The sequence below is a fragment of the Ixodes scapularis genome, unplaced genomic scaffold (genome assembly GCF_016920785.2).
Source record: "Ixodes scapularis isolate PalLabHiFi unplaced genomic scaffold, ASM1692078v2 PGA_scaffold1__304_contigs__length_218370807, whole genome shotgun sequence".
Taxonomy (NCBI): Eukaryota; Metazoa; Arthropoda; class Arachnida; order Ixodida; family Ixodidae; genus Ixodes; species Ixodes scapularis.
Window position 1 is genome coordinate 24,136,940 of NW_024609846.1, and position 60,948 is coordinate 24,197,887.

General features: G+C 44.8%; 2 protein-coding genes across 2 annotated transcripts; both read left to right on the forward strand.

The window, feature by feature from the left end:
* Positions 1 to 17,879: 17,879 nt before the first annotated feature.
* Positions 17,880 to 44,188, forward strand: LOC120836320 (hydroxyproline dehydrogenase). Its single transcript, XM_040217546.1, has 3 exons — positions 17,880 to 18,064; positions 40,907 to 41,033; positions 44,054 to 44,188. Exons 1-3 carry the CDS (start codon positions 17,880 to 17,882, stop codon positions 44,186 to 44,188), a joined length of 447 nt encoding a protein of 148 aa, XP_040073480.1.
* An 884-nt stretch (positions 44,189 to 45,072) lies between these two features.
* Positions 45,073 to 56,947, forward strand: LOC8032162 (hydroxyproline dehydrogenase). The gene is made up of 6 exons (XM_029970346.4): positions 45,073 to 45,146; positions 47,173 to 47,319; positions 52,515 to 52,690; positions 52,831 to 52,932; positions 53,226 to 53,314; positions 56,680 to 56,947. Exons 1-6 carry the CDS (start codon positions 45,114 to 45,116, stop codon positions 56,904 to 56,906), a joined length of 774 nt encoding a protein of 257 aa, XP_029826206.2. The 5' UTR covers positions 45,073 to 45,113; the 3' UTR covers positions 56,907 to 56,947.
* Positions 56,948 to 60,948: the final 4,001 nt, after the last annotated feature.

The following is a 60,948-nucleotide window of genomic DNA, read 5'->3' on the forward strand; positions in this document are numbered from 1 at the left end:
ACAAAGGATCGTACATTCATTCGGGGTGCGGAGCATAGTGCCGCCGACAACGGTGCACCGCTGCTTCTTTGGTTTGCGCTGCCTGTCCGGCTACATATCAGGTAGAGGACACCGAATTGTCGAAGGCTCGTCTTTTTTGCGGTAACACTTGACCATCTTCGCGCAGTTCTTTTCTTGTGGCAAACGTCCAGCGCTTTGCCAAATACCCATCAGAAGTATTTAAGATGAGATCCTAAATACCCGTTTTAAGACGTATTTAGAGTTTTATTCAAGTTACGTTTAGTACGAACTGTCTTGAGTAGAGTACAAATACTTTGTTAGGGTAGTTTGATTACAGTTGAATTACACTTGAGGGCACTTCAAATGTAGTTTCAAACTGGTAATAGAAAAAAAAAAGTAAAACAGGGTGCTCTATTCGTGATTTCTTCGCTGAAAATCGCAATTTGCTGTAATCTTTGACTCTCCATGAGCGCTTTAGCTGCTGCAAAAGAATTTTACATTAAAATAATTTGGGATATGCAACATAATCGGTGCAGAAATATTTTAGTACTAAGCGGGACTCTCGTATTTTATCGGGTGATTCAAGGAGCGGCCAGGCTCTTTAAATCGACCGCGAAATTCGGTTGCCTAACCTATCGCGTTCCGATTTGGTACAGTGTTGGCCACAGGTGGTGCATTTTTTCTATAAAATTCGCAACAAGCGAGCTTACCCGAGGAAAAAGTAGAAAGAGAAAGGCTTAACTCCTATGGAAAACGCAGCGAAACCATCGGTATTCAGACCATAGGGCGCCCAATGGTCCCAAGACCGGAGGCTTCGCTGCGTTTTCCATAGGAGTTAAGCCTTTTTCTTTTTTTACTTTTTCTTCGGGTATGCCCGCCCTTTGCGAATTTTTTAGAAAGAATGCACCACCTGTGGCCAACGCTGTACAAAATCGGAACGCGATAGGTTAGGAAACCGAATTGTGCGGTCGATTTAAAGAGCCTGGCCGCTCCTTGATATCGCCCATGTAGATATGGTACCTGCTGTTCTTTAGTTTGGAGCCAGGGTCGGCTTATGAAGCCTTCGGTTATAACTTCGTAAAATACCTTGCCGCGATTCAGCGGACTTGGCATGTAGTCCGGCATTGCACATACCTTACAGCCGATATAGAAGTTGATAATTCAGTCAGACTTATTGATGAGTACGCGAGGGAACGACAGACATGCACCTTAGGAGATACACCAACTCTGACAGAGCCGCCTCTGTCGCTGATCAACAATCAAAAGCGAGCGCTTTGTCACCCCAATCAAAAACGACGAGAATCACCTTCACCTTCAGACTGTTCAAAAAGAAACGAAGAAGAATACGGTGAAGAGAAAAACGCAGGAATGTGCCCTTCTCCTTCCCGCTTCTGCACCAGTTCAAACCATTCTTGAGGGGAGGAAGGTGCCGCCGTTTCCAAGGCGTTTCCATACTTCTTTTACGGCAAGCTCGGTGCTGGCGACCATCAAAAAACTTAAAACCAATGTTCCCATCTCTGTTTGTGACTTTCAAGTTAAAGTTGACGAAGAGTATCTAGTAACGTCGCAGCTTTATCATGGCGCCGATTACCTTCCACTGCGCTGCGAGCGTTTGTTTTTGTTGCGTTGGTTTTGTTTCGCCCAAGCGAGAGCTTGACAACACTAACAACGGAGCATTTTAAATATCGGAACAGTGTTTTGGTGGCGCGGGACGTGCAATGCTTCTCGTTTTGCGTGCACGTGGATCGCAAATGTGGCTGAAAGTGTATCTGTTATGATGCCGGAAGACAGAAAAGCAGTTTTTTCAACCATCGCATGTCCTCTAACGATAAAACGAGTGAGTGGATTGACCCGAAAGCGCAATCACGAGTCAAGATTCGTTCCCCGTCGACAGCAGTGCGTCTTTGGCGATTCGCGGTGTTACGTTACACTACGTTCTCTACAACCGCGATACGATCGTATACGATGAAGAGCTGAAACGTTCACGGTGTGTGGTGTGGCACCGGGAGACTGAAACACATATCGAAACGCATTTAGTGTGCCTTGGTTGCTGAGGTTTAAACCGTTAATTCCCATTGTCTTCAGCTGACGGCTCCTCGACTGCGGTGACCTTTTTAAAGTAAATCGGTCCCTTTTCTTTCGATTCGAAATAGTGAAGATTGCCGACGCCTAACGCGAATGGGAAGCACCGTGTAAGAACTCCCGCCCATTTTATGCTGCTGTGTTTTGTTAATTCTACCATGTAAACGCTTGGGTTTGTTGATTCTCCCGTGAAATATTGTGACACCGCATTTGACTAGTATTTTTTGTTTTGTTTATTTGTGTCGCAGTAAGCGCTGTTATGAAAAAAAAAAAAGCCTAGCTGCTAGTGATCTCTTTTTTTCGTTCTGCAACTGGGTTGTGATAAAATTTTTATTTGAATTTTAGAAGTGCTGTACAATTTTTTATGATTTTAGCGGAAATATGCTGCATTTCTTTTGTTATCTCCAACATAAGCATTCTTGATACCTCACTGGCACTGCCCCTGGAATCAAGCTGCACTTCATGTAGATATAATGCGAGATACAGAGAGGCTAAAGTGAAGCGCGATCTCCATATTTTTTAGTCTGTCACCTCGAATAGAATGAAGAAAAGTTGGACGCATTCAGAGCCACGATGGCACTGGCTGTGTCTTGATATCTGTGTTATTTATCCGCCACTAAGTTTGCTCTTCTTTGACCTTGGTTCTTTAGTGTGCACCTTTGAGTGAAAGTATGTACTTACAGGTGGTTAAATTATGAATTTTGTCTAAACAACCACAGACACACTGGTCAAAGCGATCATGCATGCAAGAAGGGGGAGAGCGGGCATTGTAACCCGAGATTGTTGGAAAGGACTACAAACACCCAGTTTTGAGCGGTTTTCTGAAGCTTCGTGTTACTATGTTTGTGATGTCCTTTCCCACACCTCATGGCATACATTGCCAGACGCATAGTCCATGATATGAATAATAAGATGCATATTAATTTTATGTTAATTTATCCAGTGGCTTTGCATCATGTTACTATCACAATAATGTTGGTAACCAAAAATTGCAGAGAAGACGATATCTCTGATGGCAAGCTTAGAAATTAGTAACCCTTGATTGCAATATATATATATATATATATATATATATATATATATATATATATATATATATATATATATATATATATATATATATATATTGTAGCGAAGAAGACGACACGCCTGGAGACCAGGAAAGAGAACGACAATCGCGCGCGCCTTTTTTTAAATCTGACCCGTATCAGTGCCGGCAATAACAAGTCACTTCAGTTGTACCACTTCTCTTGTATCGCTATTCTTTTTCGTTTCACTTGGTGGAGGTGCGGGTCTTTCTCCATCACCTCGGCATCAAGTCTGGAGCTGAGAAGCCGCGTTCTTACAACGAAGGCAGCGATGGCACCCCCAACTTCCAGTACGAGTTCCGCAATGACCTCAACGGCAACCCAAACAGATATCGGATCCCAGTCGGTACTCACTGCTCGTCAACGTGAGCCTCATATTTTCTCCGTTATTAACGACGCTGACGTCGAGGACTGGACTGACGTCTATTATCGCGCCAGTCGTTACGATCACTGGAACGACGCCACTAAACTGACTAACGCCATTTTCTACCTCTCCGATGTCGCGAAACTCTGGTGTCATAACCACGGACAAAACTTTCAAAGCTGGCAAATGTTTGCCACCCGCCTTAGAGAAGTGTTTGGAAGACCTGCGATGCAACAGATTACAGCAGACCGAAAGCTTTCATCGCGCGCTCAACAGCCAACTGGTTCGTTTACATCCTACATTTGGTGCTGGATTTTTTCCATCGTGTAGACATAAACATGCCGGAGCACGAAAAGGTGCGTCCACTCCTGAAAGGAATTGCCGAGGTCGTTTTTCAAGTTATACTCGTGCATAATCCGACAACCCTGAAGAAGATTGTAGAAATATGCCAGCAGTTCCACGAACTCAAAACCCAACGCTTGTCCATCGCTGCCACTGTCTAACGTCTCCCTGAGGTGAGCAGCATATTCGCACCACGATAATGCCCAGATTTCAATAGCACCAGTTTGCGCCTATTGATTCAGCAGATTGTTCGAGAGGAGGTGTCTCGAGCTCTCCATCCGACAGCAACATCACCTACATCAACAAAGTCTGCACTGCGGTCACTCGTCCAAACCGAGCTTGCTTCTTCTATTCCGTCGCAGGTTCCATTGCCGCTGCAAACCATGCGGCCAACCTATGCAGAAATAACTGCACCAACATTTACGACCAACTACCTGGCGGCTGGCATGCCATATGTCTAACCATTTGGCTACTCTGCATGCAATCTGCTCGCCGACTAATAAATAGCCGCCCTGTATGCTATCATTGTGGAGTACAGGGTCATCTTTTCCGCGTGTGCCGTCGTCGCCAAGCCAACAGGTCGTCTGCAAGCTTCAGACAAACTGCTGCTGGGAACTCTGCCCTTCACTACCAGGTTTCTGAGCACGGCCGATCGTCATCCTCAGCGTCAAGGTTCCCTGGGAGTTCACCAAGCCTAGCTACCACGTCGACAGTCACCTTCACCACAGCGCCCGCTATCGACATCGCCTATGCTACGAGCAGAGCCCACTCTTCGAGCACAAGGGGGTACTTGAAACCGCCTGTTCTGAGGTACCAGCTGCGATCTCATCACACCGTTGAAGTCCTCCTACATCCCCATCGAACATCGTCATAGTTTAAATTCAAGGTCAAAATGTTTAAGCTTTATTTGATACAGGTGCTGTAATTTCAGTCATGAATTTGGATATTTGTCGTCGCCTCAAGAAAGTCGTCACACCGTATCAAGGTAACCTCAGAACTGCAGGATCCCACCTATTCAAGCCCGTTGGGGTTCGCATCGCTCGAATTTTTTTACAGCGTGCGTTGTACTTAGTTCAGTTTGTCGTACTCTCATCATGCACGCATGACATATTCTGGGCTGGGATTTTCTTTCTACTACTGATGCAATTCTGCCTGGAACCGTGGAAGATGCCTCTCTACAAGACAACAAACACTGCTCATTACAAGAAATTATAATTAAGCCTAATCGTTCATCGTTCGTTCCCACTACGTGCTCTTTACCGCCACCAGGAAACTATTCGATTCGCGCCCACAGTTAACTTATTCACAAAAAGGGTTTGCTGGTTCTCTATGGCCTCGCCGATATTGGCCTCTTGACAACGTTTATCTTTGTAATTAACGCTACGTCAGAGGCTGTACTGATCCCGGAGCAGACCGTTCTGGCAACCGTCACATTAGCGGCTGACATTGATACAGTTTCTCTCGACGACTCGTTCACTATCAAAACCAACGCACTATCAACACATTATACCAAAGAAAATTATGAGTCCGGGCGGCTTTCTTCCACCATCGATGGGAATCTTACCGATCTTCAAAGGCAAAAAATTATAACTCTCCTAAACTTGTACCAAAACGTTTTTGACTTACATGACACACCCTTGGGCGCCGTTTAAACCGGTGAACATTCCATCGACACGCAAGGCCAAGCACCTATTTGTCAACGACTCTACAGGGTTTCAATAAAAGAAAGGCAATTCATAGAACAAGTCGCATTGATGCTACAACGAGGAGTAATCAGAGAGTATTCAAGTCCTTGGTCCTCTCCTGTTGTCCTAGTAAAGAAAAAAGACGGCAGCATTCGCTTTTGTGTAGATTACCGACGACTCAACAGGATAATCACTAAAGATGCATATTCATTGCCACACAATGAAGATGCCCTCGACTGCTTTCAGAGCGCTGAATTTTCTACCTCCGTGGATTTACCATCCGGATATTGGCAAGTCCTAATGAAAAAAACCGATAAACGTAAAACTGTCGTTTTCACACCAGATGGTCTCTGTGAATTTAACGTGATGTTATTTGGACTTTGTAATGCTCCGGCCACGTCTGAAAGGCTGATGGATACTGTTCTCCGAGGTCTGAAATGTCAAATCTGCCTTTACTATCTAGACGACATTGTCATTTTCGCACCGACGTTTGAAACACATCTTGAACGTGTGGCCACTGTTCTATCGTGTATTGCAGACGCCAATTTGAAACTGAACACCAAGAAGTGCCATTTTGCGACAAAAGAAATTCGAGTCCTCGGACATGTATTATGAAAGAAAGGCGTCCGCCCCGATCCTGACAAAATTCGAGCAGTCGCAGAATGTTCCCGGGGAGCTTCATCACTGAACAGACTCAATTAAAGTTTTTATTACCACCACCACCTCCAATCCCAACTATAGCTAAACAACTTCGGAACTTTTTGGTTCTTTGCTCCTATGTTCGGTGATTTGTCCGAGGATTTGCAACGATCGCCGCCCCCTCACACGCCTTACATGATACAACCAAGCCTTTTCATTGGTCTTTAGAATGCCAGTCTGCCTTCGATCAGCTAACTGCTCTCCTGACGGGTGATACGATTTTATGCCACTTTGACCCCTCTCTTCCTAGTTCCTACAGAGATCCATACAGACGCCAACGGGTATAGACTAGGGATGCCGCGAACTTTTTTCGAACCGAAGTTTCGATATTCGAATCAAGCGGTCGAAAGGTTGGAAAGGTTTCGAATTTTCGAATTTCGTTAAGCTAAGAAGTTCGACACTTTTCGAACCGTCGAACTTATTACGCTAAAAAGTTCGATCCTTTTCGAACTTTATAACTTATCACGCTGCAAAATTCGATGCTTGTCGAACTTCCGAACCCGACTGACCAAAAAATTTGATGATTTTCGAACTTTCGAACTTCTTGCACTAAAAAGTTCGAAGCTTTTCGAACTTTCGATTTCCTGTGCTAAGGAATTCGATAATTTTCGAACTCTCGACTTATTTATCAAGAGAATTCGAAAAGTTTCGAACTTTCGAATCTTCAAAAGTCAGAAGTTCGATGAACTTCGAACTTTTAGGGCAAAAGTTCAACGTTCGTCGAACTTCGAAAGACCGGCGGACGGTTTCATTTGAATTCAAGTAGTGAGGTACATTCGTAATTTTTTTTCTCGAACTTTTACATGCGGTGCTGCGTTCCTTACGAAAGACAATGCCGTTTATTTCAATGTTCTGGCATGCTTAGTTTTAAAGAAATAAATTCCCGAAGGGGCGAGGAAGCACGACGGGTTTTTGACGATTATCGTTTGTGCCAGATTTGAAGCGCGCTGTAGCCGAAGCTATTTATGGTAGAAATGTTAAACTTTTTAAGAATGATCTATGTATAGCCTAGGTAAGTGTCGTCTTAAGATGTGATTATTGTTATTCAAGGTGAGTTTCGAAGAAACGTCCAAACATGTATCTACATGCAATTATGCCCTAAATTTGGTATTTATTGTCGCCTAAGTTGTTTCAGGTATTGCATTTAAATTAACACCACAGACAGTACATATCATTGCCATCTGCAGAATACAAAATAATTTGTATTTATTGTTTTTCACGTTAAGGAATAAATTAACTCATGGGAGAAGATTTCTAATATTGTTCAAGTTCAGCACGTCATTAAAAGAAAACTTTTTTTTTTTTTTTTTTCGCTACACGTTCCTGGGACGTGTTTCTTTTAGCCTGTACTCATTTTGGTAGGAGAAACTTGTTTCGAAGTTCTGAACCTCTGGATATGCAAGAATACAACACTTCCGGCGAATTCTTGATAGTTTTTTTGTTTTTTTCCAACTTTTTATCCCCGCATTTAATAATATGATTTTTAACTATTGGCACAGGTATTTAGGTCGAAAAGACATAGCTTTGAACTTCCGAACCACTAAGCATGTGACGAGAAGTGCCTTCTGACAACGAGTTTCTAACAATGACCATCTACGCGATCTTTTATGCAGTGAAGGGCGACAGTAGCCCCTATACTGTGCATAAATAATTTCAGATTAAAATAAGCTCGACCACGCCCTCTTTCCCGGTATTGTTTTCTTTAACAGTCCGAAATATCTGGAAAGGGGGGAAGGGGGGCTGAAGCCCCCCCCCCCCCCTCCCCCCCCTCCTCTCTTCCGACGCCACTTGTACGGTAGGACGCTCCTCGACCTCAAGTTGTGTCGGCTTCTGTGCTTTTTGCGAGGCGATTTCTCCGTACCAGAAAATAAACCTCCAGGACAATTACAAACTTAACTTACTATATGCCAGCGTCACTCGGGCGGCGTTCGATCGGATCACTACCTGCGTGCAAGGGGTGGGGAGGTAGTTTGCCAGGTCGCTTCAAGGTTTTTCTGAGCCTCAACCTCCTGCTCGCCCCTGGCTGTTTCGAACTGGATGAGTATCGTAAAACAGTGTGTTCGTGTGATCACTATTGCGTGACGCAGGTTGAAGACCCCCCCAGCACATCCGGGACGCTCGTCGTCTCATTTAATTGCCCGACCAACTTCACAGAGTCTATACTCTGTTTCACACTTAGCGTACAGCACTGTCAAAGCTACAGGCGCGAGCGTGAGGCTTGATATCGTTGATCATTTGCACGCGCGCTCGAGCGAACAAAACCATAGATAAAGCCACGTGCTCGCGCCAGTAGCTTTGACAGCGTTGCATATTAAGCATGAAACGGAGTATAGATATCACACCCTAACTTTTCTAAACTTGATTTCGTGAAAACAAGTGAGTCGTGAAAACCTTTTTTGAAACTGAAACTAAGGAGGAACTTGAAATCCGGACTTCGAACGTTGAAAACTTGGACTTGAAAGGAATTAAAAATCTTCGAAGTTTTTTTTTTTCGAATTTAGCGTTAAAAGAGAATCGAAACCTTCGAAATTTTCAGACTTCACGCAGAAAGAAATTCGAAATCTTCGAATTGTTCAAACTTCATGTCTATAAAAATTCGAAGCGTTCGAAGTTTTCGAATTTTATTTCCAAAGAATTTCGAAATCTTCGAATTTTTCGAACTTGAGATCCTAAGAAATTCAAATTTTTCGAATATCTCGATTTTCAAGTTAGGGAAGTTCGAAATCTTCGAATTTATCGAACCCCAAGTAAAAAAATATTCGAAATATTCGAATTCGAAATTTAGAAACCGTGAAAGCTTCGAACTTTTCGAATTCGAAACTCCACTGTGATAGAAAGTTGCGAATTTCTTGAATTCAAACCTCGGTCGGTACGAAAATATCGAAATTTTCGAAATCGAATCTCAATTCGCTTCGCAAATATCGAAACCTTTCGAAATCGAACCTACGGTGATTCGCGACATCCCTAGTATAGGCGCAGTCCTAATACAACGCGAACCACCCCGACCCGAGAAAGTTGTGGCATACGCCAGTTCTTGCCTATGACGTGCTTGAGGAGAGCGCTATTTAATTTAACGTCCCAGTCACAGTACGCCGATTATTGTAGGCGATTTTGACTTCTTCGACGATGTTTACGAAGCAAGCAGCAACGCAGCTGTGTGTGATCACATGACCAGATAAACGGAAACAGAACAAATTAACTCAAAGTCGATCCTATCACATATTTTTTTTTCTTTATTGGTTTTGCGGATTTCAATCCGCAGAGGGGGCAGAAATAAAGGCATGATGCCTGACAGCGCCTCTGCCCCCTGCAGTTCCTACAGCGGAAATAGCATTTCAAAGAAGTCATAGTGATAATAAATAACAAGACAGCCATCGTCATAAAAACAAATCGAAACAATTATTATAGAAATATCTGAAAGCACATGAAAAACAATGACTCAGCTCAAACAACTACACAAGCGGCACTGCTTGAACAATGCGGGGCGATATGCTTATCATAACCCAGAAGTCAAATAAAATAAAAATAAAGATAAAGACAAAAATAGACACCGTTTTTTTTACATATCCACTAAACATTTATAAACAAGGACTTATAAGAGAAAGCGGAAACAAGCTAAATCAAAACCAAAAATCAGGCTACAAAGCCAAAATTGAGAATTCCGAAGTTTCGTAGTACGTTACGTTTTATTGAAAATAAATATAAATAGATATGCATGCCTTAAATAGATGAAAATGCGATATCACTGCAAACCAGAGCTCGTCTGCAGCCTCTTTTGAACTTTGGAAAAGGGGAAGTGAAATTAACATCAATGCCAGGGGAATTTAATAATTTAGTACTCATGTACGATAAACTTTGCCTGCCATAATTTGTTCGTATGCTTGGGATTCTACGTTTCGGGTCTCGTAATGTGTAGGCACTAGAAGGAGGTGTCTGTGTCAAATAGAGGTTGTTTTTGTAGATCCATTGAAATAATTTGAAGTGATATATCTGGTCTGCCTTCAATATATTATATTTAACAAAAAGTGGTGGAGTGCTCAAATTTCTGACATTACCTCTGTAATTTTCGCAAATACGAAGAATTTTTTTCTGAAATATGATTAGTTTGTTGTAGTTAGATGCAGTGGTTGTACCCCAAACCAACAAACCATAACTGATCTTAGAATAAAAGAGAGAATAATACAACGTCATTTTAAGCCAAGTGGGTATCAAATTTTGCATTTTATATATAATACCAACAACTCGAGACAGCTCTGCCTTCATTTTATTTACATGGGTGGACCACGTGAGCTCTTCGCTAAACCAGACCCCCAAGAACTTTTGCTCTGCAACTTGTTCTATAACGGTGTTTTCAAATATAATGTTAATAGAGCTGTTGTCTCGCTTACTAACAGGTTTGAAGATTATGTATTTTGTCTTACTTGTGTTTAGCTTCAATCTATTTACTCGTAACCAATTCGATAAATTAATGAGGTAAGCATTGCAAGCATTTTTTAGGTATTCTTTAGTCACACCAGTAAAAAAGACATTTGTGTCATCAGCATACATTACTAACTCAGGGGAGCCTGGTATTGTCGTTATGTCATTCACGTAAGCTAGAAATAATAAAGGACCGAGAATGGAACCTTGAGGAACGCCGTGCTGTATTCTCAATTTACTAGATGCTATGTTGTTAATAGAGACGTACTGCTGACGATTTTGTAGATAAGATTCTATTAGTTTTAGCGCTATTCCTCTTATACCGTATCTCTCAAGTTTTTTTAGCAGGATATCATGTTGAACAGTATCGAATGCTTTTTTAAAATCTAAAAACAAACCAAGCGTGAGCTGTTTGTTTTCAATGTTTTCTACAATTTTGTCCTTAATGTCTAGGAGTGCTTGCTCGGTTGATTTATGTTTCTGAAAGCCATATTGCTCTTTCGTTATTATGTCATACTTCAGAAAAAAACTAGTTAATCTATCATTGATCACGCGTTCATAAATTTTTGAGAATATTGGCAGAAGAGAAATTGGTCTGTAATTATGAATATCTGTAGCTCCACCTCCCTTGTATACAGGAATAACTTTTGCTAATTTTAGTTCGTCAGGAAAGTCACCACTCACAAGCATCTTGTTTATAACGTCGGATAGTAATGAACTCAGCAGAGCTGCTTTATATTTAATCGGCAGTGCCTTTATTTCGTCATCACCGGCGGCAACATTATTTTTTAAGCTGTCAATTATTTTATTAACTTCCCTTGGCTAGCATTATAGATGCAGACGGATTAGCGGTCGTTGTGTATTCAGCTATGTAGTCGTGTTGTTCAGCGTACTTGCCGATATCAACAAAGTGCTGATTTATTTTTTCGGCAAGTGCTTCACCAGATACACTTTTATTATCTATTAGGATATGCTCCACGTGGTTGGTTGCTTGCTTTCTATTAGTGAGATCGTTTACTGTGTTCCATATTTTTCTATGGTCATCGTGATTGCGTTCGAATTTATTTTGATAATATTCGCACTTCGCCTTTTTTAGGTCCGAGTTTAATTTATTTCTTATCTTTTTAAACTCAGCGAGCATGCTTAGGTCACGATGCCTAATAAAAGCGTGAAACTTCCTATCCTTATCTTTTATTCTTTTCAGCAGGTCAGCAGTCACCCACGGTTTTCTTATCTTTTTATTTCTTACTTTTGTTTCCTTCAGAGGAAAAGCTGTATCATAGCAGTTTTTAAATTTTACTAGAAAGTTTTGATAAGCTACTGTAGCGTTGTTTTCAGAGTAAACGTCATCCCAGGTTTCCTGTTCTATAAGGGAACTAAATTTGCTCAGGGTATCTTCGCTTATTGTACGATGCCAAAACGTTTTCGAGTCTTTTACACGAGCCATTTCAGGAGTAGATCCCAAGCAAAAAATCGGAAGATGATCGCTTATGTCTTGTACTAAAACCCCAGCTATAACATCATTTTTATTTAAGTTTGTGATGCATACATCGAGAGAGGTGGCAGTATTTAAGGTCACCCTTGTTGGCAGCGATATCACATTATTACAGGCATGCTCATTAAGCAAATCTCTGAATTCTTTTGCTTGTGAATTATCGGAAATGGTGTCTATATTTATATCTCCCAGAATCACGAGAGGCGCTGAAGTTGATCCTAGAACACACAATATATTATCAAGCGTATTCATGAATTCAGCAATATTGCCCGAAGGCGGTCTGTATAAAGCAACAACTACTGTGTTCGATATTTTGATAACTAAGCTTTCAATGTTTTCATCAATCCTCGTGAATTCGTCAATTATTTGGTACCGTAGATTGTCCTTGATATAGATTGCTACGCCTCCACCTCTTTTTTCTTGTCTGACCAGACTTTCGCATTTATAACTATGAAACTTAGGTGGTGAGTCAATACTCGTTAACCAGGTTTCAGTAAATATAATTGCATCAAATTTTGCATTTACAGAATGTAAGAGAGCTTCAACTGTATCGACCTTATTTTTTAGACTTCCCGTGTTCATTTGTACTGCCGAAAACTGTCGTTTGCTTTTTTGTACATTTTATTGAAGGCCGTGCAGTCATAATAATTACATTCGGGTTGCAAGTCTTCCATCAGAATGGTAACGATCTATAATTTGTGAGCGTTACTCGATTCAATTTGCAATTCTGTCAACGTCAGTCATGCTAGTAATTTTTAGGGCGTCAGTGTTCACATCTTTTCTCGCGAAGACTTTACCGCTGGAGGACCAAACAAACTTCCAGCCCACCTTTTTTTTCTGCGCAATTTCTGCACCAAGCAGTTTCTTGTTCTTGCTGGTCAGATGCTCATTTACGTATACGGGACAGCTAGGGCCCCCGTAATCAAGATCTTGAGTTGTCAGCCTTTGTTTTTTTTGCCTTTTCCAGGATTTTATTTCTCTGCGCGCGCCGTACGAAACGGACAATAATGTTTTTTTCGTTTGGTTTGAAAGTAGGGACGCGGTGGCATAGGTCGATATCATGGTCAGAGATCGGAACATCCAGAATGCTCGTGATCCTTTGAACAATGTCATAAGGGTCACCCTCCGCTGGGACTCCTTTGATTTCAAGGTTATTAGACCGTTGATACTGTTCGAGTTCTTCTACTTTAGTACTAAGCCTTTTGTTCTCGGCAGTTAGCTCCTCGTTTCGTTTTGATAGTTCTTGTACCTCTTTGCGAAGTTCTTTCATCTCATCTCTAATTTCCTTAACACCATCACATGTATCATTGCAGAATTTCACGCTGTCCTTCACAGTCCTTAGGTCAGCCCTGATCTCCCGTCGCAAATCATCAAGTGCTTTCGCAAGCTCCTTGTTATCCTTGCTCATTTTTGACTAGGAACAAGGGTGATTAGGGAAATGTACACGTCAACAGTTCTAGCCCAAAACAATCAGTGGAATTAAAACAAAAGCAAAAACAATAGTGGCTGTGTTCGGCAGCAGTGCAGAGAGTGTTCTCTAAATTAAAACAGGAAAGTGAATATATTCTCACCTGTGGAAGAACACAGAGTAGATTAGCGACTGGTACCAATCTGCACCGCTGCCGAACTGTGGTCCGAGTTGGTGTGCTGCCTGCTTATATGGACGAATTTCGCCGCAAGCGGCGCCTTGGTCTTCCTTCGCTTCGGCACGTGGCGATGTTTCCGTTGGATGACGGGGCGATGTCTTGCGAGGCAGAAAAGCAGCGCGAGGCCGGGAAACTGTGGAAGAACACAGAGTAGATTAGCGACTGGTAACAATCTGCACCGCTGCCGAACTGTCCAAAGGGACTGACTAAACGTCACAAACGATGGTTTTATTTCTGTAATCGCAGATGTGTAAGTTTCAATGAAGCATGATAAAATAAATACTCTTGCTTTTTTTCAAGATTCAAAGAAACAATAACTTGTTTCTCTAAAGCTGACGAGGTTTACGCGTAGTCCAACAACCTATAAGTTTTATCAGGGCCGCCGCCAACATGCTGCGCCGCGTTCCCTTTCCCTCCTTCCCCCTCCCTGGATTCACCAGTTTAGCAATAGCTGTCTCCACCTGGCGGAAAACTGGTTTTGAGGATTGTGAGGATGTAAAAATGCGTTTATTCGGAAGGAGATGAAAGAAACGGCGTTTGAACGAGCTTGGGAGCAATACAAAGAAGTTTGGGGAGGCCCCATTTAGGTGACCGAAGCTTAATAAATCCAGATTTTTTGGCCGAGGGAGATGGGTGTGCTTGCATGAAAACGTGTTTGTGCATTTTCATACTGGAAGCTCCTGAATCATCGATTTCCGAAAATGGTTCACTCTACTGTGATCGTACGAGCGTTGGCGTTACAACCCTCCGCTAACGGCACCACTGTAGCTTCATGCAAAAGGTGGCGTCTGAATGTAAAATCCGGGTTATGACACCGGCACTTCGCTAGCTTCAAGCGTGACGTGCCATTCAAAGACAACCTAAAAAAAGAAAAGCGGACAAGAGAACAAGAGGCGGGCGTACTTGGGGCTATTCATTGGTCTTTTGTTGACGTTTGGAGACTGCGTTTTGCTCGTGTCTAGTTTCCTGCTCTATGTTCGATCGCTTCTAAATTTCTCCCATTTAGGAAGAAATTTTGGCCGAATTTCCCGCTAAAGTAAGCAAAGATATCCCCGCCAAGTTTAGCGGGCAAATTTTGCGAAAAATTTCCCGCGAAATTTAGCGGGGAAAGTGAATTGGTGTTGAAGTCACGTGACGTCGATTTCACCACTAAATATAGACCATTCCATTTAGCGCTCTCTGGGCGGCACCATTTTGTTCGACAGCAGCGCCCTCTCCACACATCCGGGAAGTTCAGCGGGTTCGGCGGGGTAAAACGAGAGAGAGGGCACGCGTTCGACTCCGCTGGGAGACGACAAACCGGGAGGTTGCCATTCTCCATCTTTGGGCTGTAGCGGCGGGCTGTACGGAACATTGAACTCTCGCTCGTGGCTGCCCTTGTGAAGTGGTTCGCGTTCTTAGAATAGTTATGGCTACTCTAAAATAAGCCTATAGTTCTCTGTTGTCCTATTTCGGTAAATGATCAACTAGCATATCTTTTTTCCGTTACTTAAATAGCAGTTGAGTCTGCCGGCAGTACTACCCTCAACTACTACGTGTATTGCGACAGGAGAGCACGTTTTTGTTTATTATTTCAGGCTTGCACTCATAGTCGCTAAAGGCCATCACCAGTACGAACTTTGTATAGTAAAAATTGTACAGCAACCGGATTTACTTTTCGCCGGAGAGACCGGCCAATCTGACAGTTTTCCCTATTTCTAAGTTTTATTTGCACGCAGGTAACAGCGCATTTGGACCCTGTTAGTATTTTTGATCTAACATAGTATTACACGATACCTGGCATTCCAAAATCTGCGCGTCTGCGCTTGAAATTTCCAAAATGACGCGATTTTAAACAGAGTTTGCACGCCAGCCGGATGCTAGGTAGAGCCCACTCGGCGGAGCAGACGATATTCGGGGTGAGAGGGGGGGGGGTGCATTTTTTTCTCTCTGTTACCCTCTCTGCTATGACCCTAATGGAATGGTCTATGGCGGGGTAATTTTTCCGATAAATTTAACTCGAATTCACGTGACGTCACAAAAGTAAAATTATCACTATGAGAAACGTCCCATAATGCAACGCGCGGTTACGCCAACGCCGCTGCCGCTCAACCCGACAACGGGCGCCTAAAAGCTGCGCTCTAAGAAACGTATTTCAGTTATCGAGTGCAAAAAACTGAGAAATGTAATGGAGAGTAGCAAATGCTGTAGACGAAATGTATATGCAAGATACCAAAATACAAGCAAAAGCATTTGAAATACAGTATCTTGAGTTGAGTATTCAGGATAGACCGAGAGCTTGCCGAGAGAGCCCGAGAGCAGCAGACGACAAGAAATCTCGCGCCTTCTCGTCGCAGGCGCGACAACCCGGGAGCAAACGAGAAAACCGCCGCCGGTGGCAGGAATAGGTGCAAGCACCTCCGGTTGTCAATAGACTTCCTAGATAAGAGCTTCCTACAAGTAGCGACATTTTTTGAAGCGCTGTTTGCGTGACGTGTTATGCAATCTTGTGCGCAGCAAGGACGAGGGCAAAAGGGTGAACAGGACTCAACGAGGCGCACTGCGTGACGATGCAGGTTTTAGGGCGCAAAGGGCGGCGCACAGCAGAAGACTGAACTGAATGACGCCATTTTGTTCCAGCGGAACATGCTTCGTCATTTTTATTGGTTTTCGTTACTTGTAAAAAGAATGGACTTTAGTTTTTGCAAGTGTAAAAGTACAATTAGCCCGTAAGAACACCTCATAACAAATCACGAATTAAAAAACGTGAACATAATCAGCCAGGCCCGGCGTTTCTTAAGCTGTAAAGTTGTCAATCACTGCACACTACAACACCGACGAAGGCACTGCTCTGTAGGTTGCAGCGGTGGGTTCTGTCCGTGCATTTGCGGGAGATTGGACGAGGCAGAGTGGTTCTGTAAAGATTCCTCCAATAAGAACTGAAGAAATCTTGAAAGTCTACTTTACCCGCAAATCATTTTGGAGAACCAATTGCCGCAATCTGTAGAACGAGCTTGGTGAATGACCAAACTGAAATGACGTTTAAGCACATGCGAAAAAAGGCTTATGCTCTTACACTAAACACGGCGAAACGTCATGGTCAGTGTCACTGCGCGGGTTGTTTTCCTAAGTCTAAAGATATTTGCAGCCTCGTCACTCCACAAGGTGTACGTTCGTAGATTCAAGCGATTCGCTCTTCCGAGTGCTTTGCAGAGAAGTAGACGCGCAATGAGTCGTTTTTTTTTTAAAGTCTGGAAGTCGATACAGAGTTCAGCTAGTGAATGAAGCCTATAGGTTATTTCTTTCTCTGACCAACGCCTGTCTCTGTAAGTAATACATTCATTTGACCGGTAAAATACGATACCTTTGCCTTTGCGCGCCTGTCTTAAAAGTTGACGCCGATGAAATTCTCGTAAACTGAACATACTGCAAATACTTTCGTCGACACATAGTTCAGTCATCTTACAAGTTTGTTTCTCCTTTCTTTCCTAACAAACAAACAAACGATCAAACAAGAAAACCCAAATCTTTAAAAATTTGAATCACGCAACTTACTTGTTTTGTTCTACAATTTACCTAGATACTTTTCAGGACTGTCCAGGACCGTGAATATTGCTTGATGGAATTTCTCAAAGGAGACGGGGGTAGAGAAGGAATATCAAAGCGTAGAAGAGACAGAAAATAAACGGGACGACCTCCCAGCTTAAGGTTAATTCAACATGGTTATTGTTCAAAAGCTCGCCTGCACTCTTACCATTTTTTTTTTCTCATTTGAACAGGGTCTATAATAAACACCTTTCAATAACCGGCTTTTTCTTCATTTCTTAGGCACAAAGCGCGTTATCGAATCTGAGTCTTCGTCGAACACTGCCAAAGCTCTCGATCGAATTCGGTGGGAGCTCAGCTGAGTTCACGCCGGTCGGGAGCCCTCGTGTCCAATTCATGCTCGGAGTGAGCGCCGAAACAATGGCGGACTTGAATGATTGGTGCAACCGCTACTAGACTGCGCACAGTCTTGGGAAAAGTGGCGCTTCTGATCTGTGTCACCCGCACGTGCAGCTGCTGTCTACGGGTCAAAGGATGCTGGGTCGTCGCCTGTTCACGGCCCTCGTCGGCCCCACCTTCTACCGGCAGTTCGTGGGCGGATCATCGCTGCCCGAGATGCAGGCCTGCGTCGGTCAACTGCGGAGCGCCCAAGTGCGTCCCATGGTCGCCTGTCCGCTGGAGGAAGAAGGCGAGGCAACGGACGTCGAGCCAAGCGACAGGTACGGAAGCCGGCGTTGCACGGCTTGCTTTCCCTCCGAGTCGCACTGCTCATACATCATGCAAGCGACAAAGTATTCGTAGCAGACATGTGCGACAAAAGTACCTGCATTCCAGCTCAAATATGTTGGAAGCATGGTTACATATGTGCGTACTTCAAACATGTCTGCAGGCAGTGTTTGTATGACCAGTGTGGCATCAGCGTCATACGAGGAAGAACCACGCCTCAGCCATTAGGGAGTTTTAGGGAACCGTTTTTGCACATCCGATACGATATACGATGGGCCGTCCGATACAAGCTGCGCATGTGAGAGTCTTCTGCGATAGCGCATGCGCAGTTCGTACCGGAGGGCCTATCGTACCGTATCGCATGTGCAGAAAACGGTTCCTTAATACTCTCTAGTGTCCACAAACCGTCTCTTGTACGACATATTAGGAAAAGCGTGGCCGCGGCTTAAATGATCCAGTCTATGGTGGGCTTGTACCCGGACAAGTTCCTACGAAATCGGTGACGTCACCTTTTCTGCGGTTCGAATTTTGACATGTTCCGGGGGAGTCAAAATGCACGCAAAACTAAAGAGCTGGTCCGCAGACCACAGGAACGTGTCCGAGGACAAGTCCGCCGACCCGTGGAATGTTGCGTGTAACGTGGGCAAAGGTCATGAAGTACGTGCGCGGACCTGTCGTAGCACGGCTACAGATATTTCGAACCGGTTTTATCATCGCGTTTTCTTGGTTCGGCGAGCTCCGTGCCAGGTCCGCGGGCGAGGCTAACTCGGATAAGAACCAATCGCGCCAAACTGCTCCTGTTACAACTGGCTGCATGAGCCGTATTTTTTTTCCGTTTTCTAGGGACTATTTTTAGCGTTCGTTCACATTACTCTTTCTTGGCTGTGCTTTATATAACGGTTGACACTAACGGACACCTCATTGAACCGCATGTGTTTAAATGTTCTTCCTTGAAATTACTGTCTACGCCTCTTCCGAATGCAAAGAAAGTTTAAAAACAATGTTCTACGGCTTTTTTTTTTTTTTTGCAAAATGAAGACAAAAACAAGCACCAGTTAAAAATGTATTAAATACAGAAGGCAAAAGTAGTCTTCTAAATCAAGCGATATCATAATACGTGTGTATACAACATCATCGTCAGATGTAACAATGAGTGCCAATACCACAATTCAGAATCGGGGTCATTCTTGGCTATCAAAAGAAGTAGTGAAACGCGGAATATACATCTTATTTTGGAGAAAAAGGTTAATGTGCTTAGATTTCTCTTCCTATTTCGATTTATCGGAGGATTTTTTTATCTCGCGTTCTTTAAAGTATCCTTATTTCTATTTAACTCAATTATGTATTCAACAGGCAACTGCTAACTGGGAAAAATGTACAATGTGTTCAAAAATGAAATGCCGTAAAAGCTGCTAAATGGTTTGGTTTGGGCTAGTTAGTTGCCTAATATCTTGAGGTAAAAACAGCGCCACTGGACAAAGTCGAAGAACAAGCACAGACGGGACTCAGTGCTGACTATCAGGATGAAAAAAAAAAAGCAGAGAAAAGCTGAACAGAAAAATAATGGAAGCCTAGGAGATAAACTAGCAAAAAGACAAATGTGTCAACAAATCGATCCGTCATCCTCCCAGATAGTTCCGCTAAAAAAAGTCAAGCTCTTGTAACACACAGCTTTTATATGTTTTTAAAGATGCCGGGATTGCCGGCAAGTTGGTTTTATTTGGAATTGACCAAGTGTATATATATATAGGTGAAAACAAAATCGGTTCATAGCCAGCGCTGAAATCCTGTTACTTCTTGTTCTTTGTCCTTGTCCAGCTGCGTTGTTTTTTTTTACCTCAAGCCGTAAAACCATATGAATTTGTAGGTTAATAACAGAGAGTTTTAGTAGATCGTTCTAATGACTCCGATAACGATACCCGATACTCCGCCACCGCCTCCCATGCGCATGCATAGTATCGTTATCGGGGCTATCAGAGGTATCGGAACGATCTACTAAACTCTCTATTTTTTGTGTTCCTAAGTATTCTCATCGCTTACCGAGTAATGAGATATAGGCGGAATAAGATACAAAAATATGCGCCGAGAAAGTGAGGGAGAGAAGGATACGAGAACGCGGGGGAGGGTCAGAACGCCGATCTCAGATGGGAAGGATTAGAGGGTAGACCTAAAGCTAGCAGCCGTTTTCTCCACTTCACTCGTCGAATGTGTCAGAACGCGGATGCCGGCGTCCAGCGTTAAGCTTTGGCATTCGGATGCGTTCGACGAGTGCAGTGAAGACAGAGGGGGCCAGGGGAGGGGGGGGGGGGGGCTTTATGCCTATCCACCAACCATTCGAACCAGAGCTTATAGTGTTCCGAAGTCCCCACGGCACTCTTTCGTGTCCTCTTCTCCCCCAGTTTATCGGCCCATGTATTCTCGGATGGTATACGTGACATTCAAATAGTTATACACGTCTAAGTGTCACATAATGAAACGTCTCTCATTTAATTTTCAGACGTGGTCCGCCTTTATTCTTCCAAAATCACCAACCACGTTACAAAACGTTTCGCCACGAAGCTTTCGGCAATTTTATTGAACACATCTGTGCTTAATTTTTACCCGGAGGCTAAGTATTCTTCTCCATCATTCTTTCTATTTAAGCGTTTTGGGCACTTCCCAGGCAAGCCTGATGGCTCCACACTCGAGCCTGCTGCTGCACGATGTACGTGCTGAAGGCGTGTCAATGTAGGATGCTATCGCATCAGCCACAGTAAATGCCAAGTGTGTTTCGCTTTTCAGCTGTAAAGAAAATGTCACAAGATGGGCGTTGTTTCTTCGGTAGAAAACCAAAACCAAAAATAAATAACCGGTATCGCTTTAGTTGCACGAATTATGATCATAGCCGAAATATATTACGTCGAAGTGAAGCCGCGTCCTCAGCTAAAACCAATTTAAAGATGCGACCAGCTGCTGGCGCAGCGCCCTTGTGAGGTCACGTAGCGGTTGAGCTCCGATTGATAGCTTGGACCGCACAGTGCTCTTGGAACGTCACTTCGCGGCCGTTCGTGTTACCACCCATGTGCGACCGGTTAAAGGGCAACTCCGGTCGAAAACAAAACCAGAAGAAATGATTGGGCTAGTTGGTATTTTATGATTAAAAATTAAAACAGCGCAAGGACACGGTCAAGAGCAAGAAGGTAGAACAAGGCGCTGGGGGGGGGGGGGGGGGGGGGGGGGACTTACAGCTAAAGTTTATTCGTGCTAACATCGAGTATGAATACAGCAACGTAAAAAGAAACAAACAAAACTATATACATGATGAGTATGACGTTTATAGGGTTGTGCCAGGTCATCTTGGCCTGCATTGCCGAGACTGACCATGCACTCCCGTCTTCGACAAGTGTGAGGTGATTAGAAAGAATAAAGATAAACTCACTAAATCAATCACTGAAGCACGGGAAATTGGAAGATTGGGTTAGAAACTGCGTCAGTGCTCCTTCACTATCGTTATCCGATAAGGAATGTTGCTTTTTAGGCACACAGTAATAGCGGCGTCCATGTCATGTGTTTCCTTCGTAGGAAACAGCGCGAAAAAAAAAAAAAACCGCGGACGAAGAAGAAACACATTGGATGAGCGCTGACTATCAAATATTATTTTAATAGGAAAACATAAAAAAAATGACCATTCATCTTTGGTAGTACGCCTCCCGCCTGCATATCACGGGACAGTTCATAACAGTTTGATGGCACGTGAGAAACGTGATAAAAAGCGATATGAAGCTAGCACAAATCCAAAAACGCCCCCTCACTATCTAGCAGGGCCAAAGACGGTTGGCTGACACAGGAGGCTCTCGTCCTTTTGATTTGGTAGGCCTCTACTATCTCTCTAGACACTTGGTCCTGCTTGAACAAAACTTCGGTGTCACTCAATCTTGGCTCCCACTCGCGGCAATGCATCGCATGATGAGAGTATTCAATGAACTCTGGTGCTCTCCTACTCGAAATTCGCAACAAACAACTGGTTTATTTTTCCTTCCAAATAAGCATGGTTGAAAGAAAACACATTGAAAACATAAAAGAGGGACAGACATAATTTGATCTAACGCAGCCTTGCAAGTGTAAACACATCTCTTGTTCAGATCTTGGCTGCGGCGGCCAAGATCTGAACAAGATCTTGTGAAAAAAGATGCCGCATCATGATGGGTAGCGCACACGTGCATTGGTCGCCCAAGCATTGATCTGAACAAGAGACGTGTTTACAGCTGCATGACTGCGTTAGATCTGATTATGTCTGTCCCCCTTTTATCTTTTCAATGTGTCTTTTTTCAGCTATGCTTGTTTGGTAGGAAAAAAGAAAACAGTTGTTAGTTGGGATGAATTCCCACCAACTTGCCCAACTATTCATTATTTTATGTATTTTCTTTTGTTTGTTTGTTTTGACGTTGCAGTATTTATACTCGATGTTAGCACGAATAAACTTTGGTTGTAAGTCAGCGCCTTGTTTGTCTACCTTCTTGCTCTTGTCCGTGTCCTTGCGCTGTTTTTAGCTATGCATATAGTAAAGCGGAGAATGGAGAAATGGGCAGAAGATATATAAGTACTGGGTGAGCTCCAAAATTAATTCAAAAGAAAGAGAAGACTTCAAGAGAATTTTTCCCTCAACACACAGTTTTATAGAAAGAGCAATGAAGAACCAAACCCCTTTAAGGTTATAGTAGTAATAAAAGTGTACACGATCAGCCCAATAATCAATCAATATGCAAACCTGTGTTTCTGATGAGAACACATGTCTCTAAAATCGATTAATTTCTGATATTCAACATCCGGGTATCTATAGTTTATGACATTGATCCTATCTATTCTGATATCTAATTGGCTAACTGTTCACTTGTTGCTAAGTGTGAAGTAGCAGAGACCTACCTCGCTAGCCTATATTCTATCCTAACCTCTTCTGATATCAGAAACATGTCTACCTAATATAAAAAAAAATTCGAATTTTCGATAATTGAACAATAAATTTTTTATCTACCGACGATCGATAATCGATCAATAGTCAATCATCGGCTATGACTGCGACGTCATGTCGCGTAACATCGGCGAAGTTTAATATTCCTCTTGTTCAGATCAATGCTTCGGCGGCCAATGCACGTTTCCGCTGTCCATCATGATGCGGCATATTTTTCACAAGATCTTGTTCAGATCTTGGCCGCCGCAGCCAAGATCTGAACAAGAGACGTGCTTACACTTGCAAGACTGCGTTAGATCTGATTATGTTTGGCCTTCTTTTATCTTTTCAATCTGTTTTCTGTCAACCATGCTTGTTTGAAAGGCAAAATGAACCAGTTGTTAGTTGCGCCTTTCGTGTGTGAGGTCGTCCTTCTTCGTCCTAGATTGTGAAACTTTAGCAGCCCAAAACAAAAGTAATAAAATCCAACTAGTCGAAACCCAAGCTTTAATGACAGACAAAACGTCCTTTTACATCCATGATTTAACGAGCAGGACACCGCAATGCAGTTTAAAGAAGGACTTAACACTTGGTTTTACCGTAACTTTGTTACCCCTTTTGAGCACATCCGGGCCAGGTTGCTTAGGGTACATTGACCTATACACAGGGACCGGTGGGAACACCTCCACTAAATCTTTATACAATTTCTTCCTAGCCACAGAACTAAGGTACTTTAAAAAAAAACGCGATTTCAACACTCGAAAAGAGAGCACCATTTCACGCAAGTAACCCTGAAAGCTCGTACAAATACGGTCACTTAATGATGCTACAAACTTGGGCAACACATTTTGCATTTTGACTTGAAATAGAGTACGCAAAAATCAATCATTGTGATTACGAACAAATATGAATCTTGATACAATTTGGCGAATAAAAAGGTGGGACAATTCGAGCTCACTACAATGAACTGAGCGAAACAAATCCATGCGTGATGAGCGCTTCCAGGTTGAACTCCATATAAATACAGCAAAGATTCTGTGCAGTTTCTGCACGTTGATACGGGACATAGCCGGAACTTTTAAAACGTACCCCACTTTCGCTGTCAAAAACAAATTGCATATGGTAGCACGGGTAAACACTAAGAAATCGCGTCCTTTCCAACTTTCATAATTCGTTCTCATCCTCTCTCTCTCTCTCTTCATTCCAGTATTGCTTGCTGTCACGATAGTGTTCGAGCGGTACGCCAAGATACTTGACTAGCAAGGCTGTCCACGGAATGATCATAAATACTTTAGGTGTGGTACCCCACTCCCTATACCAGAAACCTGCGGATTTGTCCGAGTTAATCAGACTACCAGACATCTCGCTAAAAAACCAGGCCACATTTACCACTTCTCGCACACTTTCTTAATCCCCACAAAAAACAGCAACCTCGCCTGCATAAGACAGGACCTTAACTTCAGAGAAGTGGAGCTTGAAGCCACGAATTTCTTAATTCTTGATCTGTTTCAAGCGAAACGGTTCGAAGTAATAGTCGTAAAGCAAGGGGGACAGCGGACACCCCTGTCTTACAGATGAGCGAACTTTAACACTTCCACTGAGACTCCTATTGACAACTATACTTGAAGAACACTCAGTATATGCCATTCTCAAATCTTCAATAATGACCGATACAACATTCGTGTGATTAAAAATAGTGAAAAAGAACCTGATGTGCCATCCGGTCAAACGCCTTCGCGAGGACTAGCTCTAACATTGCAACTCAACCTGTGAAGGCGTCACCGCATTCAAGAATACTTCTGGCGACGTGTATATTGGTACAAAAAGAGCGTACCTTTATACCGCATGTTTGATGCGGCCCGACCAGAGATTGAATGACATTCTGCAAACGCCTAGCCAAAACATTCATAAAAAAATGTATAGTTTTACTTGATAATCAGACTTTGAAGTAAGAACAATGTGGCAATTCAGGAAGGACAACGGCAACCTACCGTGCTTATACACCTCGATGAGCACCTCTTCAGGGTGTCGGCGGCTTCCCTTTTAAACGTTTTATAGAAATCTGCTCCTAGACCGTCTGGCCCCGGCGTCTTGCCTGGGCTCAATTCATCAATAGCTCTTTCTAGTTTTGTTGAGAGGAATCGGCGCTTCCAGCCCTACCCGGACGTCCTCCTTTAGCGTGGGCGTCAACGATACAAGCTCTCTTTCAAAGTCAGTACTCATAGGAATGCTTTGTCCTAGCAGATCGCTATAGTACTCAAAAAGGCGCGCTAGATTGTTTTCTTATCACTCGTCACAATGTTTTTTTTTTGTAGCATATCTTTTTTATCTTTTTTCGCTGAGCGTACCTTTTTCATCGCCCAGCGCGCACTTCGTTCGCATTTCACTCATTTAAAGATTTCCGCTCGCGCTTGTATAAAGGCCCCTTTGTATCTCTTTGCATCCAACATTTCCAATTGGCTCTTAATATGTCTCTAATTTCCTCCTTGAACTCGCCGGGTCTTAGGCTTTCTTCAGTTAAAATATTGTTTAATTGGTGTCGCGGACACTTCTGTTTCGTCTGTTTCTGATGGCTCATAATGCTACTTCTTTCTATCGCGTTCATCTTCAGCTGTTCTTTGAGAAGATGCCTTCTTGCTGTCCTAATTTCTCGTTCGTTTTCATAAAATGTTTGAAAAGAATCTCTAACTAACGCTTGAAAAACTCGACTGTTCTTTTTTCATAAAGACCAATTCCACTTTTGTCTTCTAGCCTTGTTACTAAGGGTGAGCATAAGTAAGGCGTGGTCACTGAAAGACCGCATAGTGACGTCATAATGGGACAAGGTCAAGTGACCGCATAGTGACGGCACAATGGGACAAGATCAAGTGAAATGTACACCCTGTAAAAACTTCCATATCGGTATTGAAGACGATGAAGAAGCCAGGGGAAAAAAGACTGGACACGAGCGAATCGACCGACGATTTTGCACGAGCAGCGGAGCAGCGGGGAAGGCCGGCTCCAACCGTTTCGCCTGGCTTCGATGTCCTTCTTTTGCCTGTAAATATTGTATATAAAGTTCGCTGTCGATTTAAACACCGCCAACGACCAGGAGTTTCTTCACACCATATAAAGTCGGCATGACTGCGCCCCTGAAAATGAGTGTACTGAACATGCCCTTTATACATAACGCAAGTCATATCCTCTAGCGTGTTTTGCAATATAAAATCATTTAAATAAAAAAGAACTTTGATCACGAAGACGGCTTGACCTGAACGATCCTCTGGCAAGCAAACACAATAAAAGCCCCTAAGAAAAATAATCGCTCTTTCAGTTACAAGGTACTCACATAAATTTTCTGGGATCCAAATTTAGCGAAATGTCCTTAGTGAACACAACGTACGAGTGATCTTTAAAAAACGGTGTGTCATAAAAGTCGTAAAAGTACACGTAGACAATGGCGTCTAACTTCTTAACAAACATTTACTTTTTATAGTGCAGCAATTTGCGAATATAAGTGCTTTTGCCCGATTTCAAATAACAAATCATTGTGACTAATACGGGCGTCTCAAATAAGAATTTATCGAGAACGCGCATCATGACGTCCCGTTTGCAAATGGGAAAGGCAGTGTATCTACCCGTTTGCAATACGCCTAATACATTTACCCCTTTCCTTTAAAAAAAAAAAAAGACACGATGATACGACCCGTTAGTTTGCTTTCGCCGGCTTATCATAGCAATAAACTCGGAAGCAAATGCCACGCTGCTGATGAATTCCCGCTTAACACGCAACCGTTCGTCAGCTAGTAAACATAATGCTTCAAAGGGAAGCGCGGAAGCAACAGAAACCTAATGCGATGCATGGTGTCTAATTCTCGATTGTGGAGGCTGTCACGTCGACACATGTATCGGTGGCATCGTTTTGTAAACAGGTTGCTTTAAAACTCACGGACGACTACCGTCTCTGCAGAGCGTAACACTACACGTGAGGTGAGGAAACAAATATTTAAAAATCGTTTATTTTATTTTTTCAAACATACCTTTTTATTACAGGAACACACTGCCGCCACCGATCCAAAGATCTTCTGGACAAGCTTAACTCCCTGCGATCGTCGTCAAACTTTGTTAAGATGGATCCCATTCCGACTGATGACAAGCTGCCTGTGTTAGACATTGGATATATAGATACATGTTACGGGCCGTCCATCTTCGTATCCCTCCAGCTGGCAGATGACACTGTTAATGTATTCGTACCTAAACGATTTTCAGAGCTCAGTGACGAAAAGCTTGAAAGTATGCGTCACATGACGGATTTAGTTCTGCAGAAAAGCAAAGGGCGACGGGCGGTCACCCGTCATTGTCTTCTCGAAGTCGGATATTTAGATACTTTTCTCTGAAATGGTAAAGTGTAATGTGTGTGACGTACGCAAGAGGCAACACTATCTCAACGCGGATGCATTACAAGTTCATCTGGTCTCTAGTACATAATGTTCCCTATCAAGATTCCATTCCATTTTCTTAGGGCCTCTACGCTTTTCGAAACTTCACGGTCCGCCATGATATGCGTTTGCACGAGCGCGACGACGAGGCTCACGACGTCTGTACTCTGTTCCGCCATTACTCGGATGCAATGTGCAACGTGTTTAGACGCGGAATGCCGCTGCGTTTTCTTAACACGCTAACGGCAAAACTGACACGACTGTACTCCGAAAACGAATTTGACTTTAGCGTGCATTACTTTCACTGTTTCGTTCACACAATCTGGGCCGAGGGGAACCTTGCCAGCGGCCTACAGCTCGCCTGCGGGGAGATAAACGCCCGCCTAGAGCATTATCAGAAACGTAGGTCGGGTTTCGCGTTCGCCGTCATTAAACAGTGTAGCATCACAGTTGGGCGTTTTTTTTTTTTTTTGCCCCAGAGTCAAATTTCAAAGTTTCACTTTGCCGAAGGAACTGGCAAACAAACAGTGTCTTTTGAATGTAAACAAGCACATGACGGACTCAAAAAAAAAAAAAAAAAAGAACGCGCTTCTCCTTTTTCGCGCCTGCGGGGCTGCATCGCGCTCAGCAGGAAGGCGAGAGCTTCCTCATACATGTGCCATCTGAACAAATACTCGTTTCCTATAAACTCTCCACTGACGTTTCCAGAAACCGTAGATTATTTCAAAATAAAAAAATCAAGTGTTCATCAACGTGTGCGGTTACGAACGGAAAAAAAAGTTTGTCTATCGTCTCAAAATCAACGATCACGAGTTGCAAAAGCAGGTAGATTTGCTTTTGATCAACGATCACTTTTTCCTCATCACCAACCTCGACTTGCTTTTGAAAAGCAGGGCTAGCCACAGACTCCGTTGTAAAAGATGCATGATTGTTTTTTTGTTTTTGGTCTTCGCCAACCAGTCATTTCGCGTAACATAAATAAATAAATTGAAAAAAAAAAGCCAGTCCGAACGGCCTCACCTAAAAAAGGTCATGGATGAAGAAAGAATAAACAATTAAAACAGGGACAACACAACCACATCTTTCAAAAAGGTGACACGATTTATTTCCGTATCACAAACACCCCATGAAGCCTTTTCTATATTTCTGCGTCTACGACTTCAAGGCCATCCCGAAACCGGAAAACACGGGTCACGTTTACGAGAGCCACGTACCCAGCTCGTTTTGTATTCTAGTGATTCGTTCTACGGACTCACGAGGTGTGGAGAATTTTCTGTATCGAGGCGAGGATTGTGTCGAACAGTTCATTTCCATCCTGAATCCAAAGTCCAAACGCGTTTCCTCGTGGATTAGGAGCGACCTCACAACGAGCAAAAAGACACAAGACTCCGACAGCCACTGTGATGTAGGTGGAAAGCCGTTTGACAAACATAAAAAAAAGAGAACCACAAATATTTTACCGGACGTTACAGGATGTGTAAAGGCTATAATTTAAATGACAGGATTAACAGAAATGTCATTTTCCTGGTTGCACACAACCACTCGTACGACATGGCCTTTAGTTTACCGAAACTGCATTTATTCGAGTCGAAAGAAATCAAGGTTTTCGCTAGTAGCTGACAACAGTTTAAAGCCCCCCTCCCCGCGAGCTTGGACGCACTTGTGCAAAACCTCCTTTCCCAAGGCTTGGGAAACTTTTGCTGCCTTTGCGAAGCCTTTCCTCAGCATATTGAGTCGCTGGCACTTAAAGGGGCGATGCAACAATTTTTATACTTTGCGCAAATACCGCTTAGAACGGATCCCTGACGTTAATGACTTACGAAGCACGCGTTCGTTTTTCACCCCACGTAATAGAAATCCCCCCCCCCCCCCCAAAAAAAAAAAATTATAGAAAAATGAGCAGCGTTCGCTCCCTCAACTCGCAGCCAGAACAAGCGGCCAAGGGATCTGGAGCCGATTATATGCCGCCAATGTTGATCATAGCCACGCGCTGGGGTTGGCAAAGCACAAGACACGCGCTGAGTTCCAGACATTGTTATGGCTCGGCTGTTGTCGTCGTTGCAGCGATTGGACACGGGCCACTACCCGAATGCTTCTCGAGCTAGTAATTATCACGAGCCCAAATCGAATGCCCACGCAATGCTCGGATCCAATCTAGGAACCGCATTCCAATATCGTCATTCGGGTGTACTGCGATCCTCACGTTACGTCATCAAAATCTGCGAAGGAGAAATTGAATGAAAATGATCGCTTTTGTCCTTGAAATTACACCGCAACAAAGGAGTTTCTTGGCCAGTGGCGTTGCGTGCCAGTACCCTTGAGTCCCACTAGTGCCAGTAAGCTCGTGTAAAGTGGAAAACATTCCAATCGAATATCGTTGCACCGCTTTTTTAAGGGTGTGTTTCTCTACGAATACATAACCGACTTTAGCGTCTACTACGAGCCGGAGTTACCACCACGTGAGTCGTTTTACAACACACTTAACGACGCTTACATTTTCGAGAAGGATTATCGTCACGCTCAGACCGTTTTTGAAACGTTCAAGTTCGAAAACGTGGGAGAGTATAGCGACTGCTATCTGAAACTCGACAGTTAACTTCTATCCGGCGTAATGCAGAATTTTAGGAAATAAACCTGGGAAACCTACAAAATCGATCCCCTGCATTTTGTGTTGTTTCCTGCCCTTAGCTTGGCCTCTGCGCTTAAGCAAACAAAAGTCAAACTTGAATTGCTCAACGACGACGTCGACGCCTACCTTTTTTATTGAGTCCGGTTTGCGAGGAGGAATCGTGTAATGTGCAATTCAACATGCGAGAGCTAACGTCCCGACCAGCGACTCGTTCGATCCTAACAAAGGAGCTTCTCAAGTGTTCGACTTTGATAGGAACTATTTTTACGCATCAACGATGAGGTAACAGCTTCCATACGGCAATTTCCGATGGCTCGACCGCGAGAAAATCGATGCCCTTCAGCTCGATCAACTTTCAGACGACTCGCCCGCTGGTTATATTTCGGAGGTAGACCTAGACTACCTGCAGGAACTACACGACTTGTATGCTGACTTTCTTTTGGCTCTAGAAAAAGGAGAGGTTCCTTTCGAATGGTTTTCGTATTATCAAAAAACACTAGTGAAAAAGAGATTACCTACCCGAGGGAACATCTGAACGTAAGCTTCTTTTAACCCTATTTTCCAAACGTAATTACGTTAGTAATTTCCGAGACTTAAAGTTGTACCTGCAGCTAGAGATAAAACTGAAGATTCATCGCGTTCTGTAGTTTTCCCAGCGAGCCTTTCTAAAATAATTTATTTACTTGGATCACGATCTGCGCATGTAGGCTACCAACAGCTTTCAGAAGAACCTGTCAAAGCTCTTTCTGAACTCGATCTACGGAAAGACGATTGAAAATCCTCGCCAGTAAAACCACATTGTCGTTTGCGTTTCCGAAAACCAAGTAGTAAAAAATCTGCAAAAACCTAAATTCAGGAAATTTACAGCCATCGGTCCTAACGTGTTCATATTTCAATTTTCACAGAAAACTTTGCACTTCAACAAGCCCGTATACCCTAGTTTCTCTATGCTAGAGTTGTCAAAGGTAGTCATGTACGATTTCTTTTGTAATCAGATCAGACGAGTTTGCCTCCAAATCAGCGGTCGGGACATCGGCGAGAGGCTCGCAGACCTCAGCGAAAGTCACCTAGATGCTTCCGGTCTCCCGTTCGAGCAGGCCTTGTATCCGCTTCGTAACAAATTGCGACCTGGAGTTTTCAAAAAACAGCTGCCGAAAGACCACATTCTAGGATTTTCTGTCTTAAACTGAAACACTATGCGCTCGATGTAGAGCCTCAAGAACAATATGTGAGGGCTAAAGGAGTAAAAAGATGCGAGTCACGTAAGCTAACTTACGATCTCTACCTTCAGATTCCCGAGACCCAAACTCTGCTCACTATCACTAAAAGAATCCATGCACTTAAGCAAAATAAAAACAAAGATGTCGTCATAAAAAAAAAAAATTGGAGTGAATTTTTTTTTGTGGTAACAAGCGTTTTATTGAATACAACGAACTTTCAACGCTTCCTTACAGACATTTTAGATTTGGGGAAATGTTGTCCTCAGACACAACCAGATGTGTTCAGTAAAAGTGTCATTGCGGCGGTGTATTTATTTTGAGAGAGCATATTGAAATGTTTTAAATCTTGGAAATGTCACCTCCCCTCTCCATGTACTCGATAAAAATGTAATCGCGACATTGTATTTTCATTATATTGAAAGTGTATGTTGATATGTTTTCTCCTTTGTTTTTATTCAGACTTTAAAATATTGCCCCACACTAAAACTTTATTGTGTCAGTGTATTCTTATAATTTGTTATATTGAACGTGTATATTCATGTCTGTGTTTTTTTTTATGTAGAGCATTTTCAATGGGTATGAATGCATGCAATAAAACTATTCATGCTTTACTTTTTGTGTTTTCATTATGTGACTGAAAAAAATATTACAAAGCGCTGCAGCATGATAGCTCTAACTTGTGGGATGGAAATGGTTTCCGCAGAAGTGCAGATATCAAACGACCGTTCCCTCGATGATGGGTTGGCGAGAACGTCTTGGGGCACTCACGGAGTGGTACACCGCAACACAGGAGAGCTACGACGAATAGGCACTAAAGTTCCTCACGTCCTCGACCTGAATCCTTGAATTCTCTTTTTGTTGTAGAGGTCCCTACTGAAAAAAACAAGTATAACATTTCGCTAACTGGATTATGGAACTAGAAATCTAACTGGATTTCTAGTTCCATAAACTGGATTCCAAGTTTACAGCAAGAAATCCAGTAAAATTTCCACTTCTATGATACAGTTAGCGAAAAGTGATACTGAGTTTGTTGGTAGAGGGAGCTGGAAACGTTTCTGATAAAGTCGTACAATTCTCCGTGTATTGGAATCTTACCAAAACTGTTAAAATAAAGAATCGAATTGTCCTTTGGAGATACGAAAAAAAAAAGAACTCCATGTTCACCGGAAGATGATCTGGGTGCCGTGTTAAACACCTAAAGACCCTGGGTTGGTCTCCCATGGCCAATCTCGTCGGAGGAAAAAAGTACAGCGAAACCAGGAACGCGTACACTGGTTCCCTGCAAACATCGAGTAAAAATCGTATTCTTCCATATTTTCAATTCGCGATCCTGACCCGTTTCTCCTTGTCAATTTCTAAAACGCGTGGTGTTTTTGACATTAACAGGATCGTGACTGCCTTACGTAAGCGTTGCTTGAAAGTCAGGGTGAGTCTCACATTGGCTGTGAGGATCGGACATAAACTCTGCTGTTCCATGTCGGGAGTCAAAGTGTAGTAGAGAGGAAAATAGTATTTGGAGAAGGGTGCCTTAAGAGAACGGAGCTTCTTTTATATTGAGTCGATGCCGGAAGCTCACAGAGTCCGTCATATAAAGATCCCGATTAAAACCGAAATTTTCCGTCTTTTGAAACCCACCGACGTCCAGTGCGACCGTTTTCAGGTTGAAGTGTTCGAATTTGAAGGGGTCGTGTTTGCGATTTTCCTGATACGATTCACTCTTTACGAACGCGATGATGAGCTTAGATGAAACCCGATGAGCATAAAGGTTGTCGAGAACAATATATGACACACCGGGAGATAAGGTACTGGTTTTGATCTCCACTCCACGTAAGAGGCATGATGTGGGGGTGGATTGCAGTCGCCTTTTGATTCCGACAAGCACCGTCGGGGCCACTTGGACTCGTCGAATGTACAGAACGACACGAGGGAGCTCAACAAGATGATTTCGGTGAATCGACGAAGCAGCCAAGAGCCCGAAATCTACGGTATTTTGTTGCAGCACGATTTGGATGCCAAAGCCGTTAAGTAGGATTTTTTTTTTTTTTTGCTGGCAAATGCCCCTGAATATTTTACAGGACAGATCGAAAAGAATAGATAGATCCTTTGGTTTAATGGGTTGTAGTTGAGCTTGTTGGTGCATAATACTATAATAGGGCTTGCTGAACTTGGGAAAATGGAGTTAGCGAGAAGAAGGGGCAAACATACCGCTGGGCTACAAACTGTGGTTTAATACTTCCTCCTCTTTTTGAACCATGACTTTGCGCTTTTTTTTCCTTTTAAAAGCCACATGAAAACACAACTTATATCCGCAAATATTGTTTTTTTTTTGGTAGTGAGCTTGATAGAGGGCTCGCTGACACACGTTGCTTCGTTTTCTTCTATGGCCAAGGTCTCAAGCATCCCTCGTGCATACTGCTTCTTGTGTTTTGCGATGATGGTGACGCTTCTTAACTCTGCACTGCATTCACAGTTGCGGCAATGTGCTGGTAGATGACCTGCTGTTGTGTATTTTAAAGATGGTGCGTTTCTCTTGTCCTGCCGTTAATGCATCTGCCAGTTTGGCCAATATAAGACTTGCCACACGATAAGGGCATGTGGTATACAACCCCCTTTTCACATGGGGCATATCGTCTCCTGTGAGAGATGTTGCAGGTTTTCATGTGGTTGGTGTCCTGGTTTACCTTGCGGCACATGGAGTAAGCTTTGTTTGGTGCAGAGCACACGACCTTGATGTCTTGCCTCGCAGCTATTTTTTTTTTTTTTGAAACTTATGTGTTATTCCATGAATGTGGGGTAATATTGCGATCTTTCGTGTGGCTTTTGTTTGCTGCGTTCCACCTGTGCCTGATATTTTGCACTTCAGTTTTGTAAAGGTAATTTCCCACACGCTGACCAAGAGAACATTCGGATATCCAGAGTCCCGTAAATGGAAAATTTGTGCTTTAAAACTGGACCCAGTATTATGATGACACGATTTGTTTAAGGCCAATAGAACAGCGGTGTTCGCGACACTTCGTTTTTTGGTTTTGGAATGTCGTGAATCAAATGGAAAAAAATCTGTTGCTTTACCTGGGTTCATACATCCAGAAAACGTGCCTATCTTTAAATTCCAGCATGAGATAAAGGAACTTGATATATCTACGGGTAGTTCGCGGGTGTAAACCAATTCTGGGCAGCATTCTTGGAAGCATTGACGGACTGTCTGTTTGCATTAATTGGCCTTATCCCTCACCTCTTTGGTATGTAGTATCAGGAATTCATCAACATACCTGAAGATGGCCATGATTTTTTGTCCTTTAAAATATCCTTGATGGTCCTTCCATGTGCTGCCTGGAGCAAATCACACAGTTGAGGGGCTATGAGAGACCCAATGCACACTCTACTTTTTTGTAGGCCTTGGTGTGCAGCTACTGTCGATATTAGGTATTCACTGAGTAGTTCAAGGAAGGTATCTCCGTTGATCCCCGCCACATTTTCGAATGGTATACTGCCTTGCTCTTCTATAATATTGCGAAGAATTGACAGGAAACTTGCATGGGGTATGGAATAATACATGTCCTGGACGTCTATTGAAAAACCAGAGGTGACATCTGATCCATTTTCTTGAAGATACGAAATGAGTTGTTCAGAATTTTGAATCACGTACGAATCGTTGCGATGTATTAGAGAGAGTTGCTTGGCCAAGAAAAGGATGACAAATGAACTTGCCAACAAGTTCCTCTCTCCGATATAGTGGCCCGAAATAGTACATCCACTTTGTGCGTCTTTGCCGAAAAAGTCCCTTTTTCTCTTTATACTCTATTTCAGCTGGCCCTATTATAGTATCCCTTAATGCGCTTGAAGCGAGAGGCGAGTCCCTTGGCATCTGGGGGAATTTTCAGCTTTTCCAATGTGTTCACTAGGTCTTTTTCGTAGAGCAACGCAGAAAGAGAATGATCTTCACTTACTTGGTTTGCGTTAAGCAGAATTCGAAGACAGGAACGACGGGCATAGTTTTCTTACTGGCTGACCAGAGTTTGATTCAGATAAATGTGTAGGTATTGAAAAAGGGAGCTTCCAAAGGCCTGAACCAGAATCACTTTATCGTTCGTAACCGACCCATTGGATGCAACAGCGCTCGCAGGATTGCCATTGGCTCGAACGATTTTAGATTGATTGGGAAGGAAGCTCGATTTTAAATCGTAAAAGTGTAGACCGAAAGAAGCGACGTGAAATTCTAAAACGGACATGGAGGTTGTAGCAGCGACCGGAAAGAACTCAAGGTATTCCGATTTTTCCAGGGAAAAGGAAGCAGGCGGCAGCGATAGAAGTTCAAGTTCGCCGATTGTACACAAACAAGACCGTTCGTGGAGGGAAAAATTCCACCCGACATTTTCTAGGTATCAAAAAAGTGTAGAACATTCTGTCTCGTTTCTCGTGAGCAGACTGAGGAAGGTTTCTCGGACGTCTTTTTTTTTTTTACCTGCACCAGAGAGCTTTTACAGAAGCTCGTCCCTCGTGTTTCGATACGTCTTGCCAATTCCTTCTTTGAGGGCATCCCGAAGCGAGGAGCCTTGCCTGGCGCACTCTGCTACGTCTCTGCCGGTAGGCCACTTGCTTTGTGAACATCGGCGATATTCTTTGATAGATGCCGGGCAGTAGACCTTGGAACCTTGGACACTTGGAACAAAGGCTCAGACACAAAATGTGGCAAATGTTTCTTTCCGGAACGGGAAAAATGGTCCTCACAGCACGGTGCAGACTTTATGTGCATTTTCTGAAATTCTGAGTGGCTGCGACACGACCGGATCCGTCTAGAAATGCCATGTAAGTTCCTTTCTCACCAACGAGCTCCAGAAAAACGGTGTTGCCTTCCTTTACGATCACCCTCTTATATTGCAACAAATGGAATAAATATAATATCATCTCATTTCGCTTGGTCACCACGAAAAGTACGACTCTTAAAAAAAGGGACTTTCACTTCACCAACGTGTTATGCTGCTAAGATGTCACAATACGTAAAAATGTAATTATTTGGATAGCATACGACTTCATGGTCTGCCACGGTAAAGGTACAAAAATACACGGTATTTTCACCAAATCCGAGTGATTTTGTGAAAGTGCGGAGTGATCAGTACATATCTATTTTGATGCAACTGCAACGCTGTGAGTTTTATGTAGGGGCTATGACGAAGCAGCATTGTTGAGGGAGGAAGTTTGAGTGTATATTGGTATGCACTGTTTATCGCGTCAATGAGGTGTTCTGCCGTTTCGTGGAAGTCCTAGAGGATATCAGTTGGTTTATGTGTCATAACGTGTTTAACCCTTGTCAGCTCTATCTCAACCTCCTGATCGAACGTCTCGTCCTCAACGGGACGACCTTTCACAGACAGACCTATAAAAAATATTTGTTCTGAAAAGCCCAGTTGTTTGGCTAAGAGAGACGACATATGCAAACAGTTGTTTCTCTAGAAGGTTATAGAACAACAGTTTTCTTTTCGATCGATGCTCGCTTTGGGACCAAAGAGTTCTCTCAACCCATTCCTCACCAACGAGAGAGTCTTGTTTTGCAGGGATTCGAATCTTTTTGTTTGATTCCACTTTCCCAGCGTCCTTTGGTCTGACCAAATAGGTCTCATTAGATGGCCGCGTCACACTCTTGATATTTCATGGAAAATATTTATTCCTCTAGGGCGATCTCGTACGGTTCAATTATTATGATAGGTTGGGACAGCTGTACCTTAAACTTGCTTAAACTATTGTGAAAATTTTTACTGGAGGGATTCGAGAAAAGGTTCCCATAAAATTGATCGCTCATTCTAAAGACCGATTGGGAACTCGACCAAAACCAGATTGACAGGACCGATTGCGAGGTCCGATCTTTTCTATGGGGTCGGACGAAAAGAAGGAAAGACAAATAAATAGAGTTGTTAACTTATTTCTAGGAGTCCACACTATCCTCAGTGGCCAGCATGTAGCGAAGAACATCCGCCGCCAGCCGATGCACGTAGGTTGCTTCGATGAGATACTTTCACCGTACTGACCGCTTGATGGTTATTCACCGTGTCCGAGAGTACCACGTCCGTCGTTTCGGCATCGGCCATTCTGAACATCACCCTGCTCACCTATCCCGACAAGACTGTGAAAGGACCCTGGCGCCTCTGTCACTCCTTGTCCTTTCCCTTGTAGTGCTCGTACACGCGGGACACTACCCGGAACACAACCGGGGCTCCTTTGTAGGGAGGGAACTTGCCGAACACAATCAGTTTGATGAGCAGTTTCAGTGCAGTCACAAAGAAGTCATTGTTTTCCTTACGTACTCTAGCGCAGACCTCTATCTTGCCCCAGCGAGTGTGTTCTCCCGTGCAACGAGCCAGACGTCCGCTCGCAAACATCTCGACAGCTCGATCTTCACCACACGAATGACGGAGAGTTTTCGTTGCCTCGGGCTTAGAACACATTGCAAACATGTCAACATAATGAAGGTCACCGATGCGATTAGCCGCGCGACTCGCAACATCTGGCGGGAATATCACCAATTATTGCAAACTGGACATGGCGAATCCAGCGGCGTGTCCCTACACTTTATCACGAGTACGTCTCAAGCGACACCTTGTGAGAATATCACCAACTATTCCAAACTAAAGTCCCTCGAGGGACTTTATTCCAAATAAGGCCTTAATTCCAAACTGGACATGGTGACATCCAGCGGCGTGTCCACACACTTTCCCACGAGTACATCTCAAGCGACACCTTGTGAGAATATCACCAACTATTCCAAACTAAAGTCCCTCGAGGGACTTTATTCTAAATAAGGCCTTAATTCCAAACTGGACATGGCGACATCCAGCGGCGTGTCCACACACTTTCCCACGAGTACATCTCAAGCGACACCTTGCGAGAATATCACCAAATATTCCAAACTTTCACATACCGCCATCCGCGGCGTATCCAAACGCTTTCCCATGAGTAGATCTGAAGTGCCATCTTGTAGAGGTATCACCAACTATAATTTGAACTTGACATAACGGCACAGAGCAGCGAGTACGCGCATTTCACACGATTGCACACGACGTCTAAGGAGCACGGCAGAAACAGTTGCATAAGTGGCGGAGAGGTGCCATGTCAGACTACTGAACGAAAGGTCGCTGGTTCGACGCCAGCCGCGGGGAAAAAATCTGGCGTCAGCTGAGGAGTATAATGACTTCGATACGAATTTGGTTAGGATTCCTCACCAGGTGTACAGAGGGCGGGCCCATATCACATGAGCGAATCACATTTTAGCGAACAGCGACATTTGAGCGAATCGACGCTTTAGCGAATAACGGGGGCGCGATTTAACCCATCCGCCGCGCTGCGCTTTACGACGCTTCGCGGCGACAGTCTGCGGCGGCTCATTACAAAAAGGTTAACCCATTTGGCCCACCCAAAAACGCCGCTTCGCGGCGTCCGACTATTCGCTAAAGTGTCATTCGGTGTAATGTGGGCGTTCGCTAAAACGTCATTCGATCAAGTGAATGCCTCCCATAGAGGGCGATAAGGAAGATTTAACATGGGAAGCAGAAACTACACAGACCGCAGCAATAGAAAGAAAACTAAGGCAGGGCTGTCCACTGTCACCTCTAGCTCTCATAATATATCTGACTGAAATGGAAAAGAAATTACAACAGAGCAATTTAGGTTTTGATGTGAGTTCTATTGAAGGCGAGAAAAAATGAAGTACAGGTAATACATGGACTGATGTATGCCGACGACATAGTACTTATTTATGACAGACAACCAGGATACATTACAGGTTATCTGCTAATGGTACTGGCTGTGGGAAGTCTGCAGTAAAGGTGTTTAGAGGTAAGGGGAAACACTTTTTTCAAAAGATAAAATAGAGGTTGATTCGGGCGTAGTTTTATGCCGTGAATCTGAATACCACGCTCGTTTTCTCCGAGTACGTAACTAAACACGAAAACCTGCGACCAGTCTTGACGTCATAAGAGGATCTTTTGTCCGCCAAGCGCGCGTCGCTCAAGGGCCGCGCGTGCAGTTGCAAGCTTGCCAGGTATATTTCCCCGCACTGGTACCAGTCGTGACGTCTTTTTCTGCCTTTTTTAAAAATAGCGAGAGTGCTCGTGCATAGCTTTGATAGGCGCTGAAGATGCGTGATAGCGGAGATTCCGAAAGCTCCTTGTACGAGCTCACGCTCCGGGAAGGAGGGCCTAGAGTGGTACTTTGAAAAGGATTTTCTGCTGCCGCCATGCATTAAATTAAAAAAATAATAATAATTTCGATATTTGAGTTCCTGGAGGTCAGATCAAGACAATTTAAGTGTGTTTTCCGAAATACGAAACCGCTTCAGCTTTCCTTTAATGACGAAAAGAGGGAACTCATGGGGAGACAGGGCATTGTAATAGACCAAGCAGGAAAATAAGATTACCTGGGAGTCTGGCTCAATGAGGGAAGGAAATATCTAGAGGAACATAAGGAAATATAATTAGTAAATGGAGAAGTAATTCATCTAATATAAAACTCAAGGCACCATGAAATTATAATAGATGGACGTGGTCAGAGTTTTAAGGAGAGTGATGGTACCAGGACTGTCTTTTGGCAATGGGGTACTGTGCAGGTAACTAGAGGTTCAACGAGGATTAGAACTTCGACAAAGAAGCGTAGGCAGATTGGCACTGGGCGCACATGGAAAGACATCAAATGAGGGAGTACAGGGGGACATAGGCTCGTCGTCTTTTGAAAGCTAGCAGGCTATTAGTAAGTTGAAATTTTAACAAAGGTTGACCGAAATGGATGGTGTTGGGCACCTAAAGTATTCAAGTATTTATACATGAAAACTTTAAACGCAAAATGGACAAACGGAACCCGAAAGCTCATATTTAAATACCTACACACTAGTGATGGGACTGAGCAGACTACGTCAATGGAAAAGGGAGTGAAAGAGGTGGGAAGAAGAATGTGGAAGGTAAGAATACAGGCGAAATCAGCTTTAACAATGTACAGGTCACCGTGGGCCTGAGTTCATGTCCGTAATGACGTGAAGGTCACGTGATGCGCATGTTTTTCTGGTCCGCGGACCTGGTTTCCTCAATTTGTTTGCGTTTGAATATACCCGTATTAACACGGCTCACAAATTAAAAGAACCACGTCCGCGGGCCAGAGATATGTGCGTGTTACGGGACCTTAACGTCATTAGGGACAAACCTGCCGGTCGGTGGTAAGTCCGCGCACATGATTTTAACTCCCAGGTTTATCATGAACCGAAGTGAGGACTGTGAGTCCGAGCTCGAAGCTTCCGTTGCTGCTTTCGCTGCACGTGCCAAACAAGATCAGCACCTCTAAAATTAACACCTTACATACCTAGCTTTCGCAGCACTCCAAGCTTAGAAAAGGCCACCAGGCAGCGCACGTGACGTGTGATGGCATAATCAGACCATCAGCAAAACATGTCTAACGCAGTTCCTTGCTTTCGGCATTGTATGAATGCACTCGACATACTAAAATCGGAGAAGGAGTAAAAAAGGAATCACAATCAGAAGGTCTCAAACGTTGCCTCCAAACGCGCTCATGTAGGCGTCGTGACATGAAATGACTAATAAATGACCACTGTCCTAGAGCTCTGTAACCCTTAGTGGCTGCGCGGTGTGTTTCTTGATTCGCAGCGCGACGGGCTTGTACGAGCGGAACGGCGAGGCCATCCTGAGGTGCCTGAACGTGACCGCTCAACTGGGTCCCGGAACTCCGCTGATGCAACTCAAGATGAGCGGGCTTCTGCCAGCGTCCGTGCTGGTAAAGCTTCTTCACATTTCCGTCGTTTCTATATTGTTAATGGGCCTTCAGGAAATCAGCTTTTCAGGAGGTTATGGTATGAAAATACGTGGACACGCATTTTCACATCAAAACCTTTTTTTCGAACAAAACTTTCCTCCCACGGGGAAGGGGTTATGGTTGGTATGGCAAAGGTGCCCGCAAACTCAGATCAAGCTTTTACTTATCATCTACAAAGAACGGAGATTTTGATGGTGTGGAATGCACGTTGCGGAAGCGCTGAGGAAGTTTAACATATACAACGTAGTTAACTCGACAGCGTTCTCCGCCAAGTCACATTCAATACTAAGCAACTGCACGAACGAACCTCACTGCAGCGAAGTTTCGCTGCTTTTTACGGACCCGTGACGGGGCGGCATTCCACCGTAGCTTCACAAACTGCCACGAGACGCAATCTTGAAATTCGTGAATTCGTCTTAAAATTAGTTTGCTTCACTTTTCTGCTAGCGGCGGAGAAACGCTAGTCTAGAAGAGATTTCCTGGGCTGCCGGCATAACATAAACCACATCTCTAAGGAAAGATATTATAGTGTAGAAAGTTGGTTCCCGTACACCTGTAAAGAGAGGAGAAGTGTTCTAATATCCTTTGAGCAGCAACGCACGAGGACGCTTGTGAATAAACACTTGCAGTTGTCATCACATCGCCTTCAGTGCGTCCCCTCATTTTGTGACATTACGAAAACGGTCGTAGTCACAGGAGCTGAGAGGGGTCTTGTTAATTCTTCTCAAAGCACTTGCTGCCTCGAGCTGTGTTGTTGGCGTTACCGCAAAAAAGTAACGAACTATGCTACTCGCGACATGCAAAATAAAGAAACTCGTTACCGACCTCCGTTAGCTCAAAATAAAAGGAACGCGTTACCGTTACAGTTACCGATAAAAGATTATGCACGTTGCTTTCGCATTCCCTTTTATACTATAGAAATTAACGGCAACAGCGGTTTTCTGGCAACAGTGTTTTTTGGCACTGAGACAAAAAACGTTGGAGATTTATTTTTACTAAAGCAGGACTTTTTTGCGCGGGGAAAAGAAACTCAAAATTTGCAAGGTATGTGTAATGAGTGCAGTAATTCACGGCTTGACGTTGATGCTTTGTTTCAGCTTAAGTCCAGATGCAGCCGACGCTACCAGCTAATGGGACCAATTGAGCAGCGTTAAAAACACAAGTAACTGGGCCTTTTTTGTTTATGATTTGTTCAGAGACGACAGAACAGGCACAGAAACATGACGAACATCATGATGATGCCCTTTTGACTCTGAATGATCGGTCCCATCAGCTCTTAACGTCGGCTGCGTCTGGACTTAAGTAAAACGAAGTATTGAGAAAAAAAAAATAGGTGTACTTTTTTCAGGTTTTGGGTTTTAGAGGTAACGAGTAAAGCAACAACGTTTCCCGTTACTTGAAATAAGTAACGGAAGTACATTCTCCGCTACTGTTTTGGATATGTGACAAGTGCGTTACTTCCTTACCGAAAAAAGCAACGCGTTTCTGGTAACGGCGGTACTTGAAGCGTTGCCGCCAACACTATTCGAGCTTCTCCAAGAGGTAAACGAAGGCTGCTGGCCTTCTTTTCCCATCTTCGATCGCAAATAGAAAAAAACAAAAGTCCTTGAACATATATATATATATATATCAGACTTTGTTGTCAAGGTCTGCATAAATACAAAAGGATCGAGGTACACCAAAGCACTTCTTATGAGTTGTGAATGCGAAAGCAGGCACGCCTTTCTTCCGCTCCCTTTCGTCTGCGGCGTGCTTGCGTCGACGGTCGAGTTGGGCGTAGAGCGGCGGAGCCGCTGCCTCGCGGACACGCAGCGCCATGGGGTGGCGGTCGTTGAAACTGACGCGCAGCGGCCAATGGGAGTCTTGTCGACGCACGCCAGTCATTGGGACCGAAGCCGAAATCCATCAGCTTTACTCCGCTCCTTTGGGATTGGGGAAACTAGGTTCCGTTTGTCTAGGCTTTTGTGTGGTTTCATACATGTGAGCTGGCTTCGCTTGGAGAAAGGATTCAAGGTGCCGTTTGGCGCGACTTCAAAGCTGATGACGTCGGCTCGCTCCATAGGACAGTTAGAGCTTTCGCATTAAAAAGGAAAGAAAATGGGCTAGGCGTTGTAAAGAGATGCTTTGAGCCTCAGACTTTGAGACCAGAGTCATCATGCGACGGCACAACGCTGCTCCAACGACGCTACCCAACTTTCTACTTCTTTTATTCTTTTTCTTTTTGCGCGGGGCATAAGATTCCGTAACGTTTCCTGTTCATACGCTCCGTTTTACCTCACGATAGACCACAGAGGACAGAGCCTTACATGTCAATCCAGCGCCGTGTGACTACCATGTGATCTTCGGGGGAACGCAGTGACGCTGCGATGACTCGTAACGCCCGCACTACAGTTCATCGTGATTGAAAACGGAGTATAGTAATGTATAGAGAAATGAATCTAACGATTTGGTCAGTAGACTACCGAGTGGTGCGCAGTCAACAAAAGACAATACCATCAGGGCGGAACGTGCGCAAATCGCAGTTTTCATCGCCGATATCGACCAAACCACAAACACACACACACAATTTTTTTTAGTTTTTCTTTTAGAATGATATATGGTGTTTGGGAAATAATGTGACCAAGTACGGCAACTCTAGATGTGGTGCTCGAGTACCACTAGTGGTTGAGACGAAATTCTCTCTTACGGTAATTGACCATAGCTGATTCGCCACTAGCCAAGAGCCCTCAGAATAGTGCTCATTGGAAATGCTCACGAGTGTTGGGTTCAGAATGCGGACACTTAGCGAAAACGTGCTGCGGTTCTGAGTCCTCCCCTAAGATTTTTTTACTAAAGTAACATGAGTGACATGAGGAATTCACAACCAACTTACATCATCAAATCAAGGTCAAAAGCCATGCAGTGTCTCTTTACACGAAATTGATATGCGCGAAAGGCTTTATTAATCTTTGTTAACGGAAATAAATTTCCTCCCACCGCAGTGTCGGCTCGGCAGCGTCTTCGAGTCATCACCCTTTCCGGAGAAGGTCATCGGCCAGGTCGCCAATGCCATGGAACGTTCCCACACTGAGGTATGTCTGATTTCCCCTGCATCGCAAAATCCGTCGGACGACTGATTTCTTGGCGTTAATGAACCCGATGGCGATGACGATGACGATGATAGTCATGATTCTGCACCTTTCCATCTGCAGCGGGCGAGCTTGTAGAAATTTCGTGCCCTAGCCATAAATAAAGAATGAAAGCCGTTTACAACTCTCTGTAACGCCGCTTTAGAGCGCAGCTCTTGAGAAGGAGGAGGGAAGGGGACTGACGGGACGGTATACTCCTCCTCCTTATCTCGTCATCCTGCCTTCTACTCCCCCACGGGGGCCGCGTGACCTCAGGAAGGTCACGTGACCTCACAGGACCACGTGATCTCAGGTGGCCACGTGACCTCAGGGGGTAACGTGACCCTAGGGGGTCACATGACCTCGGGGGGGGGGGGGGGGGCACGTGACATCACGGGGAGATCACGTGACCTCAGGGGGGTCACGTGGCCTCGGGGTCACGTGACTTAGGGGGGTCACGTGACCTTGGGAGTACGTGACCTCAGGGGGGTCACGTGACCTGATGGCTACGCCGACGGCGACGGCGACGGCGACGCCGCTGCGCTTGGGCGTCATCGCCATGCTCCAATTCAAGACGGCAATTTCGGGCTCCGCTCACACGCAATGTGGAACACTTAACGCTGACGCAAACCCACAGTGATTGGGTTCGCTCGTATACGAAATACTAAAACTCGCTAGTGTTTCACCGGTTTCCAACGCCAACGAAACGTGCTGCATGTGAGTAGACGTGCAAGCGCGTAGGCGTTCCTTCGAACTGGAATGCCGTTACAAAGGGTATAGCCATTACCATCCATCCATCCATCCATCCAGAAAGGCCGCGATTGGCAAAACGACTGCACGTAAAAATTAAAGAATCTAACTTTTCTGAAAATTACGCTTGCTCATGCAGGACCAAGAGCTCGGTTTTGAAGCAAAGGATCGCTTGCTGTTGCATATGGGTCTCGCCAACGTACGACGGATCTGCCAGGTGAGTGTGGCAGCCCACTTGAAGGGACGCCGAGTAGAGCGCTAAACTGTTTTTTGTAATTAAGGCGTGTTACGATTGCCATAGAGATAAAAAAAAACAAAAAAAAAACGAGGATATCCATTTTTTGGTAAAAAAAAGAAAGACGTTTAGGCAAGTGCCTTCATCTTCTCGAAAAGCGTACTTTCGTATACGCAACAGACAAATCAAGACATTTTTGCACCATTGTCGTCTTCATCACTAATCGAATGATGCTACGACGAAGCTGTTCACACAGTCGTGCGGTTGTTGTGGAGTGTCGTACATATTTAAGAAAGAGAAACGCGTGTGACGGAGTCACAGCCTCTCGCACTCGTCGCGCTACTCAACAGTCGTCAGCGAAAGCTTTCGAGCACCCTGTGGCGCGCTTCGAGAGTAGTGATGGTGCCAGGTGGCCTGCCTGATTCAGTAGATCGATTGGTTTCAGTTTACCCCAACGTGGGGTGCCAATCACCGTCCCTTCACCCCGCTGACAATGTGGCGCAGGCATTTCGAATGCCCCGCGATGACATGCCAACGTCAATGAGAAATGATACCGATCTAATCTTGTTTCTTTTTTTTTCTTTCTATTTCTTTACCGGATGTCTTAAGCGTGCGTGTTGTATTGGCAACGTATAAAGTTTGTTTAAAATAAAGAGTAAAGCGTGAAAGACATCTGAGCAGAAATCGCGTCGCATCGTACCGCCGCGCGTCGTAACCATAGAAACCACCAGTGACAGCAAAGGTTGTAATGGTTACGCCGCTCAGCGGCACGAAGCAAAGCGGTTTTTCCTCGCGTATGTTTCACGCCTAATTTAAATATTTCGGACGAAACAGGCTGTATATCTTCTTAGGCCATCGCGCATCGACAACCAAGAAAACGAGTAAATCCGTCGGAGTAACAAGACTTTGATGAGTGATTTCCGCACCCTTACACTTTCAAAAAAAAAAAAAAGTTGTAAAAGGGTGTATCGTTACACCCTTTTGTCCCATATAATACACCCCAAAATTTCAATTCGACGTACAGCGCCCTACAGTTCAACAGACGGCCCGAAATTTTACGAGGGGCGTGATAACCGTCTGGTACAACTTTTTAAATAGCTAAATTACGTATCAAAGACCACAGAAAGAAAACACCGAGTTTTTACAGTAAAGCCAAGAAAACCCCGATTATTTTTTTTTTTTGTAATCAGTAAAACGTACATTAGCTATTTTAATAAGTTGTACCACATGGCTATCAAGCCCCACGTAAAATTTGGGGCCGTCTGTTCAACTGTAGGGCGCTGTACGTCGAATTGAAGGTTTGGGATGTATTATTTTTGTTTGAGAGTGTAAAAGGGCGGTGCAACGATATTCAATTGGAATGTTTTTCACTTTACACGAGCTTACTGGCACTGGTGGGACTCAAGGATACTCGCACGCAACGCCACTGGCCAAGAAACACTTTTGTTGCGGTGTAATTTCAAGGACAAAACCGATCATTTTCGTTTAATCTCTCCTTCGCAAAGTTTGATGACGTAACGTGGGGATCGCGGTACACCCATATGACGATATTTGAATGCGGTTCATAGATTGGACCCGAGCATTGCGTGGGCACTCGACTTGGGCTAGTTATAATTGCTAGCTCGAGAAGCATTCGGGTAGTGGCCCGTGTCCAATCGCTGCAACGACGACAATAGCCGAACCATAACAATGTCCGGAACGCAGCGCGTGTCCTGTGCCTTGCCAACCCCAGCGCATGCCTATGATCAACATTGGCGGCATATAATCGGCTCCAGATCACGTGACCGCTTGTTCTGGCTGCGAGTTGAGGGGGTGAACTCTGTTTGGTTTTTCTTTATTTTTTTCTGCGACTTCAATTGCGTGTGGCGAAAACGAACGGGTATTTCACAGGCCATTAACGTCAGGGATCCGTTCTAAGCGGTATTTGCGCAAAATACGAAAATGGTTGCATCGCCCCTTCGAAACCCTTCCAACGAATGTTTTTTTTTTTTCTTTTTTTTCGATACAGGCGTCGAGGGATTTGGGCGTAAAAACTTTGATCGACGCCGAACACGTGAAGATCAACCCTGGCATCGACCTTCTCGCCTTGGCCCTGATGGCCGTCTTTAACAAGGACCAGCCGCTCATCGGGCACACGTACCAGTGCTACCTGACGGTGAGTGCAAGAAGTGCAGGGCGGCGTGTCCCGAAGGTGTTATACCACCGCTCTGCAGCCCATGAGGTTCTGGTGTACGCCAAGAATAATGCCGTGGAACGAATCTTCAGGCGAACATACTAACTTGCGCTCTGCCCTTTTCTGAAGCAGTAGCCGCGTTCCCATATTTTGTGTCGTCGATAATGCCCAGCTTTTGGCAGCGTTCCTGGGAATGCTTTTTTTATTTTTTTTGTTAGCACTATTGTTTTTTTGTCGTGAAGGTAACGGACGCGAGCTGGGGTGAGAACCAATCAGGATAACTTGTGCAGCTTCCACTCTAGAAGTAACTAAATATAGTTACTCGTTATTATATCAAAAAGTAAGAAAAATACGTAACTCGTTTATTTTCTCGAAGACTAACCAAGTCGTTACTTCGTTACTGTAAAAAAAGTAACTCGATAGAAATAGCGCGGTACTGGTAACGCGCGTTACGTACGAGTCTAGACTATAAAATGAAAAACTATGGCCGGTGATTCGTGTTCAAAAGACCGGTAAAAGGTGACGCCGAAGCTTTGGAGAGTACACGATGGTGGGTCATTCTTTATTACCCGGTGTCTCAAATAGCGGCCAGGCTCTTGAAATCAACCGTAAACATCGGTTTCTTAACCTCTCTTGCTACGATTCTGTGCAGCCCACAGGTGGTGCATTTTTTTCTAGAAAATTTGCAAAAAGCGAACTTACCTGGAGAAAAATTAAAGAAAGAAAAAGGCTTAAAGGGACCATGAAATGACTTTTTTACATTTTCCCAGATAACTTTTACAATAAACCGTCAATGTTCACTGAATGCCGAACAGGCATCCGTTTTCGTCTCGGTCTATTAACTTCTACACAAAAAATTAATGAAATATCGACTTTTTCTTGACCGCAAAACAAGCCGTGACGTACGATGTTTCCGGAACCGGAAGTTCTCTCTGCAGTAGGAGATGGGAGCGTTAGCGAGTTGGGGTGCGCCGGTGGGTTTTACTGCGCCGATGTCACCGACGTATTTTCTGAATCGGCGCCTCTCATCGCCGCATCGCAGCTGAACGAAATTCAATGAGATACGTTGCGCTACAGCGACAGCATGGGACTAGTCCCATACGCCGGTATGCCTGTTGGGAAGTAAAGATGGGAACAATTTGCCGCGGCGTTTTTCGCGGTCTCGGAGATGCAGGAGCGAGCCGACGTTAAAAAAGATACGTTTGAACTGTCAGCAAGAGCCACGTAAATACCTGTTCACACTCGGAGCGGACGCGCGCGTTTGATGAAGTGCTGTATTCGCGCTGTTGGTAAGCGCTTCGGGACCGATCTTTTACAATTGCAACTCGATACTGACGCGACACTCGGCAAAGAAAGGTTGGACCGGTATTGCACGTATACCTCCCACGAACTGTTACAGCTCGACAGTGACGTGCAGTCTGTCAGAATAAAAATTGCATACCAATAACAAAGTGTACATACCGTGCTACGAAGGTAATCCATACAGCGTTTATTTCAGCTCTATATCACACAAAACAAGGAGAGGATCGACGAGGGTCCCTTTTCGACGAGTGTTCGTCAACACTGCCTCGGAAAACAAGGGGAAGAGAATGACCTCATCTCTTAACCTAAAATTGAGGTCAGCGATCAAACTATAATACGGAAGGGTCCACAAGGGTAGCGCGGGCGTATTCCATTCTGTACGCCAGCCGGTCGTAGGCAGACGGTCTTACGACGAAGCAGCGCTGCGCCGAGTCGGAGTGCCTGCTAGGCCTATATTCTGAGAACTTCGTCGGAGCGGGATTCGCGGCTGTTGTCGCTCTTCTCGGGTGTTTGTGGATCCAGCGTTCTTGTTCGTCGTGGTTTGTTTTAAGTACATTTCTTTCTTGCTGCTTGAAGTCGGCACGCGCGAGATGAACACGTAGAAAAATAAACGTTCAGTCAGTCAGAGTTTTGAGAGGAAGGAAACCAAAGGAAATAACCGTTCTGCACTTGGCCCTGCCCTACTGCGCACGCGCAGTAGTTGCTTCGTTTACCACACGATAGATGGCGCTTGGCTCTCAGCATTATCAAATTTGGCAATTTTCGCCACACATCTCTAATTATGCTACAAAATGTGGATCTGAATATTATTTAACAAAACTTTTAGGAAACATTCGCCGGCTATTTATTGTTTACGATCGCGGTGCTGGTGAGGTAGGCTCTTACCCAATAGGCGATGTGGATTCGGCTGACGTGCACCGATTCTGCGTATGCATCGTAGTGAAAAGGCAGAGCTTTCGAAGGAAAGAAGTCGCAAAAGAGTCCAGTTTTCTTTTAAAAGTTCTATAGCAAATAATTTTTTTTGGCTCCCTAGTCTTGTGTTTTTGTGTTCCTTTTCACACCTTTTACGACGTGCGGTGGATGAAATTCGATTTTAAAATAATTTCATGGTCCCTTTAACTCCTATGGAAACCTAGCGAAGCCACCGATCTTCAAACAATAGAGCCTTTTTTTTTGTTTACTTTTTCCTCCGGTGAGTTGGCTCTTTGCAAAATTTATAGAAAAAATGCACCACCTGTGGGTGACGCTGCACGAAATCTTAGCGCGATAGGTTAAGAAACCGAATTTTGCGGTCGATTTAAAGAGCCTGGCCGCTATTTGAGACACCCGGTATATACTAGGCACAATGCCTGTAATGCGTCTCCGACTGAAGTGCTTGGCGTCCTTTTTTCGCCCACACGTCGAAAGAGGTCCCGGAATGCCGACGAATGACGTCAGAAAAGCCGGAGTGTGCCGCTGTCGGACGCCGCGATCCTGGCGGTTGGTCGTAGAAATGCCGGCGAAAAGCACGAGCGAACGCGAGTGTGGCTCTCGTCGCGGCGTCCCAACTTCTGGCTTTCGAAGTTTCCGTGGTCTGTCAAGCTGGAGAGCGAACTGCAGCAGAACAGGCGTCTGGCACACCCGCCACCGCTGCTGGGACGCCGCCAGGGTCGCGGCAGGTGACAGCGTGGCACTTGTATGACGTCATCGGGCGAAAATCTAGGGACCACCTTTTTTGGACGCGGTAAACACGCCAGTCGGAGACGCGTTCCTGCCACCATACTACACTCCGTTCATCCTCAGAGGGACACTGACAGGGTATTTATGCTCGGTAAGATTGTGATTTGTACGTGACGTATGTGAATCCAACAATACCCAGAAGCCAGAACACTATTTGCGGCTCGAAATTCGTTTTCTTTCTGGCTGAAAAACCGCCGATCGAGAACTTGCCGGTATAAGTCGTGCTCACTTTCTCCTCCGTGGTCACGTGCCGTTTTCTATGGTTTAGACACAACCACTAACAATAACCAAAGTCGTCGGTCACCGAAGGTGCACACTCAATATTCAAATAAAAAGAAAAAAGACAATATGATACTCATTTTCTGTGGCTTCTAAGAACTGCAAACACGTTGATTGTAAAAAAAGAAAGAAAGTTGCACAAAGAACCGGAGGCACTCTGCACTGTATTCGTAATTCTGAACGTGGCGTCGTGTCACAGGAGTCGCGGGCTGGACGGCTGAGCGAAGCGTACTAAGTGTTGGCGGCGGACGACAGATCTTTACTTCAGAACTATTGTTCGCGCTACTGGCGAATTTCTCTAGCTTCGGAAGATAATTGCTTTGCTGTTCAAAGAATTAGGAACTATTCCGCACGACACGGCCGACCACCCAGCTGATTCGCTCGAAGGCGTCGCCGCTCGCCTTACGAGCACGAATGGCTAAGAGCTTGAAACACGCGCAAATGTCAAGCACCAAGCGCTTGACTTTTCCATTTTTCGTGCTACGTGGGACGTGTGCGTTTCTGGTCTGCTTAACATCCCCCCCCCCCCCAAAAAAAAAAAAAAAAAAAAAAATGAAAAGGAAAAAAAAATGGTCGAGTGTAGCCATGTGACTTCCGGCAATTCCTCCTCTACATTTCTTCTTCCTCCCAGGTCCAGTTTCGGTTTCGAGCAGTTGCCTTTTTTTTTTACTTCATCAAAATAAACGTGACACTGCAGCAAAATATTGAGTGGGTTGTCTTCTGAAGCCACATTCAATAACCTAATAAAAATATTAAAAGAAAACAAAAATTGGGGAGTGTCAGTGTCCCTTTCAAGGGGTGCTGAACCAAACATTTCAGTGTCTGTAATAAGACGAGCACAGTTCAAAAATGGCGGCTCCCAGGACCATATCTGCGGTGGCTTTGGCGGAGTCGCGAGCGCGACGTCGGTGGCATTCTCGTGACTGCGGCTTTTAATAGGGGACAACATTGCGCACGGTTTGGCAACGATCACCGGCAGTTTGATGCTTGTGACGTGCGAACATTTCTCGGCGAAGGTGCGTTGTGCCAATTTTTAAGTCACAGCATTTCGTGTGTGAAATAAAAATAGTGTGTGTATCTTAATTGGTGGCGCTGCAAGCGTGAGATGCTTGGGCTTTTGCCTCGCGGCGGAGAAACGCTATTCTAAAACTCTATACAGCAGCGTGCGCTAACAAAAGCGCTAAATTTAGAGCTCGCGTGCGCTACACTTGCGTACGTTGTTCTAGAACTCCCTATTAGGGAGTTTTCGTAGACCGCGTTACCCCTCCGCTAAGCCCTTCATAACGAAGAAGCCGCTACTGCGCCTGCGTGCCGATAGCCTTGACTGTAGAGCTCCGGGTGTCGTAGCGGGTTGCGGAGAGCGTTGCGGGACGGCGAACACTCCCTACGAAAACTCCCTACGAAAACTCCCTATTGTCTCTCGGAGTTTCGTCCCCAGTACGGACGCTACGTGCGCAGTGTAATGCCGCAGTTGTGCAGACGTCGTCGAATGCCCTAGACACCAAAAATGTGGTAAAGAGTCCGGTGCAGACGACACTTGTGCCTAGCACTCGCCCACCCCAAGCCCGCCCGTCGTTGCGTAGAGGATCACGTGACATCTCGTACCACGTGATAGCCATGCACTTGGCGGCCAGAGGCGGATGTTGCCGGACGGAGCCGAAGTTTCAATTTCGATTCCTGCTCGTGTTTAAAATTAGATTTAAATATATATATATATATATATCCCATTTCCCGCGAAGCAAATGACGTTGTGTTTTTTACTAGGGCTTTTTAATGCGAAATCGCCCATTATCCGGAAATCTTCGGAATTGAGCGGAGTTGCTTTCAGCGGCTACACTGTCTTCTGTCTTGTCGTGATGCTTTCGGCCACAACGCAGAGTACCCAGGATCGTTTGGAGCGCCACCTTGCGCTGGCGGCGTCGCTTGGAGTTAGCTTTGGGGTGAAGCTGGTTCGTGGAGCCTATATGGACTCCGAGCGGAGGAGGGCGCTCTCGGCAGGAGATTCCAGCCCCGTCTTCGGCACGTACGAAGAGACTAACAACAACTACAACAGGTTGGTGAACGCCATTCCTACTTTATTCGTTTCCTGTCAAGGCTAGCAAAATGATGACCAATCAAGCGGCACGAATACGATTAAGCGCGCATTTTATTTCTTTTTATCCCGTCAGAGATGTTTGTCTTGTCGTCTTGCAGGCTGCTGCGTCGGCTTATGTGGTTCGTTGCTGACTCTGAACGGGAGTGCAACCTGGTCGTGGCATCTCACAACGAGGAATCCATTCAAACAGCAATTTCAGAGTAAGGGGCTGCCGACTCGCGGGGGAACACGTTCTCAGAAACGTCTGAGTGTGAACTGCACCGGTACGCAATCGGAACTTTAACAATCGGTCCTGCTTTAACCAGTTGAATAAAGGTGAAATGGGATCCGTATCATTTTCCACTAAACCACGCAGCCTTCTCATTTGGCTTCGCTCATTAAAGATTGATTAGTGTTCCCTGCGCGTCGCTGGAAAGTACGGGTAATTAGCATCTGAGAGTACAGTGGTGTTACGTCTCCTCATACTACAATGGATGTATTTTGGTTGGTGCAGGATGCGAGCTTTAGGGCTGCAGCCTGACGATCCCCGAGTCAGCTTTGGCCAGCTCTTGGGAATGTATGACCAGACGACCTTCCCCCTTGGTAAGCGAGATGGACCTCGTTTTATTTAGAAAAGGCCTTTCAAGAAATGTACAGTGTAGAGCGCCTTGATGTTGCTTGCTGGCTTCGCCTCGCTACACGGGTGACATGCTTTTTTCTGAGGGCAAGCGCCGCCTTTTCGGCCGTGGCCACCATTTTGCCTCCCGTTGTCTATTGACCTTGTTCACGTGAGACGACTGAATCGGTTTGTGCCCGTGAAAGTCTCGAGTTAGAAAGCACTCATAGAGGTCGAGATAAATTAGTTCAAATAAAGACTTCCTCGACTAGGTGATGCAATGCGTCGCATGCAGTAATCTGTATACGTGTTATTGCGTTATCTTTAGACGCAGCGACGAAAAGAAACGCGTACTTGACGAAATACGTGAAGTTGCATGCTCTTTAGCGCAGACCGCATGGCGCGTTTTTCTGCACGCGAAAACGCGACGCGCTATGAACGTGTGCGAGGAAGCTGACGCGGGGGCACCTGCATGCAGACAAAGCCAAGGACCACCGGCCGCGCGTTATCAGCGTTGCCAGATAACGGAATTCTCAATACGCGCTGTAAATGTTGACGCAAATACTACAAAATGAGAATTAAATGAACAAATAAGTAAATAAAACGGGTTCGTGTGTCAAAAGAAACACCTTTTTAATTTTTATATGGGAAATAAAAATGCTTTTGAACACTTTGAAATGTGCTGAATACGAAACAGCGCACTGTGCAGGATCACGTGATAGTTCGACCGACCCCCATTGGGCGAAAGCCGCTTCGACGCCTCGGCGCGCGTCTTGTTCTCGATCGGCAAGAAACCAACGCTCCCGTGAAAACTCGCGCCCGCGCGCAGGAAATGACGTCAGTTTGACGCCGACGCGCCTGAATCGCGAGCAAAAACGCGCCATGCGGTCTGCGCTTAAAGCTATCTCGCGTTATGTCAGAAGTGGTTACGCTCGAATAACTGTGTAAGCAGCTTATAAAGGGCTACATATGAGTGAGAGATAAGATTACGGCTCCGTTAGTAGACGACAGTGTTGTCCCCATTTTGGGAGGGCCGCCAACCCCGCAACTTTGAGCCACTCTAATACACACCCTGTGGAAGCGTAAAAACAAAAAAAAAAAAAGGCCTCCGATTTGTTGCTGTTTTATTCCTACTTCTCATATAATACTTCCTTCTGAAGACTAAAGTGACGTGGTGCGTTTAGGGGTTTTGAGTACCATAAACTGCGCAACGAAAAAAAAAAAAATAAAGATCTCAGTGAATAACATTGAATGCACATAAAATAGGATATAAGAAATGCAGAATAATCAAGCCAGAGTGGTTCCTGATGCAGAGTTCGCTCAGTATATTGGTCTCGCCACTTTTCTCATACTTTCACGAGTAAAAATAGATGACGGTAGACGAATGTAGAACTTAAAGGGATACGGAAACAAAATGTTCGCATTTCTTTCTTTTGTTTAGATATTGCCTATCAGTGAGTTTCCCTACACCCCCCCTCCCCTTTACGGGGGTGTACTCCCCCCTCTTCCTTGTTTCTCCGAAGGCACCCCCTTAATTCGCAACGACTCCTATATTCTCAATGCCTCCACCCCCTAACCCCGCTAAAATTTGCCCCCCCATAATTTCAATTCCTGGGGAAACCCCCGTTGTCTATGTTTTGCCAACACCCCAGAAACACTAGCCTAGACTAGCGTTTCTGGGGTGCCGGCAGGGAACTCAAGAAAGCTAATTTTAAAACGAACTAACAGATTTCAAAATTGTGTCTGATAGAGGTCTGTGAAGCTCCGTTGGAATGCCGCCACGTCATGAGTTCATGAGAAGTAGCGCCCGTTCGCGGAAGTATGGCTCATTCGGGAAGTGAGTTGCTTAGCCCTGAATGCTAGTCGGCGGAGAACGCAACGTGCATTCCACACCATCATTATCTCCTTAGCCGGCCAATTTCAGTAAAAGATTATCGTCTCAGAGACTTGGTTCGTGGATTCCTTGTTGGGACGCTTGTGAAGACAAATGGCGCCATTGGGGAGGGGGGGGGGGGGAGATAGTGACCGTTACAAGTCATTTTAGTACTTCCAAAAGCAATCAGATTACTCTTGCGATTGCTTGCTTATAAATGCATTCAAACGACTCCAAAATTAATCCAAATAGTAATCGATTAGGAGTAAAATAATTGCTCGTAATAATTACTGTGCAAGTCTCTCCATGGCCCATAAACTCTACAATAGTATTTATTTAAGCAAACGCCCTGAATGTGGAGGAACGAACTTGTTACTTAGGGCACTCAAACGAGTTTGTTAGTTTGCTTTCCTGCAGAACACAGAGAGAACCACTCACGGCGAACAATAGAAGGATTCAAGCCAATAGCAAAACTAAAACTATGTTCGGACAAAAAAGAAAAGAAAATACGATGCGTGCATTCCAGAGACACCGCGGCATGGCGTTTCCGTTGCCCGTTGTCCCTACTCGGGTAGCATTTTCCGGATTTAGTTTTATTCTGAGCTTCGTCGTTCGCTGGGATATCTTACTCATGTTTGCCGTGATTAGCTGGCTCCGTGTTCGGCGGGAAAGTGAACTCACAGACTTCTCTTTTTTTTAGTATGTTTCCACAAATGAAAATAGCGCATTGACAAGGGATTGAAAGGTTCAAAGGCGAACTTGTGCCCGCAAAGGTACACCGGAAGGAACCGCACATTTTGCGACGCCGACGAAAGAGCGACTCACTTGGTGTAGCCGGTTTCAGTTTTTTTTTTATACCAACTGCGTAGTCTAGAACGTTTTTCTCGGGAAAAATTGCGTTATACTATACAAGCTTCTGCTTGAACGTTCTAGAACAATCGCCAAAGATAAAGTCAACAACCTGGCCGGTGGCGTTCAAATTGGCCGTACCTTGGTGTAGGAACCGCGTGCGATGCCAACTCAGCCATGAACGCGGCAATATTGGCACGAATAAAAAATGGAAGGCAAATTTGGAACTGAAAATAAACGTTTATCGAGACAAAACTTGTGCATTCGAGGAAAACAAATATGTATACATAGAGAGAGCCTCCTGCATTTGCGACGGTAGGGCGACTTCCCAGATATTGCAAGTCTTAGTTTCTCTTATACGTACTACGTTGTTTAGAACATTTTGCGCAGGAAAGATGCGATACGTTACAAGAAATTACTAGAGCGTTCTAGAAGAGTGGAGAGAGATAAAATGAAGAGCCGCGGTCTGGCGGAGTTCGAACTCCATGCCTTCACGTGGGAGCAGCAGGCGGTACAAACTCGGTCATGGACGCGGCAATGTATGTGTGCAACTGACATCTGCACGCGGTCGTCATTCCCACCGAGTTCGGGTGTGAGCGAGCTTTATTGGACACCTCTTTCCGTTCGCAGCTCTGGGTGGCTACAACGTCTACAAGTCCATCCCGTACGGTCCTCTGACCGAGCTGCTCCCGTACCTGGCCAGGCGGGCGAGCGAAAACCGAGCGGTGCTGCGGAGTCCCGCGCGGGAGCGCTGCATGCTCGCCCGCGAGATACGCCGCCGCCTTGTGCCTTCCTTCGGACGACGGTCGACAAGTGCCACCGTCGACGGTCAATCCGGCAGCGGCAGTGGGCCCTGAGCTGACCACCTGGATTGACGTCCACAGTATAGGAGGTATACACTGGACGCCATGTTTGAGAACGCTGTTTAGAGCGCATGCGCAGAACGAGCTCACATTATCAGGCTGCGAAGATGGGGAATCTTGATGGTGTGGAATGCACATTGCAAAGAAACTGCGGAAGCTCGCCGTCAGCACGCAATCGGTCAGCAGCCGCGCACACAGCTATGGCCGCTCGTGAATACACCACATAGGGAGCATTCAACGGCGGCCATGACTGTGAGCTCGACTGCTGAGCGTGTGCTGATGGCGAGCTTCAGCAGTTATTTTGCAACGTGCATTCCACACCATCAATATTGGCGGCCTTAGCAACCTATTAATCTGAGCTCGTTCTGAGCATGCGCTCCAAAGAGCGCCCTCAAATATGGCGTCAAGTGAATATTCCCTATAGACGTTTCTGTTTCCTGTCGTTCTCAGTCACGTGGGTTTCGTTTCTGGTATGCGGCACGAAAAAATTATAAAACATTTCAACCTGGAATATGCGAGAAAATATAGGTGAGGCAAAACAAGAATGAGTGACAATCACGCATTTCTCGTAAACATCTTCCAGCGGCGTGGAGAGATCAAAACGATGTTTTCCCGCACACCAGAAGTGACGACATTCAAGATGGCTGCGACGTCGTGGAAAAGGTGTATGCAATAGTCCCTGACGAGGTGAGAAGAGCAGGGCGCGACTTTCGAACGCTCGCCCTCCGGTGTGCGGTCGCTGCCTTCTGGTCCCCTGGGGCTGCGCGTGCAAGGTCGAGGCGCGCGATATGTTGAAGCGTCGTCGAAGGTACACAACGAGCGCTCGTTTCGGGATACGGTCCTCCCTTCCGTTTTCACCCTATTAGCCACGAGTCTATTGCCTCCTACAGACGCTTTACACACGCGCCAAATTACAGCCGCCATTGCTGACCTTCTCTTGTCTTACCGAGATGCCGAGCTACTGAAACGGTAGTTGACCATCCTCTACAAAGGCAGATGCTTTAGAAAAGGACACAGTTGAATCTAATATGGCAATAACCTGGCCTGCTATGGTAATGACGAAGTGAAATAAACGGAATAAGAGGAAACAAAAACTGAAGGTCAGTTATGGCGGCGTCCATGCACAGCTGCTGCAAAGCGTCTATATACTGACAAAGCATGGCAGATAAAGAGCGTTAAGCGGCACGAGTATCAAGAAGGTTATCCGCTACGTTGACGATTTTTACTGATTCTAGAAAGCGGTGAACCAAAGGATACGTAGGTGAACGAACTGGTGGGGGACATTTCCTGCGTGTGTGTATGTGTGTTGGGGAGGGGGGAAGGGCCTTAAGTTAACCTTTGAGAATCCAGAAGAAGCTAAGCTCTAGTATCTCGAAATTTCCATCTACCTAGGAGAATCCCATGTCTGCCGGAAGTAGGGTCCAATATCTAAGAAAGGTATTCTTGATTACAGGTCAGCCCACACAAAAATTGTAAAGAGCCGCATTGCATTTTGCTAGGCTTGGCACTGAAGTAATCCTGCTTCCACAATCTAAGGGGCAACTTTAAAGGACAACTCCGCTCAATTCCAGGAATTTCGGGGTTTTTGGTGATTATACACTAAGGTATACTAATATACGGCTCGACGTCGTATGTTTCTCAAAAAAGGAAATATAATTCTCGTAATCCTTCTTTACTCCTGATCACGAACCGAAACCGAAACTGCGCCCGCGCCTGGCAACATTGGCCCCGCGTCGTCATAGTCTGGGACAACCCACGTGGTACGAACGTCACCGCACGACCTCGCCGACCGCGCGGACGGACGGATCGGCGGAGCAAGCGTCGTCACGCCGTGTCGTCTGCTCCACGGTCTCTGCTATCCAACGACGTGTGCACTACCGCGGCCGCAGAGTGTTTTGACGCAGAAAAAGGCAAGTTGTTTTAAAGTTATGTTTTGGAACCATTAGTAGTTGAAGTTAAGTAAACCACTCGTAATATGCCAGGCATCGCAGCACAAAACGTTGCTCCGAGACGCAGCAGGTTCGGTCTTCCCGACGACGAGCGCGGAGCGCTCGCTCAGACACTCATCAGCGCATGCGCGTTTTGGATCACGTGGACATCGGTATGCACGCTGCTGGCGCCGCCTGTAGGCTGCGCCTCAATAAAGTAAAAAACAAGAAAAAAAGCGGTCCCAGACTATGACGTGCGGCGCAGTGTTGGCTGCGCCAACACGCGGTATTGACTGCGCTGTTCTCTGCGCCGCACATCGGCCGCTAGAATTAGCAGATTTCGGAGACTTGAGGCATCTCAAACTTTGTTTACCAGTTTAACAATCTTTTAGGCTTAATTACGTCGTAAAACTTGACGTGTAGTCTTTCTAGGTGATACTAAAGAGAACTGCGTTGTTTTTTCAGCATCGAAAATGAAGCGGAGTTGCCCTTTAAGTTGAAAAATGGTACTCAAAAACGCGGGATATCCATCGACATTATTGTCAGACCTGGCAGGCAGGCTGCTGAAGAGAACAAAGGGCAGCCACTCCACAACATGAGGTATGAAATAAAGCGACCAATGGTCATCCCGTATTTACATAGTTTCACATAATTAAAAAAAGAAAAAAAAATAGTGAAAAACCGCTACCGAATTTTAGTTTTTTTTTTTTTTTTCAGCCCAGCAAAAACCAGTCAGATTTGTTCCAGAGTCAAGGCGAAGTCAGAGGAAATCAAAACTACCATGTGCAATAAGAAGCGCGCCAAGCCGTGTGTGCCATGTGCCATGGGCGTTGCATACAGTTTCCTATCTTGTGCGGCCGTTGGTCAAAATGGGAGGCTGCCTGAACGATGAGCTCCGTGAGCCCAGGTACTCTCTCGGAGGCCCAGTGGGATGACACGTTTCAGTTCACTGTAAAGAGTGCTTGTGCGAGCCGTCTATTAATACCACCACAATTTTGGGAAGGCACAAGAAGAAATGTCGTGGCGCCAATCCACGCTGTGGAGGTGGTTGACCAGCGAAGCTGTGGTATCACCTGCAACGGTTGCCCACTGCACTATACCAAATGACTGACGAACAAAAAGTATATGCAGTATACCAACACTTTTTATATACCCTTTTCATGCCTGATGCTGCTCGGCGGCACTCCAGTCATTGACGTCCGAGAGAACTTCCGGTTCATAAGAATAATAAACAAGGCCCTAATCAACACTGCTGGTTGAAAAGTCGGTGAAACGTTACAGATTCTCCAGGTATAAAAATTTTCCAATATTTTTGTAAACCAACTCGAATTCTCCAAGACATTAAACTGTACAACCGAAGGCCCCTGTTAATTCTCCAACGTTGTTGTCCATGTAGGATTTATGCTTTCTAGCACTGGTGACATAAGCAAGCTCGACAGGCTTGCAAAGCCGTAGCGGCCGCTACTCGCTTGGGACGCAAGAGGCAGTGACGTCACTCCACATCGCAAGCTGCCGTCACCGTGGCAGCATGCTCAACAGTAATCTTTACCGTGAAACGTTTGCGGTGAGCGCTAATTAAGTGCTTCGCATTGTTATCAGGAGCGCCTAATCATTAATTATCTGGTTCGGATGCTTGTTTTGTACATGTTCTTTATTGAAAGGAATGCTGTGCTGTATGTTGTATGCGTGATATGCACTTTTCGCTCCAATCTCTGAAGGTTTTCTTGTTTCTTTGCTTTTTTCCGTGAGGACGACGACACGAAAATATTCCGGAAATACGACCAGTGGGTCATATACATATTCGATGTAAAAAAATGTGAAACGTGAGGTGCTTGCATAAAAACGAACAAATCCCTGAGTATCTAGTTTAATAGCGTGTGTTCATACATTGTCATATAGCGGGACATTTCACATACGTATAAGAGAGTAGACACTTTTCAAAACCGCATCAAGCAGCAATGAGTCACCATTTTTTTTAACGTAAAGCACGTGAACGGGCCCCAGTTCACCTCGGAAGATAATGTAGCATTCGAGTCCAATAGGTGCTGAGCCGAGTCCACAGTGATTGATGACCTAACATACCTGTCCAAAAAAAGGCCAAAGTATGA

What these genes read in the sequence shown, in the direction of transcription:
- LOC120836320 (XM_040217546.1), top strand. Translation starts at nt 17,880, where the DNA reads ATGCTGGGTCGTCGCCTGTTCACGGCCCTCGTCGGCCCCACCTTCTAC. An exon ending in GACGTCGAGCCAAGCGACAG is followed by an intron (nt 18,065 to 40,906) that starts GTACGGAAGCCG and finishes CTTGATTCGCAG; the next exon opens with CGCGACGGGCTTGTACGAGC. An exon ending in TTCTGCCAGCGTCCGTGCTG is followed by an intron (nt 41,034 to 44,053) that starts GTAAAGCTTCTT and finishes CTCCCACCGCAG; the next exon opens with TGTCGGCTCGGCAGCGTCTT.
- LOC8032162 (XM_029970346.4), top strand. Translation starts at nt 45,114, where the DNA reads ATGGGTCTCGCCAACGTACGACGGATCTGCCAG. An exon ending in CGTACCAGTGCTACCTGACG is followed by an intron (nt 47,320 to 52,514) that starts GTGAGTGCAAGA and finishes GCCACAACGCAG; the next exon opens with AGTACCCAGGATCGTTTGGA. An exon ending in ACTAACAACAACTACAACAG is followed by an intron (nt 52,691 to 52,830) that starts GTTGGTGAACGC and finishes GTCGTCTTGCAG; the next exon opens with GCTGCTGCGTCGGCTTATGT.